Below are 68,865 nucleotides of genomic sequence, written 5' to 3'. Positions count from 1 at the left end.
GACTAGCACACTCTATCCCAAAACACCCGAATATGTGAGATCTTGATTCATTTATAGATTTGATAGGTGTTACGGTTTTGGTTTAGTTGCCTTATAAATTTGTCCCTCTCATAGGCTTTTGGATTTATCCGGAAGTAAAAGTCTCTTTTAGAGCTTTGAACTATGATGTGCAAGTTTGAGGTTAATTTATTCCATTTTCGCTTTTCTTTCTTTGATATGAGTGTGCCGGTGATTGCTTTGATTCTAGAACTTGTCTTAGTTGATCGTCCCGTAGTTTGCTAGATGATAAAGAGGTAATTTAGGATTAAACCCTTGTTCTTTGTTTATTCACCATTTGTTTATGTTTATCATTGTTCAACCATGTTTGTTTGCATGTGTTTTAGTAGCTAATCACATTGGTTAGTGAATATCCATTGTTTAAACCCTTGTTTGCACTCATTTTTAGTGCAAGATACACTTAGAAAACTTGTTGAGCCTCGCCTTTTCGTTTGTGTTTAAATCCACTTAAATATGCAACCTATCCTCACCATACCGATAGTCGAAATCCTTGGTTGATCATTAGTTGCCTATGCTAGTTGGATGATTTGGGATTGTCTTGGTTGTGTCGGGTTGGTATATTCTCTATTGGGGGTAGATTGATGTCGTCATAATTATTGATTAAGTCTAGATTATTCAAATTAGCACGATGGTTATGATTTGTCAAAAAAAAATTTAAAGTTGTAAAAAGGGGATACCAATTAGATAGGGTAAAAGTAGTTCATTAAAAAGAAAAAAAGAATGAAAAACAGAAAAAAATAAAAGAAAAAGAATATCAATTGGTATATCCCTAAGGCAAATAAACATAAAGTTGGTACATAAGTTAAACCAACAAAAAGTTCTTAAATTGTTTATATCTTCATTTGAAGTTAGCAAGTTCGTTAAAGCTAACATTGGTATGTATGGTGGTTAGAAGTTGTTTAGAAGGTCATACACCACAATGGTGTCGGTTTTTACCTTTTTTTTGGGAAGTAATGTAGGGAGAACGTCTTTTGGTTAGTGGATTGATGGCAACTAATGATATGGGTTGTGTTGGACTAGACTATATGTTAAACTTTGTGTTATTTCCTTTTAACACCAATTATATCCTAAATTTCCACACACATTATTAATGACCTTTGTAAGCCTTTGTACATTACAACCGTATTACTAACCTCTTTTGATAGACGTTATATGGTGCTTGCGCCATGGCGACATAGGGACGATTCTATTACAAGCCTATGGTTAAAATATATGCATCACGACTAGGCTTCGAGTGATTGATACAATATTTCAACCCAATAGTTTGTTAGTTGGAGAAAGTTAGTTGAGATGTTCTTATTTCATTTGATTAAAGTGCTTAGTCGTGTTTTCTAGGCTTATGGATCATTCAAAGTATTGTCAAACATTTCAATTTTTCATTTAAGATTAAAACTGCTTAACTATTCTTATGGTTTTGCTTCTTTTTGGAATAATGTCATGTTTTTCAATTGAGAACCAAGGGAATGAATGTTTTGAAATCTGAATTTGCTTGAGGACAAGCAAGACTTAAGTATGAGGGGATTTGATATGGTTATTTCGTTTAGCTAATATTCTAATGCTTCTTTTGTTGAGTTTGTTTTTGGTTGTGTTTTTATGCTTTTGGAGAGGAGTTATTCATATGCATATGCTGGCAGTAAGTTCAGCGCCCATTCATTGTGACGAATCTACCTAGCATTCCAACATTTACCAATATCCGACAAGTTTTCGTACTTCTTTTCTTTTGTTTTTATTTTCTTTTTCCTATTTCCCATAGTTTTTATTAGTTCATTATACATTGAAGGCAATGTACAACTCAAGTACGGGGTGAGTCTTTGTTTAGTTCTCGGTTATTAATCAACATATTTGAATTGGTTCTTCAATTAAGTGCAACCTAAATTTATAGTGTCATGGATTCGAGGTAGATGACCTTTTAATTAAATTTGATTACAACAATCTTCTTTTCAATTGAATTCTTAGGAATTGCTAACTTTAATCTTTGCTAACTTCTTTTTCAAAATCCAATATGACGGGAGTCTTTAAAATCCAAAACTCTTTTTAAAGCTATATTAAACTCGCTTGCTCTAAATCAGTCCTTGTGTTCGATCCTGGACTTACTGATAGCTTTACTATACATGATAAGGTACACTGCCTGTGTGTAGAAGTATAACTATTAGTATTTTCTTGTTTATAAATTTAAGACTAGATTTTACACATCAACACCGTTGATAATGAACAAGTCTACTTTAATTTTGAGAAAACAGGGTATGCAATATATAGGTGAGAACACTTTTAAAATAAGAACGGTGAGAACACCTTAAAAACATCATTTTGATGCATTAAAAGTCCATAAAACTAATATAGTGCATAATTAATTATCATTATTTAAGTGATTAACAACACATTCATCCGTCAAAATCGAAATAATCATTTTTTTTGTTTTGTGCATCCATCTTGGATGCATATTCATCAAAATGATGAATCCAACAAAAAACGTGATTTTTTCGATTTTGATGAATCAATGTGTTGTTAAACACTTATGTAATGATAATTAGTTATGCACTATGTCAGTTTTATGGACTTTTAATGCATCAAAATGATGATTTTAAGGTGTTCTCACCGTTCTTATTTTAAAACTCTTCTTATTTGATTGTCCCTATATATATATATATATATATATATGTATATACACACATGTATGAAAGGCTAAGGTACATTATCTTGAGCAATACGAAAGTAAATGAACTGGCTCATTATATACGTATGAAAGGCTAGGGTACACTATCTTGAGATATATATAAATATATAATAATTAAATTAATATTAAAATTTAATTTAATTTTATTGATAATATATAATGCGGTTCGCTTTGGTTTTTTTGGTTTGGTTTTTTATATGCAACCAAAATCCAAACCATTAATTTGGTTTTTCTAAATATAAGAACCATAAAATCGGTTTTTCATTATGGGGTGGTTTTGTGGTTTGATTTTTTCGGTTTTTTTTTTTTTTTTTATAGTTTTTGTGGTTTATTGTTTGATTTTGCTCACCCCTATTAAGTATTATAAAACTTTAATTAAGAGAATAAACTGATAATTTATTAACTTAAAAATTCCCCGAATTTATAGGATAGTGACATTTGGAAATTCAAAAGGTAAGATTAGAAAAAAGATTAAGTGGAATCCACTTGTCACATTTTTATGATGTTAGGAAGTTTTTTAGAATAATGTTTAGAAGGAATCATTTTCCTTCAAAAAAATATCATCAAAGTTAAAGCAATTCGTCATCACCACTTTGGTGGGGTGGTAAAGGTCTTGCCTCTTAGTATAAAAGACTTTGTTCAATCCTTGACAGTGAGGCAGTTTAGGATTATTTGGGGTATATAGTTGTATTGTTTACTTAAAAAAAAAAAGAGTTAAAACAACTAAAAGATGAGACTCTTTATTCAAGAGAGTCTCGAGGTTCTTAATTTCTTTCTAATGATACTCACTTGAGGTTAAACCTATGATACATAAAACAAAGCTAGTTAAGGTCAAAACCTACTAACTTACAGTAAAGAAAAATAATAAAAACTATAACTATAAAATGTCGAATTTGGAAGTTCGTGTTTGGACCATATGAAAAACGCAAAATTTGGAAAGGGTTGGAATCTCATAGACGTCACTGAAATTGGTTAAAAAAACTGGTTGAGGAATAAAAAGGTTGGAATGATTTGGTAGAATTTTATTGATGAGATTTGAGGGTTAAGAAAATAGATCTTATGACTCTTCTTTCACTTACTTTACCCCGTTAACTAGTTAAGATTTGAAAATGCAAAATCCATGTCACTATGTTACATTTTTTTTATACGAGCATGGTACCCGCGCAATGCGGCGGCGGTGGTGTAAAAGACGGTCTAGTGGTGGCGGTGATGGTACTGTTGGTAGTGGTGGCGGTGTCAAGTGGTGTAGGTTGATGTAATTATGATAGTGAAAAGTTTTAAAAGATAAGGGTTTAAAGTGTTAAGTATTAAAATAAGGGTTTATGGTGTACATTAATTAATAAAGGGCAAAGTTGATAATTTATAACACACTTTCCATAGTGGGTTTTTATTAAGGGGTAATTTGGTAAATTCTCCTGTGAAATTTGAGTAACTATTTCTAAAAATGAAAGGAATGATAATCTTTATATAGGAGTATAGATATTTATCCAAATATTGACGGTCACTTTTATTTTATTACCAGTGATACCCTATATCTTAATTCACATGTACGTAATACAAATAGATCTCTTATCCATCCTTTGGATGTAATTATCCAACTTCGATCATTTATTATTATTTAAAAACCCACGTTATTACCTTCTCTATTGTAAACGTTTTTTCTTCTACATTTTAAACAAACCACTTCAGTAATGTAATACTGTATTTTTATTTATTCAATCACTCTTACCACGGACTACATACTTAAATTGAGTTTACATCCAAACCTAGATATCATATCACAAATTGAAAGGGTGATCAGTCTATCGATCTTTCGGAAATTTGATACTGTTTTTTAATTAGTAAATTAACCTTGCAATTTCCTAGACCAAGACAAGATGTTGGCTTGAATTCATCGTCAAGTGTATGGCAACTTCATGGAAAGTGTATATACACACTATTTAATGAAGGAACCTCAGATATGGTCACAAGAGTACTGATGTATATGAATGAAACTTTTACACATTATTAATGAAATCAAATTTGGATTAACCTTGGTGATTTTGTTTTAATTAAGAGGTAGACGATGCAATAAGCCAACAAAATTGTAAGACCTCCGACAAAAATGTGGTATAGAAATAACACACACTTTAAGCTTTAAGATTAGTCACAATTTAACTTATAAATAAAATTTAGAAGAGACAACCCCCTAAAGCAACCTGAAGGTTAAAGGAACAAGACAAGGCTAGATAGAAAAAAATATATAATAATAATAATAATAATGAAAAAAAAAAAAAAAAGCCGAAAGCAACTGGGTGCAGAATATTGTACCTAAACCGTGTCTTTGGATTCAATTATTCCATCAAAAGTCTTGGGTCTTATTTTATACTATTATTTTGATATTTTAATTTTGATGATGCCTATATAAACTAAATTCCCTACAGGTTAGTCTATATTCAACTTACAATCTACAAACTAAATATTGCAATCCTATTGAAACTTGAAAGAGATGGAAAGTGAAATGGAGATAGATAGTAAAGCAGTGAAAGTAATAACTCTTACAATAGAGTATATCAAAATAGCTTGGTCTCAATCCATAGAAGCCCATACATCCAATCAACTTTATCTTGTTGATTCCAAGAAACATGGAGCTAGTTCATCATCAAAGGAGGTTATGATCATTACTTTTAAAGGACCTCTTAGGTGGCACAATGATGATCTTTTTGGAGTAACAGATGTTGATGCTGTTCTGTTACCGTCTCTCCTGCGTATCGGAGAAGGTCTGCTTGCAAAAGTAAACTCAGCATTTCTTGATGCTTTTAAGAATCTTTTGAAAAGCACTGGATTCAAATTGGAGGTAAGTTGACTTTCTGCTCTTATATTTACTTTTGAATCTATACTACTTGTTCTTGAACTCTTTTTTGCATTGTTCCACTCTGTCCCCTAAGTGAAAAGTCAACGTTTGACCTTTTCAAGCCAAATAGGATGATTTACAAATCTAAAATATTTTAATTTTTTCGAGAAATTTTAATAAGTAAAAAAGGAGATGGTAGCAAACAAGGTGAATGAGATGCAAGATTGTTTAAATCTGTCATGAAATTCACTGAAAAGTTGAAATGTGGAAGAGAAAACAAAAAAAGAAAAAACCTTTGACCTGATAGTCAATCTGTAAATTTTCAGGTGGAAAAAGCAGTAAAGAAAGGTAAAAAGATCTTATTTGCAGGACATGCATCAGGAGGTGCTATAGCAAGTCTTGCCACCCTATGGGTGCTCGAAGAATATGCAAGAAAACAAAAAGTTACCAATGCTATCGGCTGTGTAACTTTCGGGTCTCCTCTCATTGGTGACGGAACCGTCACCCATGCAGTCCAGCGAGAGAAATGGGGAGGTCATTTTACCCATTTTGTCATGGAACACGACATTGTTCCTCGTATCATGCTAGCTCCTAAGACATCCATTCAAAAACATCTACCTACTATTCTCGACTTCCTCGAAAAAAAAGTCGATCCCACCAGTCAAAAATCCAGCAAAAAGGCAAAGCTTTTCAGCATAAAGACTCATGAAAAAACCGTTCATCAGGATCACTTGATAAAACCTGACGAAGCTGTTGACTTCTTTGAAAATGTGATGATCAATGCATTAACAGTTGCAAGCCATGATGCATTTGATCTTATGGAACCTACAAGTACCCTAAAGGAGAAGTTATCGGCTGACTTTGTAAAAGTCAGCCCTTACCGACCCTTTGGTCATTTTGTTTTCTGCACTCGAGACGAAACTCAAGGTTCGGGTACATCCCGACAACTGCTCGTTGTAGAAAACCCAAATGCTATTCTACAGTTATTGTTCTATTTCTTGCAGTTACCCAATGAAAATCAAGATCTAGCTGACTTTGCTCTCAACAGTTTAGATGAAAATTTCGGTTATGAAGAAGAACTGAACAAGGGCGGATTGCAGTTAGATAATATGGTTAATCTGAAAGACCTTAATCAACACCTGATGACGTCTAATGGTACTACAAGTGATGTGATTCGTGCAAGTAACAGAGCTCTATCTGAACAGGTAAGTAACTAAGTACTGAGAATAACCAATTTTGATATTAGCACTTTTGACCAACTTAATTCTGAATTAATCGATTCCGGGTATGTTTTCTGTAATAGGTCAAAATTGGAAAAATCAAATATAAATTGATAATTAAGGACAGGAACTATTTTGGTCAACCCAACTCCAACCATTTCGACCAATACAAAAAGGAATTTTTTAACTCTAACCCATATGACCCATTATCCAAACTGCCCACACCACCCAGAATTCCCACCTTTAATCAACATCATAATCTAGTTTGGGTTCTTAAACTGAACTACTTCATGTCCTTGTAGGCTGCAAGTGCAAAATGGTGTCTAATGGCTGTTGAAGAGGCGGAGAAGAGGAAGAAAGAAAATGAGCTGGTGATCAAAAAGTCGATGAAAAAATATGGCAATTCTAACCAAAAGATCATTGAAGTTATCTTGGATGATATTCGCACCTACAAAAAAAAGCATGCCGATGGTACATTTGATTACTATGAAGCCTTTAAGAATCAAAACGAGCAAGATGACTTTGTGGCTAACGTTAACCGGTTGGAGCTGGCCAAAATATGGGATGTAACTGTTGAGATGGTATTGCGTAGGGATCTTCCTGATGAATTTGAGGTTTGGGGGGAATTGGTAAACTTGGGGACGCAATTTAGACGGCTTGTGGAGCCTTTGGATATTGGAAATTATTATCGACACTCAAAGGGAGACGGTTATATGGATGTTCGACCAAAGAGGTACAAGTTTACGCAGAGGTGGTATGAGCATGCAAATGTCTCAGGGTTCGAGAAGATTTCAGAGAGCAATTTTGTAGCAGCGGTCGAGGAACTCACGAAGAAGGCTGAGGAACTCAAAAATACGACACTAGAAAAGGTTAAGGAGGAATTGGAGAACATAAAAAGTACAGTTGGGAAGTGGAAAAATGAAATACATGAAGAAAATGAAGATGTGTATTGGGGAGATTCGATTGTGTCAAAATTGCAGGAAAAACTTCTATAAGATAGCTAGGTGAGATGGAATCTAAGGCATAAACTTAACACGTGTTCATTATAGCAACGTGAGTCATGAAAGCTGCTTCTGTTTTCGAGAGTTGATGCTGTAATTTAGCATATATGAAAGCTGTGTGAAATAGACTGTCAGATTACAAAAAGGGCAGGGTTACATTTAGCATCTATTTTGGACATTCTTTCTACTAAACTTCCATGTAAGGAGTCAAGCTATTGTAATATGTTTAATTTATTTAGTGTGTGATCTGATAAGAGCATTAAAATTAGTGTATTGATTATAAAAGATTCAACTATCTGTAGCTTGTCCCCTTCAATTCTATAATATGAGTCTTGGAAACTAAAATAACTAGACAACTTTTTAATACATTATGTATCATACAACCATGTATGTAACAATTACAGTTTAATCAATTTTGACCACTTATAAATAGAAAAAAATTCCTAAGAACTAATAACCTAATAGAGGATGCACATACTTTGTTTTCAAGTTTTTGATCTATATTTATTGTAGGTGATAATCGATTCTAACAATAACATCAGTTGCTGGGGTTTCGCATACAAAAAATGCGACATTAAGATGAGACAACTGATCTAATTCCTGAAGTCAACTAGCACCATTTCTTTTATTGCATAAGCTATAAAGGGTTATAACCCAATAGTTGACATAAAACTGCAGATATGTCATTTTCCTAAATGCCCTTTTCTCTTAACAAGATGTCATGGAAACAAATAATCTCCCTAAAGACAAGGGAGATTCAAACAGTCCAACTACTCATTATGTTTGTATTAGCTAAATCTTCTGATAAAATTACAATATAAGAAACTTTGTTATCCAATATCTTATAGCATTAGAAATAGGGGTACAACACATTTTCAAGCAACTAGGTATGGACCATGCGTAATTCAAGTAAACTTGCATCCAAAAACTACATTTACGTTTGATTTCTCCAGCTTAAGAGAAAAATAACACATTTACACAATTACACGTAGAACAGCACCCCACAATTAACAGTCAAGACAGGAGTATTATTAAACAATTAACAGATACTAAAACCTAAACACATTTTTGGTAGTGAAGTCGCCATTCTGAATTATTCATCATGCATTAACAGAGTTTCTTTTTAGACCAACTCGAGTCTACCTCACAATCTACCTTAGGATAATCTTGATAATTCCTTAGCAAACATAAATAACTTAATAGTGATACCTTAAAATTTGCAGGCGCTTGATAGTGTTCATGATCATTTCATGGAGTCTAGTAAGCATTCCAGGAATACTCCACACCTGGAGAAACACGTGACAGTATCCAGTGTCCAGGGACATCTCAATGTGAAAAAGCTACAATGAAGCTAGACGCCCTGATTTCTAACCACACTTGAAAACTTTAAATCGAGTTTCTGTAATGAGATTGAATTGAGAAGACAAATTTCACACGTAAAATGATTAAATAAAGAGGACCAAAAAGTTAAGCTATAAATAATATCTACCCCTGAAAAATAATTACAAACAGCAGCCCTGATTGACACCATGAAACGGTAAAGAGTTAAAATTCGTTAACTGGCAATTTCACATAGATAAGGCAAGGGAAATCCTCTTGGGAGTGAAGCACTACTTACAAAAAAGCTTATGTGGCGTACTGGTGTTGAACTTCTCCAATAAAGAACGCCATACACATGTGATGAACTCTGAATCAAATCAAACTGGATCATAGATTAATCATTATACCGATGTACAAGTGAAATACCAACAAAAAATCCTTATCAGAGATTCACAGATTTACATGAAATCTATATCACAAAACATGATCTTTTGCCCCCATCAATTGAAATTAATATGCAACTAAATACCAAGAAGGTCTTTTTGTTCATGCAGCTAAAAGTGATGGATCTATGAACTCCAAACACAAATACACGAAAACAACATAATTTAAATGGTCAAAGGTAGATCGTGCAGAACTGTATAATATGATCTGATCAACTACCAATACAATGATCATTCAGCAGGACACCAAACGTCTTAGGGGCATAGTAAGATAATAACTGAGGTAGACAATACACTGTGTTGTCTGAGCTTTCATTTGGTATAACCGTATAAAATGGTTCACCGTTTCTATGAAATGAGTTACCATCTATCCACAGCATGAATAAGAAACAGGCAATGATGACTAATATACATACAATGATCTGTAGATAATAAATTTACGAAACAGAAACAATGCCCTTGAATAATAAGTCACTCAAAGAAGATTTTTAGATTCTTAATTCATACCCTGATGAACTTATTCATACATGGCATTATAGCAAGTATATCAAAAGTAGAGATCAAATCATGTGCATATCCAATATTAGTAATGAGCTAATGATGGATCAACTAAAGTTTATAGATTGCCAACAAGACAGATTGCAATGCAGTGGAAATGATGTATCCGATTTCTATATGCCCTTATGTATTCACATACCAACACAGCCAACTAGTCCGATAGGCCAAACTCACGAGAACATATGTCCCAAACACTAAGACATGATGTCTATCGACATACCTACACTAATATCAGTTCTAACATTTAAAGACGCAAGACACACAAAAAGGAGTCACACATATGTATTCAAAGGGGGCACATAGCTCTCCTAATGCCTGTGGATCATACTGTACGAGCGAGCCAGTTTGGAAGTTGCATTCCCCTGATCAGGCTGCTCATACTCCTTCCTGCAGCCTGGACAACGACCATTATCTTCAAGGATCCTCTTGTAACAGAAAAGGCAGAGCCTGTAGCCACAAGGACAAGGAAGAAAACTTGAGTCTGTCAAATCCAAATCTTCACAGCATATCGGACATGTCTTTGGAGCAAACCCAACATTCTTAAAACCCCAAGCAGTGCCTCCACCGAAATGTCGGTCTGAATTAACCGGGAAACTGTTCTGTTTAAACAAATTTGGCAGACCCTGTGGACGAAAAGCATCATCAGGTCTCCAAGCCCGACGATTCACCTGTGGACAACAATCCTGTTGATTCTCTTTAACTATCTCCACAGGCTCTAACTCTGAAGCAGTAGTCAAATCCAGTTGTGGACCATTTCCATCCATTTCAGACTCCACATTGTCGTTCGGGTCATTTTTTACATCATCAGCTGCCAAAGCATCAGCAATCGCCTCCCAATCATCCAAACAACCATCATCACCATCATCTTCTTCAGTCATACTTCCTGAATAACAACCAAAACCGCCACTGCTACTACTGCTGCTCCTGCTACTACTACCGGTAAAATTCGTAACAGACCTGTTACTCGTCAAGCTACTAGCATGACTAGTAGGACTATTCGAAGGCGACTCCCAATCACTATACTGATTCATCATCACACATTCATTCTCTTCACCATCATGATCATCAACCACCAATTTCGCCATCACCATCGCTCTCCCTCCCTCATTTCCCACATGCATGTCCATAGCAGGCGTCTTCGCACATCCAGCGCCTTTATTTTCCTCCTTACAACCTTTATTCTTCACTATACAATAAAAAACAATACGTTTCATTCATCATAAAACCAATACACACGCATACATACATGTATGTATACAAAATATATGTATATATATATTGATATATTATATTTACATACAGATAAATTCATATACATACAGATTTATACATATATATACATATAGATATATCCATATACATACACGTATATACACATATACATACAGATATATGAATTTACATATATCTATACAGATATAAACATATACGTATATACATACAGATACAATATCATATATATAGATACAAATATATAGATACAGATATATAGAGAGAAAAACAGAAAATGAAAAATATTATCACCTTGATTAAGCCATTGTTCACGACGAACATCAAGTTTACACTGTTTAATTTTGGCAGAGCGATTAACCTAACGATATCAAAAACAAAAAATTTAGATCAATTTCATTATAAAAATCGGAAGAAAAAAAAACTCTAATTTCATAAAATATCAATCAATCAATCAATGAAATTGAAAAAAAAAAATAGAAGAAGAGAAATGTACTCGTTTTTTCTTAGAGAATTCCTTAGGATTTGAAGCGGCGGAAGGGATGGATTCGAAAACCATGGCTGATTGAATTGAATTGAATTCTGGTAAGAAATAGAAACCCTAGATTCGGAAATATCGGAGATTAAATGATATTCGTGTGAGCAACGGAAATTAAGAAAGAGGAAATTATGAAATTCTAACAGGGATTGAAATTTTGGTGTGTGTGTGTGTGTGTGTGTGTGTGTGGATAACGGAATTTGCTCTGCTTCGTTCGCTCGGTTTGGCAACCACGTGAAAAGTAACAGACTTTCTTTCTTCCTGAAGATTGTGTTATAAATACTTGGAGGGCCTTTTGTCCTTTTATGTCATTTTGACTGATTTTGGGGAAAAAAGTACGCACTTGTTTGGGTTTGGAGTTGGAGTTCGTAGTTTCAGTTCGGAACACAACTAAAAAATTTGTAAAGTATTTATTTGCATTGCATTTTATCCATTGAATAACAAAATTCTTAAAAGTTATATAACCATTATATTTGTCTTTTAACATTATTTATTTCTAAGCTAAAAGGCTAAAATAACAGACACATATAAGTACTTTTTCTTATAGCTTAATGGCTGAGCATCAGCTTTTCATGTTGGAGGTTTCGAGTTCAAGAAATGGGAAGGACATTTCAAAGTATTTTACAAATAAAGTCTTTCAGTGAAATAGGTTTGAGTCCTGCAGAGGGGGTAGGGTTTTATCCCAATTAAATGTCGTGCTTTCGAGCGGTTTAGTTGGGGGTTTTTCCTCCTACTAGGTATTGAAGGTGAGAGGACTCTCTAGCGCGGACTTGGTTAAGACAATGTAATCTAGATCCCCTGTTTGCGGACAAATGATCCACACCTTTCAAAACAAAAAAAACATACGATATAAATGCCTAATTTTCGGTGTTGTTGACCTAGACCATAACAAGTTAATAATTAGAAAGCATTTGTGTATATTTATAAACTAAAATGGTTAAGTTGTCTCGGGGTCGAGGAAGAGAAAAAAAATAGTTTATACGGTTGTCCTCACAATTTTGTGGAGTATTTGGAGAGCAGGCAGTTTTCAGCAACATTTAAACGACGAAAACTATCGTAGTCGAGGAAGCAAAGTTACTGTCTAGCTTTTATGTGGATATAAGGCAGGTCACAGGTGGTTGGTCTAAGTACTTACCAATGGTGACATTTCGAGCTTGAATGTTTTGATGACTAATTATTAGGTGCTATCTAATACTTTTGGTATTCTAATAGTAAGCCTCGTTCATTGAACATGTGATGTATTTAACTTTTGTACATTTTGGTGTTGACTATCCGACCGGCCCCTTGGTAGTTTTTTATAAAATTGATGTTTTGTTGGTCGTTCAGAAAAGAAAATGGTTAAGTTGTAAACCATTTTAAAAATTTTCTTTTATGTTGTAGTGATGATCTCTACAGTCTATTGCGGAATTGATTTTCCCTATGTATAATATTAAAAGGCTGTGGAATAATATTTTCAATTTCCTAAAAATGTTGAAAACAATAATTGATTTGACGGTTTTATTCTTAATCCTTATAAGGCGACAGTTCTTTTTCATTTTTATGTAAAATCTTAAAATAGTCTATCTATCTTTGGTATGGTAAAATTGTATATTGTGATAGACCGTTTTAGGATCCTTAACTCATGAAAAACGATATTTGGTGTTACTTAATTATTGACTTACTAATCCTTTTTAATAAGGCACTACTTAGGAGTAGGGGTGAGTACGGTTCGGTTTGGGTTGGTTTTTGACTAAAACCGAAACTGAACCGTTATAATTCGGTTTTTAAAAACTAAAACCATTGGTTTTCGGTTTTGGTTTTTTTGGTTTGAGTTTATTTTCGGTTCGATTTTTTGGTTTTAGTCGATTTTTAATCACTTGTGGTTTGGGTCAAATTGAACTTGAAAAGTTTTTTAGTTTATACCTTATAATTACACCATAATTAAATTCAACAAGTTTTCAAAACAATATTAGCAACAATAACACTACAACAATGACAACAACTCCATAAAAGTAAGTTGTACAAACTTCAAACAAATTTTATATATAACTATTATATCTTTTACTTGTTTAGTGATATATTTATTAAAGCAAATCAATCTTGTTGTGTATTTTCACTTAAACATATAAATGATATTATTATATATACCTAAAAATGCAAATATATTAACATATTTACCAAAAAATAATAAAATGATATAAATATAAAATAAAGTAAACAATATATATTTTTGGTTCGGTTCGGAGCAAACAAATGTGCTATGAAGCTCGCTCACATACGCCTTTTATTCCACATGAACATTGATAGAGTTATGGGTTTTCACCTGCCAAATGTTACCAAATGCAAGGAATTGAAAACTAAATTATCATGAGTTACGTATACTTCATAACAAAATATTGGTCATTTACGAACTATGTATAAAGATATTGATAGAATGATCGGTTTTCACATGCCAAATGTTACCAAATTCAAGGAAAACTAAGTTATCATGAGTTACGTATACCTCATGATAAAATATCGGTCATTTACGAACTACAAGTCTTGGTTTATGTCATACCAACTACTTATCTTGGTTTTTCATTACTTAAGGTAGTAATTAATTTGGTTGATCATTGATAATACAATATCGAGATTTATAACGATATGTTTGTTGACCCAACCAAAAAATGATAGAAGTTTTTTTCAAGCACGACGAAGTGATTCCTCTTATTAGAACACGTAGTTGGAAACTTGGAATGCGTGGTGGCTCATTCGTAAGGTGTTTGATCTTGGAAAAAACCATCGGGATCGAATCTCATATATATATATAATTTCATTTATTACCCTTTCGGATTTTGGTTATAAATAATTATAAGTAGTCTTTTGCCCATTTAATACATAGGCACGTTAGTTCATTCGTTTATATTAGGTAAAGGTACATTATAGGTGTTTCAATTTAACATGATATGATTGATAGCAATGTCATTAAAAAGCTAGAAACCAAGGTTTGGGTTAAAAAGGTTGCACCTTTGGCTATAGCATTTGATGTTGAACTTTTTCCACATCTTTAAAGATGCATATTGTATGAGAAATAGGGAAAACATATAAAAATAATAAAATACATAGAAAATTTCAGCATATCATATACAAAAAGATTTAAATGCGTATTAACATTTAACTAACAACACAAGTTTAAAGTCTTGCAAATCAAGACTATCAAAGCATTATGCGGGTGTTACTACAATAGCAAAAGACGAACATATATTTATCTCGTAAATTCGTTGTCTTTGCTACACTCTAGAAGTATGCATAACCATTTATACTTAAAGTATGATTCTTCAAGATGTCTTCTAACCGCATGTCCGCATCTAAACTTGCATACGACCATTTTTATACGAACCACCGCACATCCACAATATCCCTATATATTGTTCGGTGTACCTGATGTCATTACACAAGTAAGTTTTAAAACTACAGTATTGATAATTAATCAGTCATCACATTTCCCAAATACTAACTAATAGGCCTGTCAATCACTTCGATGGTCCAAGCCCAACTCAACCAGACTCAGAACCAGCTGCAGGCCCAATATAGGACACACAAACTTGGGTCAAACTAGTCCAATAAATGGAAAGTGCAGACTGAGACTGGAGACAACAATTGATGCTAACTTGCTAAGCTAAGCTCCTGTTGAAGTCTTTGTACACCAATTGTTTTAGTTGCTCTTATTTTAATATAGTATTTTCTGTTGAATATTTTTTGGCTATCATTAACCATTTGATATTTTTTTCTCTTTTTTTTTTTTTTTTTTGGATATATTTGGTACCACCTATCCTGGAACCATGCCACATACCGCGACACCAACTTAACTTTCCATGCCAGTATGCCACCTATAACTGTACCAACACATCAACGAATTAAACGAGATATAGCTTTCACGAAACACACCCGATGAGAGATCATATCGGTTAACTCGTCTATCTAGTACATGATGACTTTGAAATGGCTAGCTTGTTTCACTTCACATAGTAGACACAACTACCCTAACAAGATTTATAAAATCAAAACCATTAAGAATACATTAACTCGTATTTAACATGAGATTCGTGAACAATTTTCATTAATAATCATTTATCAAAAAGGAAATGATTAATCCTCCTAACAAAATAGCCTAAAAATCCTCCTAACTATTATATGATGACATATGGTAAAATCAGGGGCAAGATTAGGAAAGAAAAATTAGTGGATACCACATGTCACCTTCTTAGAGTGTTAATGAAATTTTTAAGCTATTTTGTTAGAAGGATTAGTCATTTCCCTTATAAAAAATCTACCCAGCACTATCCCACTAGGCTTTGGACGTGAATATGATAAATTTTTGAGCTCAAAGTGTCTGTAGTCTGTACTACACCCAACTTTGTCCTTTTGGGCCACACTTATTTTGAGCTTGAGTTGATCAAAGTTAAACACTTTTTTTTTTCACAAATAATTTGTTTTTTAGTAATGAGTTAGGTTAGGACGATTTTTTTGAAACGGACATATTTCAAAAGTGTTTTGTCAAACAAGTTTTCAAAAAAAAAAAGTTATAAAACCAGTTAATCCGGTATTTGAAATACCGGATTTAAATTTTTCCCTCGAATCCGGTATTTGAAATACCAGTTTCAAAAAAGCAACTTTGAATCCGGTATTTCAAATACCGGATTTAGACTTGATGTGACTGGGACACAGGTTGCTACAGTGGTCGATGGCACGTTTTTTTAAACCGGGTTTTCAAATACCGGTTTCAATTGATTGAAATCATGTTATATGTTGCCTCCTATATCCAAAACATAGTAAATCATTTGTTTAAGGGCACTGATTGAAATCATGTTATTAATAATAACAGTTTGGATTGGACTAAAATTCGAATCTGTTATATGTTGCCTCCTATATCCAAAATGAAGATAAAGTTTTTGGAGATTTAGAAGGAAAAATAAACGACGCAATACCTCTTTGCCCCATTCGGTGTCAGTTTCAAACGTGTAGCTTGCAAGACTCTTTAATTTTTCAATCGTATATTCAATATTCTTAGTGTGATGATTCTCTGGTTTCCAGTTGATTTTACTTCCATCATTTAAACTTTTCCCTGACAAAATATCTCTTCGGTGAAAGCAGTTCGTTCCAACATATAAAGGCCCTTCAACACCATCAAAACCGGTTCCAAAAATCAAAGAGTTCCAAATGTATGTGCACCTGAATTGGGGTCCATTCCAACTATCACCAATGGAGCGTATCAACTTCATTGATGATGGCAATAAGAAGGTCGAATAGGTCGAACATGCAAGATCTTCAAGCAAAGTGTTTGATGATTCACATCAAAATCTCATGCATTGTAATATATATATATATAAATGTTATATATATACACCTTTTGAAACCGGTATTTGAAAACCCGGTTTCAAAAAACGTGTCATCGACCACTGTAGCAACCTGTGTCCCAGTCACATCAAGTCTGAATCCGGTATTTGAAATACCGGATTCAAAAAGTTGCTTTTTTGAAACCGGTATTTCAAATACCGGATTCGAGGGAAAAATTTGAATCCGATATTTCAAATACCGGATTAACTGGTTTTATAACTTTTTTTTTCCGAAAATTTGTTTGACAAAACACCCTTGAAACACACTTGTTTGACTATACAGCTTAATAATAGTCAAATTCAAAAGTTATATAGGAATATAGGATAACGTGTTAGTGTGTTACCACATACTCTTTAAATGTTGCGGTACATTACACTAAGAAGCTGTATTTACCTCTTTTCGTTTGAATAAATATATACCAATTGTTCTATTAATGTATAAGATAAAATAAATGTACGTGTAGGATTTCTAGTACATTGATTTATTTGTCATGCAGGACCACTCACTCACTCAGTAACCAACCAATCCCAGTCAAGTTTTAACACCTTCAATTTGAGTTCGAATACATTGCATATGTACACATTATATTATTGCATAGATTTTCACTAATTAAGGAAAAACTTAATGTACATTGCATAACCCAATGGGGGACTTTTGGAGATAAAAGAGACGTTGATTCAAGTCTTAATTGCCGACGGCATATGTGAGGAAATTAAGTTTTCTCGGACTATTCCTTGTGAAATAAACAACAGTTGGTGTCTACAAATTGACAGACTCAGGTTCAAAGGTGTCCACGTCTATCTACAGATGTTGGAGAACATACTACAGTCGTATTTGTCAATGTGTGTCTGAGCTGGTTTGAACTTTACAACTACAGTCGTATTTGTCAATTTGGGCGAATTGAATATATTTTTAGCATACTCAATAAATGTATAATCAATCTGAACATTGTCTTTTAAATACTATCAGGGGACGTGTGTGGTCTGCATTGTAACGTTTAGGGAATACTTATCAAACAAAGTTTGGATTAATAATCAAGAACCAATAATTCGCATATATAGTTAAGTTTTTTATTTTTGCTGTTGAATATGCGTCGGAAAAGAATCCTTAATCATATTTATCGAATAATACAAATATTTACTTGATTAAACTAAGTGTGTGCCAGCTTAGAGAGTTTAATTAAATCGTCCCTACATATAATATTGCTGACCACATTGATATCCCAAAACAATGGTTTACTACTTGCCGACACCATTTGTAAGAAACTACAAATTTGCTTTGATGGAGACGGATGTTATCTCCATTAATTAGATATGTCAAAACCTTGGAAACCATAATCCATGTAGATACGTTTATTGAACAAATGATAGGTTTTCATCGTTCTTTTTTTTTTTTTTTTAAAGTAACTTTTGTATTCATATATACCCCGGCAAGACACCGGCGGTCTAATATACAACTATTTACAAGAGTATGAAATTACACCAGTTAATCCAAGAGATACATTTGTTTTTCGTTCTACTTTTATACCACAAAAAACCGAGTGATCTTATGTTCTGAATAATTCCCACCGTGCTCGTTCTAAAGTTCTCAAATTTCCTTTCGTTCCTCGCTTTCCAAATACACCAACAACTAATTATGATCAATCCCTTCAGAGCTTCCTTTTCCTTTTTATTCTTTCTTGAAGTAGTGTGAAATTCCAGTAGGTCTTTGATGTCGAAAATGAAAAAAGGTGCAGTTTTGCACCATCGACTGATAAAGTGCCAAACACGGGCAGCCGTTTCACATTTGCAAAAGATGTGTTTCACAGTTTCGTCTTCTTCTCCACAAAGAACACAGACCGTTTTCATAGCAAAACAATTGCGAGCTTTCAGCGCAACCATGGTAGGTATTCGATCCATTGATACTCTCCACTTAAATACATTACATTTCTTAGGAATCCAGTTGATCCAATCGAAGACATACCTGTTGCTAAAGTCCCTCTCTCCCATTAGAAAGTCTTTAACATTACGAGCAGTCAATGTGTTATCAATACCTCCCAACCATGCCCACTTATCCGGTTTGTTGACAGTCACTATCCCATTGAGTATGCTGATAAGACTAACCAGTTCACTAATTTCAGCTGGTTCAGAAGGCGTTTTCACCAAGTTCCATGACTCTGTCCATCCGCCGTCCCCCGCATTAAATCTTTCAACGACCCTAGCTTTTTTATCTCTTTCTAACTGGAACAATAGAGGAAATCTGAAGCAAAGTGGCTCGTTACAGACCCAGTTGTCGATCCAGAAACAAATATCCTTACCATTGTCAACCTCTCCTTTAAAGAGGTTTACAATACCCACATTGTTAACTTTTGCCTCGGTGACACCTTTAATGATGTTCTTCCAAGTTCTCGGCAAATATTCGTTCACCGGGAAACTGTTCCAACCTTTCTTCGTGTTATGCAAGCTCTCAATAACATTCCTCCATAGGCTGTTCGGTTCATTTTTGAACTTCCACAACCACTTATAATAGAGCAATATTTGTGTCTCTTAATCTACAAATACCCAAACCACCCATACTTTTAGGCGAGGCTACCCTCTCCCAAGAAACCCAATGAATTTTCCTTCCCGAGCCCGTATTTCCCCATAAGAATTTTCTCATTAGAGATTCCAAAACATCAATAACTTTTCCTGGAGCGTAAAATATTGAGAAGGAGTAAAGATGGAAGGCTTTCCATTACCGATTTAAGGAGAGTAATTCTTCCAGCTAACGACAAGCTAGAGGCCTTCCATCGCGATAACCTGTTCTCAAATGTGTCTATCATGAAATTCCAATTGGCTTTCCATCGCGATAACCTGTTCTCAAATGTGTCTATCATGAAATTCCAATTGGCTGACTTGTTCATATTTGCTCCAATCCAGACTCCAAGATGTTTAAATGGTAATGAACCAGCTTCACAACTAATTTCTTTGGCCATCTCCATAACCTCCGTATTGCTAACCCCCACCCCAAGCAGCCTTCATCGTTGTAATTAAGTTATTTGGCAATTGCAAAATTTGGCTCAAGTATAAGTACGGCCTAATCGCGCTATACCTAGGAATCCGCATTTTCCTATCTGCTTTCTAGATGTTTACCTCGTATGGTTCAAACTTATGTTTACCTTTTCTAAGAAAATTATAATGTCTGATTGTCTGACCACTAGACCACCTTCGCGATGGTTACGGTCTTACTGATTACTCTATATATTTAAACTTAATAGTCCATTGCAAATTATATAAAGTGTCTCATTCATTTACAATCGTACATCAAACATTTTTACTCTTTTTAAAGGACAATGACGAATCACATGAAATACATGTTATTGACAGTGAATTCGAATTTGGATCGCACCACAAATGTGACAATGGGTCTCAAGACTACTAAAGATGACAATTGATCGATATTGATATAATGTATCGATAACGAAACTACTGACTAGGCGACAATATTTGTTTGATAAAGAATATGACATTAATTTATCACTTTAGACGTGCTTGTTGGTACTCAAACCATGAAAATTTCGTATTCAAGATTTTTTGGGTAAGAGACTAATCAAAAGAATTTCCAAAACATATAAGTTTGAAAGGAAATGAATGTATGGATCGAAAACAAAGTTTTGAAATCATATGTTTGATTTCACATGCTATTGTCACATTAATTGGCATCTCTATATGGTTCTCCCAAGTTGCCTTTCACTTGGGATGAACAGGCTCTTAGGACCACTTGGAAAGAGGTGCATATTAAGTGTTAACCTGAGTCCAAAGAATGTTTTTGGGGCCTGGGTATATATGCAAGTGTACGTGTATATTAAAATGACAATGAATATATTGTATGTAATCTGCTTGAATGGTTCGAGCTTTGTTAATTGTCAAATTAAATTCAATTATGTTTACGTTTATCTTATGAATGCGGTTTGAATTGATTATTATAGTTTGAAAATATATTGTAAACTTGTTCAAATTTATTTATTCATATTGGCATTAAGTTAAATCTATAAGTAAGGAAACGGAAAGAAAGCAAGAATGGGGGATAGGGTAGATAGCCATCTTCATTGACATTGCACATGGAGAGAATGGGTAGACATACAACTATAAATATGTTACTACAATTCTATTCATAAATAATATGTATGTATGCGTGTATTTGTACAACAATTGTTTCAGTGTAACGTGTGAGGTCGATTGTATCTGAAAAATTATAAAATTCTGGTATTATCGAACTTGAAAACAAAAATTCGTAAAATTCAGTTAATCGATTCGGTGAAGGGTGAATAAAGGTGTATGAAAATTAATAATAAAGCATTTAAAAATAATAATGATCAAGTAAACATGTTTCTATTTAGTAATACTATCACGATACCAGCGCAATGCGATGGCGTTCGGAACAACGACGGTGTAGTGGCGGCGGCGATGACGGCTAGTGACGGGAATTGCTATAAAGGTAATTAATATAAAGGTATAAAGAAGATATTTTTAAAAATAAGGGACTTGTGGTGTAAATTAATTCATCATGAGTAAAATGGTCATTTCACATCTAACTCTTTTCAAAGAGTTTCGTATTTTGATTAATTTATAACTAACATTTTCAACTTTTTCTAAAATAGAGAGGTAAGAAACTTATATTTTTCAACCCTTATAAAGATAACCGTCTCTTTCCCTTTTTTTTAATTAAAATTTTAAAAAATATCAAGATTACCCCTCAACAACCTACCTCTGTAACAACTCAACCTCTAATCAACTAACAATACCCCTAACCAATGACGGTTCTAGCATGGGGGTAGCAGGGTCAGCTGCCCCCACTTCAATGTTGGTACAATGTAATTTTAAAATTTAAATGGTATATATGTAATTTTTGTTCTCAAATTAAGAAAAAATAATAGGAAATACATACAAATATTATCTTCGTTGTCATAAGCTTATTTTTTGGAAGTCATTGGTTATCGAAGCATTAACTTTAAGATAGATCTTTCCATTGATCGATAGAATAAAAAACTTAAGATGTTTTAATTTTTAATAATTATAATAGTTATGTAGAAAAGATATATATATATATATATATATATATATATATATATATGTACAAGCTAATTACTTCATTAAAAAAATATATTTTTCGGATTCCCTACATTATCATTGAATAAGTTTTCGTTTAATAAGACTTTCCCCGACACTTGTGGTCTTTATTTATAATAAAAAAAACTAGTACCTTTTAAATATGAATGTTACACCCGGTGTGGAGACATAAATTATACTTATACTGAGGGTCCATTTTCTAACCCCGAGCTAGGGTCCAATTTTTTTACATTCTCGATACGACTCTTATAAGTATGACAAACAACTTTTAAAATTGCCCCCTGATAAAAAAAAAAAAAAGGATTTTGGCTCCGTCTATAAATAAAAAACTTTTATTTTAATAATCACCTTATCATCTTTGTCACTCCCATGAGCATAGACTGCATTAATAATCCATATAGTCGTTTTCGAAACTTTTTTTGCACACTTCGATATGTTATCTAATGGGGTTCAAACCTATGCCCATTGTGAGTATATATCAAGTCACCTGACCACTAAACCAATTTCAGAAGGGTTTAATCCATAATTAAGTATGTTTCATATTTAGTGGTAAATATAATTTTATTTATGTTATGCTTCGCACTTCAAAAAATACTGAAAAAATGAATGCTCAAAATTCTTTATCCATTAACGAGAAGTTAAAAATGGGGACTTCAGAATCCTAAAGATATTCTTGAATTTTTTTTTGATGAAATTGGTGAGCAGATTAAAAAAAAAAATCTGAAAATAAACTAGTGGCTTTTATTTAAGAGAAAAGTGTTTCCACTATTATGCAAATAAGAATCTTCTCTCTAACCATGTTATCAACATTATTAGAAAATGGAAGCTTTTAATGATTATTTATTTACTTTCTCCTTTGAGTTTGACATGGTAACTACAGTGACAGTATTTTATTGTGAATTTACATTTACAGAAGTTTCTGAAATACATATAAATTTACTGCGTACATATGCATTGATGCACGAATGCATCATGAAATTATTTATTTATTACTGCATTTTTGAACGGAACTGCATCATGAAATTTAAGATTTCCATGTGTAGAATCTGAACTTGATAAATTTGAGGATGAGTTAAGCCCTCGAAAAGTGCTTTACATCGTGCATTTCAAATCCTCTTTTGATATGTGTGATCACATTTACTGTCATAGTCATACCTTCAATTTATAGTCATACATTTTACTTAAAATGATTAATAAACATTCAGGAAAATGGGAAAAACCAAGTCATTCGTGCAATCATCCTCACGGCTTGTGTACGTGTTTATGAAAAGCGAAAAACGAATCATGTTTTAATGGCGTTACCCCTTCATGGCAGCGACTAAAAGAGAAAGTACAAAGTCTTAGGCGCGTTTAGTTCGAGAAAATGTTTTCAAGTTTTCCATTTCTGGTTTTTTAGAAAATGAAAAGGTTTTTCACTTCTAAAAAACCCTTGAAAATTTTGAAAACGCGTTCAAAATAAAAGATGGAGTTTTCATTTTTTCATTTTAAAAAACTAGAAAACATGTTCAAATTCACTTGTTTTCTAATTTTAGGTTTATAAAAGGTTTGGAAAATAAAAAAGTGAAAACAAAAACTGAAAAAAACAGTTTTCTAATTTTAGTGCAAAAGTTGGAAAGGAGAATTTTCATTTTCTAGGAAAACTTTTCTAGAAAAATACAATTTGAACGCGTTTCTTGTTTTCCATGTTTTATTGGAAAATGAAAATGGAAAACATGAGAGTTTTCTTGAACTAAACGCACCCTTAATTTTCACTGGATTAAAACTAGAGCAAAAATTCAAGATTTAACATGGGAAAGATGGTGTGAATTCAAGCTATATAATCATGGTGAATTCCAATGAGATGATACATAATGGCAGCCATTTTGAGCGAAGATGGGGAGTGTTCATTACCATTTGTATCTTGTTATGGGGTTTTCTTATCTTGGCTTGGGGCATCATGTTGGAAAATTTTCTTGAAATGGTGTGATTTTGTTTTGTTTTTGTCAAACAAGTTTCTTGAAATTTTTTTTTGCGAAAATGGGTAATCTGGCCGGACTCGCCAATCTCACACAAGACCGGCATTGCCAATACCGGCCTCGGTTTGATTAGCGAGACCGGCACTCCCACTGCCGGGCTCGGTTCAAACACGACAAAGCCAGTACATCGAGGAGGAGAAGGTGCAGGCAAGAGGACGAGGCATTCAAATCTTTTTCTTTTTTTTTTGACTGCTTTTTGCTTATATATACATTGAAGACTGCATTTTTGTCGACACATCTCTCCTTCTTTTCTCCCTCTTTCTTTTTAAAAAAAAATGACGGGTTCATCTTCAGCCCCAAATCTCAGACGTCTTGGAGCACATGAGAGGGTTCGAGTTCACGGTATTGATGATAACAAATGTAATAATAAGCTGTCAACTTTAGTCGATCATTTGAAGGGGAAAAAGTCGGAGTATGAGGCTGAGATTATGAACGTGGCACAGTGGTCCAACCGTCCAAATTAGACGACATGTACAAGGAGTACCTGCAGGAGAAGGTCCAATGGTTGCAATTAACCATTAACCAACTTACTTTTGTCGAGTTGTCAATGATGAGCACAATTCAGCACGGGACTAGCTATCTTCATGAATTTGGCCCAGTTGGTAGGTGGCCTGATGGTTACGTGACTGATCCGGGAGAGGAATACGCACCACAAGACCCCGGAGCTCCAGCCTCACCTGACTATGAGCCCGGTGAATACATTCACCGTAATGATGGTGACAGTGACTTATCCTCTTCAGATTCCCGATTTGGTTCGCCATACTATTCGGTCCAATGTAACGATTGCAACCTTTAAATGTTAGGATTTATGTAATTGCCTTTCGTCTAAATAAAATAACTTGTTTCATTAGTTTTTAATGTTGTTTTTTATGTAAATAAAATAACTTGTTTCTTACTGCACCTTCTCGTCCCCTTGCCTGCACCTACCTGCACCTTGTCTCCCCTTTGTCGTCTTTGAACCGAGGCCGGCAGTGGGAGTGCCGGTCTCGCTAATCAAACCGAGGCCGGTATTGGCAATGTCGGTCTCGTGTTAGAATAGCGAGTCCGACAGTGGGAGTGCCGGATTACCCACTTTCACAAAAAAAAAAAATCAGAAAACTTGTTTGACAAAAACAAAATGAAATCACACCATTTCAAGAAATTTTTCCATCATGTTGGTCCGGATCTGTATGGGGAACTATCAAAAACGAGCTAAGGTGAAAACCAGTGGCGCGGCGCCTAGTCTCGCGGATTTTTTCCTAGGCCGCTAGGTTTTATTCGATTCATCCCTTTTAGTTCCCTCGCAGTTAAGGTCCGAACAAAATATTGATTATTTGTAGATCAATGGTGACTAATATTTTTTGATCCGTATGTATTTTTATCACCCGTGTATCTATATATATGTACCTCTGGATTATAAAGCAACTGGCTTGTAGTCTTTTTATTAAGATATCAATATATATCTCTCTGTCTTTAAAAAAAAATAGTTTGTTATACTTTAAATATGGTAAAAAGAAAAAATGATATTCACTTATATATACTGGTAGAGGCTTGAGATTCATAATTTGCATCTATATGACCATATTTAGTATTGGAACTTTTGTAATCCGAGGCTTGTGAAATGTGAATGAATGAATGAGACAATAAATATATGGTAAAAATTATCAAGAGTGAGTTTAGACTAAAATACTTAAATGCACCAATGAAGCTGCATTATTTTTTCAACTCGTTAGACCATAATTCAATTCACATGGAAAAAAAAAAAGAAAGAAAGATGGCGTTACAAATTGACATGAATTGCATTTATTTAGAACATTTATTGGCTGTACCAAATTGATTGGCGAATGACATTCACGCTTTTTTACCATGTAAACATTGTTGTAGTTCTTGAGCTTGTTAAAATCACCTTGTTTGAGGTTTTGTATTCAAGTTTTTGGAATGACATAGGAATTAAGTCCATATATGAGGGTTTGGCTTGGGTATATCTAAGTTCAAGTCTGAGGGGCAGGGTTTTTCTTTATTAATCATCGTATTTCGGGTGGATTGGTAGAGGGTTTCCCCATCGGATATTTGAAATAGGCAACATATGTTAGACCTCTTGCTGTCGAATCGTGACACGAAATTTCCAACGAAATTCACCTTTAAAAAAAAACATTGTTGCAAAGTTACTTGATGATTGTTTACTACACTTCACTTAATACAAGGTTTGATTTTCTTTGCAAAATGTTTGGAGGTTTTTTTAAAAGGCGCCTAGTATCCCGACCATGATTTTGGTAACCCGATCAGATTATTAATGATAGGGGGCCCACTTTTTACTCTCATCATATATACCATTATAGACATGGGGCTCACACTTTTTTGTTGGGATACCAAAAAGTGTGGTTGGGATACCCATAGTGTTTTAAAACCATTCTATCTTTGGTAAGAGTTAAACGTAACTGTATGGTACCTCCCTTCATACCTCGTTACCTCGTGAAGTGGAACTCGATACGCCCTCCCTCATCTCCAATAGAACTTCACCAGCTATAAGATCGTCTGTCGCAAATTTCACAGATCTTCCTTTCCTGCTCTAATGACTCATAGCACATTTAATCCTTGCGGGTGTTTCACGACTAATTCAATGAGAACCCAACTTGAAAATGCCACGAGTGGACCCAGCCACTGGGTCTTCCCCTGAAATAAACTCACCCCACTCTAGATCAACATGTTGTGCTTGCGGATTGAAATGAATTGCATCGCCACACCGGATCAGTTGGCGCGCATAAACATCCTGTTGACATAAGCTTTATGTGCCTTATGCCACTCCATGGCGAATCATCAATCCATCTTTTTCTGGACCGCTACTTTGTTGTCTACTCATCCTATCTTGGTGCAACTTCAGCTTCCAAAACATGGTAATTGAAAGAGCTTTTGAAAAGACTCTCTTCCAATTTGTTATCCTATCTTATTTTGGGTACTATGGCAAACTCGAAACTGAGTTCATCTTCTCCAGATAGAGCCCATCTATTCGCTTTGCCACTTATGAAATCAAAAGGAAAAACTTCTTCTGGATGTCCAACCGCTTTACTACTGAAGATATTACTTGGTCTCTTTAGAAAAGTTTTACTTTTTAATTTTATTCCTTGTATTATATTCTCTTCATTTGTATGTATTCACTAGCCTCTTCTAGTTTTTCATATCATTATTAGAAGTCTAGTGTTCAAAAACAAAAAATTATTAGTGAATTTTTCTAACATATGTCACAAGTCATATGTTTAAAGACATTAAGAAGTTGATATCTTGTTAAAAATATGTGAATTTTCATTTAAAATTGTAAAGTTTTGTACTTCATTAATACTAATTTAATGTGTTTATCTTGATGGAAAATGTTAAATGCAGCCAAAGAATTGCATGCAAAGGTTGAAGGGCCTTTTCTACCATTTAGGTAGAAACTAGAAGCAGCCTCTCTACACCGTCGAGGTATTGGGCTCAAAACCTGCGGAAGGCGACACTGAGCAGTTACTTACTTACTTAAAGAATTTGTAATTTTAATATCAAAAACTCACCACATAAATTTTATGATAAATGTATGACTATTTAATGCACATTAATTATAGTTTTGATGGTTTTGTTTAGCAAAACACAATAAGCACATGTTAGAAAAATCGTTATTATTGATGTTAGCATTGTTATGTTTTGCACTTTTGCAGTTTTGCTAAACCAAACGAAAGCTTAGAATACCAATCAAAAGTTAAATATTGTTCATTGAACTTTTTTTACTTTCATTTTCACTTTTTCAGTAAGGTACCATAAGCTTAAAAAAGCACCCTATGATAAGAAAGAAATTATATGGCGTGTTTAAAATAAAAAAAAATTAAAAATTCTACTTAATATTTCTTTAAAAACATAAGAAAAAGAATTATATGGCGTGTTTAAAATAAAAAAAATTAAAATTTTGAAAATGAAACTATATACGTACGAGTATATTATTTTTACAGTAATAAATTATAAAATAAGGAAAATATTAAATGAAATCCTTAGGGATTTACTTAAAATGTATAAAAAGGTTGTACAATTCTATATTAAATATCGATTCTTTGATTTTTATGGTAAGTATAAAACTAATTAATGTATCTTAAAGATAACGGCTTTGTTTAGCAAAACCCATAAAATAATACACCTGGAAAAAAAAAAATAACCCATCAAAAACTCTCATATATAATCCCATTTAAAACACAACAATATAGATATATAGATAGATACAGACGATAGTAAGATACAGATACAAATCATACAATTCACATAATCACAGTCATATATAAACCGCCTTCACCGCCACACCATAACGACGTCGTACACCGCCCCGCCCATGCTACCTGAGTTTACTGATATACCACCGCCGTCGCAATGTCACCAACCAAACACACTCCAAACCACGTGACCTCAGCACGTGACTTCAAAAACCGAGTCCTCACGTGCCTCAACAAGCTTTCAGACCGGGACACACACTCCGCAGCAGCTACAGAGCTCGAATCCATCGCCAAAACGCTGTCGTTTCACTCAATCCAGCCCTTCATTTCCTCAATCTCCGTCACTGAATCTTCCGATAAGTCTCCGGTACGTAAACAATGCGTTCGTTTAATCTCAACATTATCAGAATCACACGGCGACGTTTTATCACCGTTCCTTTCGAAGCTTCTCACGGCGGTGATCCGTCGCTTACGCGATCCCGATACCGTCGTACGCGCTGCGTGTGTCGCCGCCACCGCTTCACTGGCGGCGTGTGTTACGAAACCGCCGTTCACGGCGGTTGCGAAACCGTTAGTCGACGCGCTGGTGACCGAACAGGATGTGAATTCACAAACCGGTGCGGCGTTGTGTTTGGCCGCGGTTGTGAGTCACGCGCCGGATCCGGATCTGGAGTATTTGAGACGCGTAGTTGTTCCGAGAATTGAGAGGCTGCTGAAATGTGATAGTTTCAAAGCGAAAGCGGCTTTGTTAAATGTTATTGATAGTGTTGTGGCAGTTGGAGCGGTTTCGAAAAATGTGTTTGTTATAAAGAATTTGGTGAATTTGATGGTGGAATTTGTGGCAAAAAGTGAGGATTGGAATGTGAGGAAAGGGGCTGCGGAGGTGTTGGAGAGAATTGCGGTGCTTGTTGAAGAGAAGGAGGTTTTGGCCGAGTTTAAGGCGTCGTGTTTGAAGACGTTTGAGGCGAAAAGGTTTGATAAGGTATAGAAATATATAATGCTTGTTGTTAAGTTGAAATTATTGATCATTTAGATAATTGATTGATTTGATTTGATTTGATTTGATTGTTTTTTGTAGGTGAAAAGTGTTAGGGAGACAATGAGTCGGATGATTGAGGCGTGGAATGCGATTCCAGATGTGTCAAAGGAGGCGCGGATGCAATTGGAGTCTTCTAAAGGTAATGTAGAATTCGATTCCAGATTATCAGCATTCGCTTATGCAGATAATTAGAAAATAGTTTCTGACAAATTACCTAGAAAAAGTGATCCTTCTGCGTTAGAAACAAACCACCTGGAAGTAGCGATTTAGCGCAGTTTGGGACGTTCTTTTTGAAACGCTGTTTTGCAAAGAATCTGTTAAATAAATACAGTGCCAGAGACCTATAAGTAGGAATGCATAATTGCATAACAGTTGATTGTTGTTTATAACTTATAAGATCAGATATATCTACCTGACATTCATAATATTGTTTAACTTAATATAAGGTTTTTTTAATTTGTAATGTATGTCTGTATTTGGGCTTTTGTGGTGATAGTGTTAGTTCTAAGAATAGTTTGGTTTCTTAATTTTGATATGTGATATGCAGAAGAAGTAGATGTACAATTTCCACCAAGAACACCTCAAACGAGTAGGCGAAGTGTGTCCTGTGGTTCTTCCCCTAGCACTACCACCACCAGAAGAACTTCATTTGAGAATAGGAAAACTGGTCCAGCAATGTTTCGGAAGCTGGATCGCAAGAAGCCTGATGACAGGAAACTCGAGATTGCTATTGTGGCTTCTGCTGCAACTCAGGTCACTAAGGATGATGGTCACGTCAAAACTAGGTCTATGAAAGAAGAAACGAAACGGGCCCTCTTCAGTGAAATTTCTGAAGAAAAGATGCCTGACTCTGCATATCATGAACAGAGGTCAACTTCCAGAGTTCCAGGGAACAGTGTTGATTCAGATTTTAATTTGGTTCCCCAAGATACTGAGGACTTATCTTTGATCCGCAACCAGCTCCTTCAAATTGAAACCCGACAGACCAATTTATTTGATCTCCTTGAGGTAAATTACAATTAATTCGTAACTTTTAAACTAAAATAACTTATTGATCAAGTCCAATTTAAATTTGATAATACTAATTTTAATTTAGTCATCATAGTAGCTTTCTTTGCACGAGATGGTATTACCTTCTTCTTGGTTGGTAGTTGAAGTATACTAAATTTGAGCATACATTCATAGATCCAAAATACTTTCATTTATCATATATATAGATATCACTGTAAAAGTTAAACATATTTTTGACTTCCTCATCAATAATAGTCAACATGATATTCTGGATTCAGAATTTCTTTTAGAACTTATGCACATGCTTCACTTATTGCTTATGTATATATGGAGCAAAAAGATAACAAAGAAGGTTAGGTAACTAAAACACTTTAAGTTCAAAATAGCTTTAGGTCTATATCTGTGTGCTCTATGCAAGCTTTTCCATTTAAGTGAGCTGGGTTGCTTCAAATACCATCTAGTTTAATTCATCTTCTGGCTGTAATTATGGCCTGTGTTGTCTCTATATGGTGCACACAACATAATTTCGTAAACAAGAACTTTATATGTGGGGCTTGTATAATTAGTTATCTTCCCAACCAACTGGTTCAATCCAAATAATCCTACTAAAACATATCTACCATTTCCATTTCAAGATACTCTAATGACAAGTTTTAGAACAATCCTTAGCCATGATTATATAAAATAATATACAAAATGGTCGTATATTTCTTTCTGATGTTGAATCACATTCCATATAAATGCGATATCATGTTTTATTAAGATTTTATTTTACAAAACAGTGGTCTAGCCTATCTTTAGTATGCAATATTTGTTGTTTGCTTAGAACCACATCCCATATCAATGTAAAACCGTTTTTTCTTCTAACATGAGTTCTGAAATGTTCCTATTGATTCTATATTTTAGAAATTCATCGGGAGCTCACAAGATGGGATGAGGTCACTGGAGTCTCGTGTGCACGGTCTAGAGTCAACGCTTGATGAGATCTCATTTGATTTGGCAAAGTCAACAGGACGAATGTCGAATCCCTCACCCACCTTGTGTTGCAAATTACCAGGCGCAGATCTTTTGAGCTCTAAACTTTGGAGGAAATCAGAAAATCAACATTCCGACCCAGCATTCTCTTCATACCCGTTAGTCAAGAACAAGAATCCTGAACTTAGCAACACTGGATTTCGCCACAAGAGCGGTGGTGGTGGGTTAATCAAGAATCCATTGGCTGAGAGGCATTAAATATGATCATTGAAACAAATTCAGTTGATCCTAAGTGAAGAAATATAGTAAGTTTAGTGCTCTACTAATTGAGGGTTGGTATTGTGTAAAGGGTAGATTTTGTGTATAGGAGGAAAAAAAATGTACCCTTATTTGCGTTATCATTTTCTTTGTAAAATTAATGTCGTTGGACACGCCTCTCCCACTTTGCATGCCGGTAATGATTAGTAAGTAGTTTAAAGATTGGTTGATACACATCTTTGATGATTCAAACCAGTTTTTCCACCCCATGCCTATCTTTGTTTATTGATTGTAGGTTGGTTGGTGAGTTGCATTATTAAAGGGCATACTACGCCATAGTAGGATCTTACATTGTAGGATCTTACATTACTCATGCATTTTGTCATCATATATAACAAACTCATGACCGACAATTAATCTTGATTATTTGTTGCGACATACAATAAAAATGGTAAAATCTCATGTTCTTGTAGGCCATGTATTACTGTTTTTCTGTTTACACGATACATTAACAACGTTCAAATCCTAACATGATTTCTTTGTGTGAATATTGTACGTAAAAAGCTATTCACCAAGGGGGTGAAAAAAGCAAAAGTGTGATTAAATCATTAAATAATAGCACAAGAAAATGTATAACTTTTTGAACCCCTCCATATATGTATATATCTTTTGCATGTTCACATGGAACCCGCAATCTTTTTCTTTTTAACAGTTTTTGAATCAATCGTCCTTCATTGATACGCTATCTACACCAACAACAACTTGATATTTTCTTGTCACGTGATCGCACTTTGTCCATACCCGTTCTGATCTCATTTAGATGTAGTACTATATTATATAGGACTTGTGAATTTGTGATCGTGTGTGTGTGTGCGCTTGATTGAGCCTAGCTATCATGTACTCGTTAAAGTATCTTGTAGTCCTTTGAAACCGGCCAGTAGGCAGTAGTATACCACTATACCTTGATGTCATCGATCACTAAAATGATTAATTAATATTTAATACTTTAGACGCTCATTAATAATCGTTTGCCATAAACTCTTTGGTAAATACCTTAATGTTAAGAGAACCCATAATTAAAACTACCGAGTCTACCACACATTTTGATAAAATATATCACTATGTATAATTTGTACAATTCAGTGGTGGATCTAGACATTTATAAGATGGAGGATCTAAATTTTTTTACCACTGAATTCTTTCAAAATTTATATAACTTAATTATATTTATATATAAAATATATAAACTTATAAATAGGACGGGTCTTAAGTTTTTTGATGCATATGATGTGAAGGAAAAAGTTTACCTTGTCTAAGTTTTAGACAAACAACACTCTTAAGGGGTTATAATAGTTAAACTACAAGTCATATTCTAACAATGGTTGTATTATGTTAAAAATTTCTTACAAAGTTACAACTTAGAGAATATATATTGGTGTAGGTATAGTTGGTCAAAAAATTAATTCAATGATAAAACGTAATTTTTTAAAATTTTTTTTTTATTGGAATGTATGATCTAGATATTTTAAATTAAGAAAATCATAACTTAGAAGAGGTCATAAGTGATATATTAATACTTTGTACATTATTCCAACAAAAAATAACTTTAAAGTTTAGGGACTAAATCGAAACTTTATATATACAAAAAGGACTTAAATAGATAAATACTAGATAGTATGTGCTCGGCCTTCATTGGTTGGGAGTTTTTCTCATGTCTTAACTGTAAGTGGCATGAGTTTTTTACTCTTTTTGTAATCTTCACAATGAATGTCTTGGAATGAGTATAAAGTAGTTGCTTTGTTGTATCTCTAAATTATTTGATATTGTATTTGTAATTGTTGACAATACTAGTTGTCTCTATTATTAATAAAATCTCGTTGTTATAATAAAAAGAAGAAAGTATATGCTCTTCTACATGATAACCTGCAAATAAAATATTGTTGCAAACATAACCTTATTTCCTTTCCCGTCGGGGCAATACCTTTGAGACTAAAAAAAAATACTAATAAAAATAGATTGAAGGTGGGGTAGTGACCCCCCTCATTCTACAATGGACCCGTCACTGGTACGGTTCATTGTGCTAATATATAACACACAATTATAACATATATTTATCAAATGTTTTGGTATATTTATTAGCAATTATCTCATCTCATGGATAAACTAATTTATCATAATTAAGTTAGTTCTATCAGGCACATTAATCATTTTCTACCTTAAAATCATAGGTTAATGTGCTGTTGATATACCCACGTCTCATGATTAACATTTTGTCATTAGATTCAACTTTGTAATAAACAAAGTATCACAATTCACAAGACAACTACCATCGACAGAGGGATTATTACCTGTGAATGTAACAAACTATGACATTTGTCTATGTTATGTAAAGATCTTGTAAAATGTCACACCCCACCTTAGACGGAATCGTAGGATATGACGAAAACATATAACAATGGCACATGGAATTTGTAATAGAGTTATACTAAATGAAATCCAAAAAATGTAATTCTCACAAGCGAGATAAGTCTAGGCAACACGCCTCAAATAGCAAAAGATATAACAAATAGCAAATAGAGTTCAATGATTAAATGCAACTAGGAGTCCATGAAGGATCTCTTTATTAGTCTTCCTAAAGTCCTTATGCTCAATCTCCCTAAGCATTGTTATTACCTGAAAATGAATGTTCGAAAATGTCAACATAACGTTGGTGAGTTCGTAGGTTTAAAGGATTACAAATGAGTTTGTTGTGCATGATATATCAAGTTTGGACAATAGTGTAAATATAAACATGTAGTAGCATACTAAATAATGATCAATGCCATCATAGTTATCCAACAACACAATCTCCATCACTCCTGCCAACAACTCAATCATGCTTTAAATACCAACAACTACCAGCTGGAGTATAAAGTTGGTCGATAGTTTTCCAATAGTCTTCAATAGATATCAAAAGACATCTATTGCATCAAAGAAATCAATACAAGCAAGCTAACATACACATTTCATAATTACACGTATTTGTCCATGAAAACAAACAAGTTTTGGCACAACTAGTAAAGAAATGAAAATTGTTTTGAGCATCATTTCCCCCCAAAGAAATAATATAAAAAGGGGCCATGAAACTCACCTCAACAAGCAAACAGTTGTGCAAAATCCAGAAAGGTCACTAGAATCTACACAACATATATATGAACAAGTTACAATTATGGACATGGTCAAGAACCATCCATTGTAACCCATATTTGATGATATACATATATGGCTACTTTCAAAATATTCACAACTGATTTGTCATGTATTATTAAGTTACAAGTCACATAACTTAATATAGTGTATTTGTTTTAATGATCTACCATTGGTTTCTACAAGTTCATATTCACTGAAATTTTTGGTGACTTTATCTATTTTTTATTAGGATGAAATGACCAATTCAAGTTTTCAAATCTTAACTACTGTAACCTTAGAGTGTTATAAACTTACATGAATTTTTACTTAATTTATTTCACACGTTAACTATTTTTAAAAAATTCCATAATCACAGACTAGTCAGAAAATTCATTGTTTGCGTGCAGAAAAGTTTTATAAAAGTTAAGGGTCTTCGAAGCTTCAAAAAAAATCCAAATTTTTACTGTACACTCCTAACATCTTAAAAATATCTCTAAAAAATAAAACCTTCCAGTTCGTAAAATCGACCAAGATATGACTATTTGAATTTGACCTAAATCTGTTCGGAAAACTCAGCTTTGCGCAGTTTTGTTATAAAATTCGTTTGATAACCTTAAACTTCATATTTTTACACGAAACCAATTCCACCAGAAAGTAGACTTCCTGAATTTAATTTTAGACACCAAAAACGTGACTTAACCATCTTCCATGACCAAGATACGACCTTTCAAAATTAACAAACCGAATCTGTCCAGATTCTGAAATAACTCAAACTTAGTGTTTTAAAGACTACTACAACTAATATACATATATAAACTTTCAAATCTTTCCAACACCTATTTATATCTGTTATTATGATTTTCATGCTTTCATAATTGAATTTCTTTAATTACATTAATTATTATGCTAAAATAAATATGTAAACTTTTAACATTAATATGATTTATACTTCAAGATTTTGATTTAACCCTAAAAAAGACTTTCATTAATTATTATAAATTTTGCAATAATATATATTCATCAAAAAGGTTACTTAAAACAAAAGATCAATAAATATAAAGATAAATTTATATATGAATAGAAAAGATAAGTAATTTACCTTAAGGTTGATGATCACTCCTTAGACACCTTAGCAATATAAAATATAATCTTATGAGGATTTTATTATAAATTATATTTTGATCTCAAAAAAAAAATAAAAAAATATCAATAACCTTACCAACAATTTATTTTATCAAAGTTGATGATCAAAAGTTGACTCTTGGTGGTGATGGATCGAATGGCATGTTTGAGGGTTTTTTTTTTTTTTTTCCGTAAGACTAAGTTGGACAAAAAGGGTTTTCTTTATATATATATATATATATATATATATATATTTGATGCTCACTTTATGTAAGTGTTTATCAACAATTAGGATTTGATGGATTTCTTTCTTGTTAACATAAATTTAACTTTGGATGGGATAATGCCTTCTCGGTCGACTAGCTAGGAAGATATCCCCATCTCAAATTCAAATTCTACTTTTGTTATAAAATTTTTATTTAATTAAATTTGGCTATTTCATTAATTTTCTTAATCATTATGTTAGAAAATAGAGTAATTAAATCCTAAGCTATTAGAATTTAAGTAATAAGAGTCAAATATTGGAATGATCATAACATTCTCTACGCTTGTTATACTATGTAGGCACATTGACTAGTTAATAAATTATAAATTCCAGTGAGAGAATACTATAAACTATCAGTTTTGGTGACGGGTGTCACATAAAATGTCTATGTAATGTAATGAACTTTTAAATCCTGGTTATTGAATTTAACCGGGTATATGTGGAAAGCATATAAGCTGCCACGTGTAACTTTTTTATTGGTCAAATACATCCAATAATCGATAATTGAAATTTGATTATATAAGATAGACATTTTATAAGATCTTTACATAACATAGATATTTTGTCATAGTTAGTTACATTCATAGGTAATAATCCGAAAGACAGAAACACTTCTTCCTAATTTATACATTTTGCTACATACAAGTATACAACAAGCCACTTTATGTTGGTAACTCATAGATTAGGTGGTAGTAGAAGTTCCTCCACATATAATCACATCTCTCATTAGCTTAAAACCCATAATTTCTAGGCACCCTCATGGTCCTCTATTTAAAAACTTTAGAAACAATTATATATGTTCTAAACATGTATATAAGCTTACGATCGAGTTACTCCATCTATCATATATCGTATAATTTTAGAGTCAAATTTCATTATGCTTATATTGGACTTTGTTAGAGTTAGACAGAAAAAGATCCTAACAACAAACAATGCTACATATATAAAGATGAAAATTCCTAACTGCATTTACTCACTAGCAATATTGTACCCTATAAAGATCCGAAACCAAAACCAAAATAATCTGGAACAAAGCAACAAAGAAAATCAAGTTTTGTGTTAGAAACTATGTATCAGATTGAAAAAGAGATTTGGAAATCTCTTACCGATTTTGATGTGTCTAAAAAAAACAAACGGTAGGAACAAGTGAATCCTCTGGGGCGGTCAAACATAAGAGGATATTCAGTAAAAACAAACAAGGCCTAACTGAATTTTGCAAAGTTAACACGTTGCTTTACTCAATAAGGGCATTTCTTCGTAGGAACACCTACAAATTTGATTAATAACTCTTCGTGCTTTTTGAACAGCCACCTACAAACGTTTACTCCAATCTTTCTGGATATATAATTCTGTGTTAACACGGCTGTATTGGGTAAGAGCCGAAGAGGATCAAGTTCTTTGCATACAGAATAAGATGAACAAACTAAAACCCGCAAAGACATGAAAATTTTAGAGCCCATAAAAAATGGATTATAAATAGCCCAATCTAAATCGGGCTTTTTTTATTGTTAACAACTCTGGCCCAGAAAAGCAAAAAACTGTTTGTCTGTTTGTTTGTAATCATTTGTAGGTTTGGACTTTGAAGCCAATGTTTTACCTTATTGTTTAAATCAAGTAAGTATTTTTTTTGACAAAATTGTGTGTCACATTTATATTACGTATTATTCTATTAATATTTTTTCAGTCATGATCGGACAAAAGGACTTATCATACGCTACGAAATGTTGACGACGTTGAACATTATGACATTGGATAGCCTATATAAATCAATACGGAGTATGACAGATTATCGAGATTGAAAATTTTGCTTGAACAAAAGTAATAACATGATTAATTGAATATCTACATTAATATAAAAGATAACTAACCTTTCGTACGTAAAGAAATTGTTTTTAAATTGTAACTTATTAAAGATTGATATCTTGTGTGGAGAAAACAAGAAAAGGGGAGACAAATTGGCACATTTCATGTGAGGGATTCTTCAATAGAAGTCAAACAGGATTATGGTCAAGATAATATTTGATAATGCAACTTGAGGTAATCAATACTAATAATAAGGTATTAAACATTCCTAATAGAGTACAATGGCTAGCTAAATTATATGCAAGTGACTATATTATATTAGAATAAAATATTATAATATTATTAAATCTTTCTCTATATGCTTTTAAATATCATTTTCGATGCATCGTATAGTGGTTAGATTTATACATGTGGATTTCATAGTATATAGCTGTTTACCTAGTCTCTTTTATTACAAAAAGAAGATCGACTGGATTATTAAAAAAAAGTTTAGAGCCTCATATAATATTAAGATAATCTTTCAACATTAACCTATATTATGCAGAAAAGTCTCTTTAAACATTTTCGTCATGCGAAGAATCGACTATATATAAATAAATAAATATGAATATATAAAATGAAAATATTAATCATCCTAAAGATTAACCTAAAAATTCTCCTAAAACTATAAAACGTTAACACGTGGATTCTATTACGAGACTAAGAGATTGGGCTATCGGTCGGTATCAGTTGAAGTCAACAAAGAAGGAAAACCTTTCCCCCAATCTAACATTTTCAGGTGAAAATAAGATAGATTACTGAGAGTCACATGATTTTGAAAGCACCGCATCTAGCTCATCAGCTTCTTCAAAAGAGATGACAGATACAGAGCGGTAATTGCCCCTGCCAGTACCGAAAGTGTTCTCTTTGTCAATCTTACCCCTGATTTTTTCACATGTCTTTATATTATAGTTAGAATGATTTTTAAGCTATTAGTTTAGTAAAATTTAATGATTTATCATTTCCCTATATGAAATATGGGTATATCCTCCTAATAAATATATATTCAAATAATCAATCTTAAAAATCTTAAAACATGATAAGTGTTATGATCATATAATTAAGAAGATTTTTAGAAGAATTGTTTAAGATTATTAATTATTTTTCATAAAATATATCCGGTATATGTGAAGGTTTAGCGTCAAGATCATCAATATATTGAAGGTATATTTGGATATTCTCGCCAGCTTTATAAACACACAAATGGCGATTTAAAAGATTAAGAAGTACATATAGGATAAACGTGAAGATCCTAATTCCTAAATGATGCTTAATTGGCACACATTAAAAATTGCAATTAGGTAAACCATATCTTTATTAGAATCAACGAGGGAAAGTATCCGCTCACTACGGCGGTGAGATGGTGGGGGTGATAGGTCATAGGAGGAGCCAAGTACTTAGTCGTACGGGCTCCGTATTCAGATTTAAAAATTCGTTAAAAGTATATCGAATGACATCTCTAATGAAAGAGCATGGAATTTTAAGAACACACATAATTTTTATATTTTATCGATTTATGGTTTTTGAGATAAAAGATTTTGAATGGATTAGATGAATAAAATGATTTATGGAGGAGAGAAAAAAAAAATAAGTGGTTGAGATTTAAAGAGATAAATGAAATGAAAGTTGAAAGTTGTGGGGCATTGATGATTATCATGTGTACATTGTTGAAATTGAAAGTTGAAAATTGAAACCTTATTTGATTTATAATATAGCAAGTATAGATTAACAGAACCAATTCATCACAGATAATCGATACAATTATCATAAAAGTCACGTGAGCTACATTCTAAGTTTTTTCCAAAATTTATGTGGAGCGGATTCGAGGCTTCGAGCCTTTATATATGTGTAGCTTCATGGATAGGTGATTAACAGCATATGACGCACTACGGGTTTTTTTGTTTTGTTTTTTTTAAACAACATTTGTATTTGTATTGGATATGATTTTCGGTGAGAGACTGGAAAACACCAAACTATGACGCTATATTATATTGTTTACTATATTGTTTAGTTTATTTAAGGGTAGAAAGGTAAATAGAGGAGAGAGAAAAATTAAAGTACATTCTTAAAAAAAATTTAAGTGTGGAAAGGGAATGAGTGAAGAGGATTAGAAGGGGGTGTAGTTGTTTTTTTTTTTTAAAATTTTTCACTCATTTTTTAGGTAATTAAGAAAGAAGACTTCTCTTCTCTCTCATATCCTTTCCACTCTTAAGTTAACTAACAGATACTTATGGTTACCAATACGATACCGGAAATCTAGGAGCTCGATTTTGCTACTATACTCTTTTCTAAAAATTCCAAAATAGATCAATAGATGAAAAATGCAACTTTAATCATATGAAGCAACTTAATCTGTATTTAAAATCAAATCGCTTATGCTTGGGTTCAACTTGATCACATCCTTGATTCATACGTTGTAATGACTAAAATACAATATCCAGCTTTCATTAAGATATACAAGTACACTTATTAGGGTAGTATCAACAAACATTATGCATTTGATTATTCTTTATATTCTAGCGAATCCTTTCTAGACTGATTCTTATGGTTGTTTAATACTTCTCAATTTCATCAGACAATGTCCTACATGACCTCCAAATTAACCAGAAAATAAAGGTTGGAGTGATGATATCTCAACCCCACCACCAAAACATGAATATTATCTTAAACAATTCTTTGTAACTAAGAGAAAACAATATCAAATAGTTTAATTTTGAAAATATAACTTATAGATTTTAAACATTTTGACATCCCATTAAAGCTAAACCAAACTCTTTGACCTAACTGATGCTTCCAATGGTTACATCATAATATTTTTACAAGAGAGCTTCGGTTAAACCCTGCTAGATGAAATCTTGGAAGTGGTAAGAGAAAATTTAAGCCCAAAAGACTCACCCTCATCAAAAAAAAAAACCATCCGCAGAGCCGGCTCAACGTTGTTTTTTTTTTTTTCCTTAAACAAAATCGATTTTGGAGGGCTTTTTTTAAAATCTCTAAAAAAATTTCTCTTTCTATTTAGACATAACTTTAAAGTTCAAAACCAAATAATGAGACAGCAATGTTGTAAACACATGAATAAATTACGTGATATAAATCATTATTACTAATCAAAATCAAATCAATACATGAAAAGATAATTTGTCTAAGATAACTAGAAGAAACTATACCGGGAAGATGGAATAATAATATCTCATTGAAGATTCATTTGACCTATGGTTGGAGACTGTTTTTTTTAATCCGTTGCACATACACATATTTGTCGTGTCCTATTATTTACTTCTTTATGTTAAAAATATACACAAGTAAAAAAACTCTATGTAAAATAAAATCTAAATCTAGATTAAAATTTGATGCCTTATAAATTTGGGGGGGCAAAGCGTCTGTCTAACCCAAATCTATATTAGAGCCGACGGTGCCCATCTATTAGTCATTAAGTTTATTCATGATTGATATTTTCTTTTATGACATATATTTGTCATTTTTTTTCTATAATGATTTATATGATACTTTTTTTTTTCTATTTTACATTTAATATTATAGTTTTTTTTTTTGTATTTCTATAATGACAGTCGTTAAGTGTATAATAATGATTTATATTTGTCATTTTATCCCCGTTTTGTCACATTTTTTCAGTTAATCATATATAATTGATACATGATTAACATTTTTTTTCTCGACAATACATTTTGATACACATATTTAAATAAGAAACAAATAATAATTATGTCTCCCGCATATATAAGGTATCTGAAAGCAACGTTATTTCTCCTAAAACAATATCCGAGTATAACATAACTAGTTGCTACTAATTAAGGTGGTGATGGTGTTGGTGGTGGGATATAACACCTTATCTCTACTTATCCTTACTTATCCTTCATGGAAATGCATTATGCATGACACCTTCCACTGGTATAGTCCAAAAGTAGGCATAAGTTTAATTTTTTCTTTAAACAAATTCGACACATGAGAAAATGACTTGTATTCATAAAGCTTTAAGAAATTTCACACTTTATTTGTCTCAAAATTAAATGAATTGAATTGGTTTGTATTTAGTTCTGGTCGATCTTATGATTTAACTGATCATATATACACATACACAATTTTATATATTTTAGTCCAACGTCTTGCTATCTTAAACTTTCTTTTATTAAACGTATATACCATGGTACTCGCGCAATGCAACTGCGATGGTGGTGACGGATGATGATAGTGGCGGCGGCATCAAATTATGTATGTAATTGATGTAAATGTACTTGATTTAAAAGTGGTAGTAGATATATTTTTTTATTAGTATAATGGATTGATAGTGTAAATTAATATTGACATTCAGGAGTAATTTTAATGAAAACATACGGATACAATAGGTGAGAAATGTTCATTTGAAAACTAAATTTCTGTGAAAACTAAAATCTGGTCAAAACACATTTTGATCTGAACCTAACACTAAAACACATTGTGTTAGGTTCAAATTGTGTTTAGTTTAGATCACATTATGTTTTGGCTAATTTTTATAATTTTCACATAAATTTAATTTTCAAACGATCACAACCCTACAATAGATATATCAATTAATTAACAATTAAATTAATGGTGGTACAAGTCTTTGTCTTTATTAACATTTTCCTTTTCTTTAATTTGACTATTTAATTAACATGCATTAATTTATGAAAAATCTTAAATTCCCAATGCAAACATAAACTAGATATTTAAACTTGCGAGAATAATATAAAATACGTATCTACATTATATTATAAACAAATAATACTTTATTTTGGAAATATTAAAAATATGTAATATTTACATTTAGCATCACTTAAAATATTTTCACATATATTATTCTTTTAATATTAAAATTAAATTACACTATCAATTATTTATTTTTTAAAATATCTTCATTAACTCTTTACATTAATTATTTTTACGTTAATTATCTACACTACTCGACACCACATCTAATATCAGTAGTCACACTCAGTAACATACTGTTGCTGTCACGATTACCGTCATATTGCGCGGGTACTGTTTTAAAAGACACTATTGTTGGGATTCACATTTTGAACCTTGTTTAGAATAATTTGTTTCTACTATTACCATTGACGGATCTATGGTGGGGGCAGTGCGGACAATTACCCCTATTCCAATTTTTGTACAATTAATTTTTATAACTGGTACATTTGTAATTTCGTCAATAAAATAAAAACAAATAGAAAATACATATAAATATCATATTTTGTTATTATAAGGCTTTTTCTTTGTAAGTCTTTTTTAAACACAAAAGATTATAACCACTTGATCCAATCATGTTGTTTGTTTGAATATATGTATATATGTGGTACATTAATAAAATAGCTTCATGTGGAAAAATTATTTTTCTTTTTAAATTATAATTAAAATATATATTTAGCCAATGATGGTTAGACCAACTGGTCGGAGACACTCAGGTTTTATCTAAGATTTTGAGTTCGATCACCTTGTTTCCCTAAGATCTTGAATTCGATCCTTAGGGATGACAAACCTTGAGAGTGTTTTTCAAATACTTGCATGGCTCATTGTCAATATCTCTTTGTTTACGGTACGTGCAATACTGCACCATTACACGGTGAGGTTTCCCTGATCTCGTACCCCGACTAAATGTTCAGAAAAAAATAATATATATTTATCTCAAATAACTAATAATAATAATCATAATAATTATGTAAGAAAAAAATGTATAAGCTAGTTATTTCATAAAATATCATATTTTGTGTGTGTATATATATATATATATATATTATAATTGATTTCCAAAAAAAATATTTTATGTTGTTTAATATAGCACAACTCTTAAGACCTCGACCACCATATGCTCCAAAATTACAAAGATCAATATTTATGTTTCCATAGCTGACACTTACACCTAAATTAAACTTGGCCTTCATAAAGCTCACGTAAATTTTTTACTAAACCCGAGGTTGGAAAATTAAGGGTGCGTTTAGTTCAAGAAAACCCCCTTGTTTTTCATTTTCATTTTCTAAGAAAACATGAAAAACAGGAAATGCGTTCAAATTGTAATTTTTTAGAAAAGTTTTCTTAGAAAATGAAAATTCTCTTTTCCAACTTTTGCACTAAAATTTAAAAACTATTTTTTTCAGTTTTTGTTTTCACTTTTCTATTTTCTAAACATTTTGTAAACCTAAATTTAGAAAATAAGTGAATTTGAACATGTTTTCTAGTTTTCTAAAATGAAAAAATAAAAACTCCATCCTTTATTTTGAACGCGTTTTCAAAATTTTCAAGGTTTTTTTAGAAATGAAAAACCTTTTAATTTTCTAGAAACTAAAAATGGAAAAGTTAAAAACATTTCTCCAACTAAACGCGTCCTAAAATTTTTAAAGGGCCTATTTTCTATTCTCGAGTTAGGGACAAATTTTTTTTTTTTTACATTCTCGGACATGACTATAAGCATCATAAAATAATTTTTAAATTTACCCTGACTAAAAAATTCTGGCTAACAGCGTGTAAAAGGGGAAAAAATATTGAAAGCAAACAAAAAAAGAAAAAAGAAAAAGCGGGGGATATATTCAGAGGATAATAAGCCGTACGGTGTCTGTCTACCACGCACGTCTATCGGTTACAAACCCCAAGACCACCACCACATGGGATCCTACCTGTCATTTCTTTCCCACCATTTTATCTTTGTTACTCTTTCTTTTTCATATATACCATTCACCCCCCTATATATATCTCTCTCTGACTAATCCATATATCCATTTGTAACAACCCATCCCCCCTTCACACCAAATTCATTGTAACATATTTTCATTTCATTTGCAAAAAATAAAAAAATTATGTCTCAATCAGATGAATCATCATCATCAACAACAACAACAGGAGCAGAGGATACAGGAGGAGGAGGGGAAATAATGTTATTTGGGGTGAGAGTGAAGGTTGATCCCATGAGAAAAAGTGTTAGTATGAACAATCTTTCTCAATATCATCATCTTTTACCCTCAATAATTATTAATAACAATAATAATATGGATGTTAATAATGTTGCCGCTGATACTGGCTACGCCACCGCCGATGATGCAGTTCGCAACCAATCTAATCCTACCAAAGACCGTAAACGAGGTAAATTTTTGTTTTCTTGTTAATTACTACTACATCTTACGTTATTTCTATATAATATATATTATCGTTATTATACAATAAATTAAATTTTAATTGTTGTTTGCGAAATGTCAATATAGGTTTCCTGAGAACCTCGTTTTTTTTAATTGAAATTTCAATTTGTGTGAAAATTAGCTTTTATATGTTTTTTGAAATCTCAATTAAGACTATAATATAAGTAATCCAGACTCCCCTGTATCTACGTGTTACTAGTTGATATACACACACACACACACAAACAAATGAATACATGTATTGTGTATTTCACATACTAAGTTAATTTTTGGTAACTTTGATTGATTAATTTATTTTGGGGCTTACTAAAAATGAAGGGGGTAAACTATGAATGAATGATTCATTTTGAAATGATCCAACAGGAGTGCCATGGACCGAAGATGAACACAAGTTGTTTCTACTAGGATTGCAGAAAGTCGGAAAAGGAGATTGGAGAGGGATTTCACGGAATTTTGTTAAAACAAGAACACCTACACAGGTTGCGAGCCATGCTCAGAAGTACTTTCTTCGCAAGACTAATCTCAATCGTCGCCGTAGGAGATCTAGCCTATTTGACATCACTGCTGACCTGGTGAGTATTAATATTTTCTTTTACCGATTTCAAACTATTCAACTCATGTTTTAGGTCATATTGTACGAGGTTGAGGCTCCTAGACACCGGTTAGCATTCTTGGATAGATGTCATGATTAAGTGAGAAACTAAATGTTTGTGTTTTAGACCTTGGTGAAATACATTTGGGTTCGAATCTCACTTTCATCATTTATAGGAGGAGAGTATTAGGTGTGGGTTTTCTAGAGTCCAGAGTTTCATCCGAGTATGCGTGATTCAAGCTCCGCATACTGCCTAATTGGATGTTACTATTGTGTTTCAAATGCTAACTACCAACCCGTTGTTAAAAAAAAATAAAATTATTTGTGTTTTATTTATTACTCCGTAGTACGTAGTTTTGTCCTTTTACAATTCTGAAGTGTCCCTAATATTTAGATGAAAATCAGAGTGTGATCAACTAGTAACAATTTGCTATATGATAATTAGGTTACTCCAATGTCAGTAGAAGAACAAGTTCATGAAGATAACCAAGGTCAACCTATTGTGCAACCATCAATGCCATCTTCACAACAGATATTTCCTCTAAGTGGATTCCCGGCTACAACCTTCCCTAGCAGCCCAGTTCTACAACCAATAGATCTTCAGAATCCAGTGCAAATGATTACCTTCAAAAACGATAATCAAGTCAATAACTCCTCAATGCAACCAAGAATGGACCTTAACTTAAATCAGAAATACGAAACAGAAGTGTTACCCGTGTCTCTGAATCTTTCTCTATCGTTCGACCAAAATCAATCGGTTCATTATCAAGTGGTCCCAGGCTTCAAAAGTGGAGATAATATGATCAGTGTTAATTAAATTTCCCAAAGACTCAAAAGAGCAGAAACAATAAGAATTGTTGACGTCAATCAAGTAGTTAGTTATTGACTTATAATTAAGTCCTTTGTTAAGTGTCTATTTAAATTTTGGTATGTTGTTGTATGTTACCCACTTCCATAATTGTTTTGTAACTGGAGAAAAAATGGAAATAGATACACAATATCAGTTCCATATTGTTTTGTTTGGCAGATTTTTTTTTATGAGGTGGGGTTGGATATATGTGGAATTTGATCTAATGGATGGTTTGTATGGCATGGTTTTAAAATGTTTAGAAGGGAACATCACATGTTAATGAGTAGTCCTTTTTGTGATGTATAGAATAGCAATAAATTCGGATTGATTGATTTTTGCCCATTGCAATGTGTAGGCCGTAGGGTGTGTAACACAAGTTGGATTTATCTTCTAGAATCTCATATTAATAATTAATAATAACAAAATAAGACAATATCAAACATGATATTTACATGATGAGCAATTATGTTACATTAGACATTTAGTCAATAATTAGGTTCCATGTAGATGTAGAAGTGAGCAATGTGATTTTCGAAAGTAAAATAAATGATTTTTATGTGGATTAAAAATGTTTTTTGTCATGATGTGATAGGGTGTGGTGACTGGTCTAGGATAGAAAAGTGTGGGATATGAAAATTGTGGTGGTAAGTAAACATGGTGGGGTAGGATAAAGGGGATAATATTATCTATCCATCCATTGAGGATCACTTTTGAGTTTTGACGCCTGATATGGAGTGGTTGGTCATGAGCCACCCAAGCTATGTTACTATTTTTTGCTATTAAAGCTAAGGTTTGGTCCATACACACTTTGCCTTAAATGAAAGTTGGAATGCAAACGTTCGACTTCATTTTGCATTCAAATTTGGATAATGATAAATCAATTCAATTGGTGTGCCTAAATATGTGTCTAATTGTAATATGATGACATGTAAAAAAATCAGGGGTAAAATTAAAAAAAAAATTAGTGGAATCTACATGTCAAATTTTTAAAATTTTAGACATATCTTTAAGCACAACAATTAAATTGACTAATTATTTTCCTATTTCAAATATCCTTTTCTCCTCATCTTAAAAAATATAAAAACTCTAAAAAGTGTGAAACCTCATATAAATACAATAATGGGTCACTACCCCATAGGCCATATCAATAAAGTTTGTCACTCTAAACATATTTACAGAAGGGCTTTCCTATTTATTTTGTCTATTGATACCTCTCAGAAAAACAGCAAGATTAAATATAAATACGAAGAAAGAGAAATAGAAAAATATGTGTGTTGATAGTTATAATGATTGGACATGTCTAGGCTTACGGATTTTAAACCTATGTGTCACATTTGGCTATCTCCAATTGTATGAATGTCTTTAGGTATCCTTTAGCTGTCACATCATATCTTTATAAATCTTTACAAATCTTTCAAATAATCTTTAGTTTTGGACAAATTTCAATACCAAAAAATATCCATATCCAACTAAAGACACTTACTTATTTGGAAATTACACAAGTTTATATGAAGTTAAGACTAGTGAGAACTCGGGTTAAGCTTAATCCGAACTTGATTTGGTAGTTCAATGAGCTTTTGAAAAGAGAAAATCATTAATCTCGTCCTACATAGTATGCATCATTTTTATCCGATCAAAACTTAATTAATTCTATTAAAAGAGATTTTTAACCCACCACTAATAGGTTATCAAATTTGTGTAGAGTATATGTTTTCCAATGTATTTTAAAGGTTAGCTTCATAAGTCGACACATGTAACAATGACAAACAACTAACTACGCTCGACTCGTTACTCATTAGTGGGGAAAATATAGATTTACAGATAAGATAGGTGTCGCTGGTGACATCTAGTTGGGAGAAATTATTTTTTATTATAAACATTAGGTCACAGTGATTTAAAATACTTTCAAAGTTGAAGATTACCCACCAAGAAGGTACTATCCGCAAACATAACGTGCACTCTATGAGATATTTTTGCAAAAGCCAATATTCATCAAATAAGAGAGTATAGATGAACAAAATCAAAGAAACATTAGCTCAGCTGGTTGAGTTATCTGAATTTTGCCTACTATGTGAAAATTTTAATCTTGTTACATATTTTATTATTTTATTTAAGTTGTTAACGGAACCTAATTAATGGGATTTTTCTTTGGATGTCACGTGAGCTATTCGAAAGTCCCCTATGTTAAGAAGATGAAATACTTATAGGCAAATTAAATTACTGTAACTTAAAAGACGCTATTTCTTAGAAAGCATAAACACGTTAGCTTCTTAAAATTCGAAACCTGTGCAACTCAACTAGACTATTAAAGAATATTATTACAAATATAATAATAATGGGGTTATTAGTCTAACCTTTTTATTTAGATGATCGAACAGTGTTTAAGGTTAACCTCCTCGAAGGATATAAAATAAAGATTTTGTTTGTGTGTGTTGAATTTTAAGGATGATCTTTCCCATGATTCATGGGAATATGGGATACATGTTTAACCTTAACCTTAAACATAACCTTAACCTTCTCAAACTACTCCTCGTACTTGCAAGTTCCAAGACCAATAGTACTTCTAGTTTAATCATATATATGCGTAGAATTCGAGATTTATGTAAACGAATCATATTATATTTTGAATTACAATATTATATAAACCGTAAGGTCTACGAGTCAACTTTCTTGGGTTCACGAAAGACTTACTTTGGATTTATCAATTTTGAGCAGGTTACTAGAAATTAATGATGAAATTCAAATCTGGAATGAGGCAGGAATCATATTATAGTAATGTCTTGTGTCTAAAATTTTCATAATCTTTAGAAAAATGATTTATCCTTTATACATTCTTAAATATTCATGGTACTGTTATATATTTTTTCACGAATCCAGCAACCTTAACTATAATATAATACCCTTTCAGATTGATGGCAAAATTTTATTGTAGATTTAGGATTGCGCAGATCGATCTGACAACAAAGTGGATCCATATCATGATTTATCATCCAAAATCAGTTAAAGTACAATAATGCACAAATGTACGTATTTTTTTAATCAAAAATGAGTTAAAGTAACCAACATACAGGCTATATAAAACCAAACATCCAATTAGCCACATACATGGACAAGTGCATTGTGCACTCTTTATATTTTGAAAGGTTGATCCCATTGATTGGATTGGATTGGATGTATCCAATTGCTGCTCACCTCCATCGCTTTTTCATGACATGTATTTTACTTTTCTACAATCCCTTTTGTAAAAATACCTAACAAATATTCATACTAATGTGCGTATGCAATAAAGTTCAGGGATGATAAATGCACAAAAACTTGTGCACATCTCCCATAAGGCATTTCTAAATAATACTTAATTATGTGTGCTATCAACTTTAAACATCGTTAATCAAGTTAAGTCTCTCAAACAATTTGTTTCTTCTTATATTTCAGATGCTAACTTTCTTTATGTTGCCAACAAGCTAGTCACTCAAGTTCATATTCCCAGCCCGAGCTTTAGTCCTACTACTGTTCTCTATTTATCATCATTTATAAACTGAAACATGTTCTAGAAATACCACATATATACAAGCATATATCATATACACATGTTTAAGAATAAGCTTGAATATGAATATATGATTATAAGCAATAATCAGATTTTAAAATTCCCTCATAAGCTAGCTTATTATTTTGAAACAAGTCAAGTAATCCTAACTGTTTGCATATGTATTAATGTTTTGCACCACTTAAACCTTTTGTAAAAATATTATCTGCAACCGGATGTGCATACTCGATCTACTTTGACTGTTTTTATCTATTCCTGCATAAACTTTGCTCTAATAATAAGAACATCAATTTGAAGTATCGCAGATTTGTTATCATAGTATCAATTCACTGGAATCAAAGAATGAACTAAAAAATCTTGTAACAGATTTAAAATTCACATAAATTTACTAGTAGCAGTGTGGTAGCCATAACACCCTATAGTTTTTACTCTTCCATGAAACTAAAAATTTGTAGAAAAATACACACAATAATCAGTAATTAACTTACTACTACTACTTAGCCCAGTCAACATCAACATGTATAACCTTTTAAAGTAAAAAAGAATCATGTTTAGTAATATGAACTTTACCAGAAGAGCTTTTAAGATATCTTAAAATTTAAGACATTGAGGTCTATCTTAGTAAGCTACAACTACTTCAACAATACACCTTTTGGAACAATGATAATTAGATGACTTTTACTGATGGTGTAAAGCGTTAGATGTAGAAGGAAACTCTAAAAAGCACATTCACAAATCAACCTTTTCACAACACTTTCCTGGAGATGGTGCCCTCTCATGTTCCTTAACAGTTAAGTAGTTCAAAAGATTCAACTTTCAATCCTCCTTCAAAGCCTACAACAAACTTTATAGTGAAAGTAATGAGAACAAAATTTAATTTGTGAACCTTCTCATGCATTTTCGTGTGAGCGCGCACATGAGATTAGAGTTACTAAGGAGGACTAGTGATTATTTTTTGTAGTTGATATAAAGTTATGTCAAAAAATTCATGCTACACTTTAATGAAATTATTGGGATAGTCTCAAGTTTTAGCAACTTGAGTCAGGGGATCTTGAACCCTTTGGTTAAAATTAAAGTTTGAGATTTAAGAAATAAATTAGAATTATTTATTATGACCTTCCTTTAAAGAATCTGTAAGATGATAATGAAATCCCTTGGGGTTTTCCCTTCTCATCGATATTAATTTATAGAATTACAAATTACATTCGACAACCTACATTCGACTACCTTGAACTATGACATAATCTAAACTAATACAATACACAATATACCATATACACGGTCTAATAGAATCTTTGAGTTTGATTCCTGGTGTCTACTTTAGCCATGACATGTGAGTTCTTGAAAGTAACGGTTTGGGCATGGCAAATAACATAACCAAAAATTTATTTATTTTTTCTAACAAACTGATGTAGTCTTTACTCTTACATAAGCAGCGTGAAGTAATAGAGCTTACATCATAGATTCCCACAAATCTAGATCATGAAAATATCAAAGTATAATACCCGAATAAATGGTCGCATCTAAGTAAAACTAGAAAGGAGCTTAATTAGAATGCAAGACGACTTCGATTTTAGCCTTCCTTGGGTAAGAATGGACATACACACACAATAAGCTGAACCATTTTCCGCAAACTTTATTTACATAATTCTATCAAGTACATATATTATCAAACAAGGAAGTAGACAGAGGGAAAGAGATAATATATATATATATATATATATTAAAGTCAAGCAGAATTACTGTTTCACTTTTTATTGTATCATAAATTAAGCTGAGCAAATTTAGCTAATTAACACACTAGTACTTGGCTGCCGATGATTGCAGCATAAAACGAGGAGGCGGAGGCAATGTAAATTCAGAAAGATTTGTTATCTCACTTGTATCCTTAAAGTTTTTCTCGCGTACTTTGTTGATGAAATCCCCTGCTTCCCTATCAATACTTTCATCGTCTTCTTTAACCACGTTCATGGAAGACCTATTTGTATCACCAGGATGTATTAGGTATGAAACAGGTTTTGGCTCTTGTGATCTAAGGTTTTTTGGGTATCTAGCAAAAGATGGAGCACGGTTATAAGGAGTGGCCCGTGTCAGTGGTTGTGAAGGTGCACCTGTCCTAAAACCGACCCTGGCCATAGATATGTAAGATACTTTGACTATGTTTGTCATCAACTTCATTGATTTCTCACAAATGGATTTGTTGTATTTACTTTTGTTGCTCATGGCAGAATACTCTTGATAGATAAAAGAACTAATCTATAGACCGATAAGGTGAAAAGAAAGATGTATATGCGTGTGTATATATATATCTGTTTATGTGAATGAGCAATTGGGGGTCTTATGGTGATCAGGAAGCAACAAAGGGATCTTTTATGAAGGTTCTATTACTTGTTTATCAAAATATCGTGAAGTATGCTAGTCGAATCTCTTTTATAAAAGTTATACTGTATAATTGTAGATGAAGAATCTGTATTTTCTAACTCTGCTTAGCATTTCTACATTACAATATTTCTCATTTATTAAAGTTATATGTCGATATACCAATGCTCGTGTTCTATGCTGAAATATTTCTCTAGATTCCAGACAAATATTATTCCTAATGTAAATAAGTAGCAAACTCAACGAAGTGATGGTTCTACGGTACTTCTACGTTATGTGATTGTCATGAAACACTGAGTTTATTAGTGATAAGATATTTTAAATTCTTGTGGTTTTCTAGCTAACTACGTTGATTAAGAAAGACTTTGGTTTGATTCTTAAGCTATATATATATATATATATATAGGTTTTATATATATATATATAAAGTTATGCGAGCTGGATATATATTCTTCTGATTTATGCCTTTTAGACCATGTACCAATCACTCGTATTGATGCTTCTTATTCCATTTCGACTTTCGTTTTCATATCTCCATGCTTTTTTTCCTGCACATCTATTAGTGCAGCCAATGTATTATTAATCACATGTCTTAGTTTGACACATACCAGGACTACTGTTGCATAGTGAAAGAAAAGATGGAATCTATTATTAAGCATAAATTTGACTCTGTATGCATATTGATCATAGTGTTTAACAACTAGCCAAAGTAATGACAATGCTATTTCTTTGAGGATATAAACTAGTGCAATCTTTTCAGAAGTTACAACAGGTACTTAATAGAAGTAGTTAATATGGGTCTTGTAATCAAGTCATGATTAATGATTGGGCTGTAGCAAGCCATGGGTTGAATTTATAGGCTTAAACTTGATCTATAACACGAGTAGTACATAATGGTTTATCACTTCTTTACTGTATTTATTTATAGAGTTCAATACAAAAATGGTCCATGTAGTTTCTGATCTTCAGTCTCTTTCGTCGAGCCCTGAGCTTGTGGTCCTCCTTTGAGTTTGGGTTCAATCGTTTCGCAGGGCGCCCCCGGGCTTAAGTCGACATTCTATAATATAGTAGCTTTGAGAAATGGAACACTCCCGATACACTTAACTCGTTAAAAAGTTACCAATTGTAGTAACTTCAGTTTCCTTTATCGAATTGTAATCTCAAAAGTCTATTAATTCATCCTCTTCGTATCATTTATCGTAAATATAAAAAGACTTCAAAACTTTTATATGTTATGACATTCTCTCTTGCAATAGTTGTTGACAAGTGTATGATTGACCCTTAATTTTGTAATTACCAAGACAATATCTAAATTTAGGTACCAAAACATGGGAAACTCACTTTGAAACACACTTCTAGTGAGAAACAAATGGATCTCTGATCTACATTAATTTGTTCATAGCTGCTTCTTTCCTCACTTAGTTCTTTCTTTTCTCAAGTTCTTGAAACACAACAATGTCGAAAAGAACATTTCGGATGTTCGTGGAGGAAGAATTAGGCGAATTCCCACATTTTGTAGTAGGGGCTATACTAGAATGGTTCCTAATAGCTTCCCTTTTCGTCGATGGATTCTTAGCGTTCATTTCTTACAAATTTGCAATGATCTTTCAGTTGGATCCCCCGTGTGTCCTTTGCACACGAATAGACCAATCCCTTGCGGGTACTAACCCGAGTTCCTACTACAATGACTCAATATGTGAATCTCACAAGAAAGACATATCTTCATTGGCTTATTGCCATTTCCATAGAAAACTATCTGATATCAAAACCATGTGCGACTGTTGTCTACTATCATTTCAAACATGCAAAGAACCGGATTCTAATGACACTAAAAAACCTGTTGATAAAGAAGTAGGTATCACTAATGGTAGCGATCAGAATCTGAAACTGAAACTCGTCAAGACAAAAGACAATAACGTTAACGCTCAGGCAGTTGAGTTGAGCAAGTGTTCTTGTTGTGGTGAATCTTTTAAGAAGAGAACTTCCTCTAAAGCTTTTGTTAGAATTCCTTCAAACCTTCGTGCTTCCTCGTTTGCACCGGCCTTTTCTCCTAGAGTACCTTTGACACCAATGGGATGGAGACATGATGATGCAAAGGATCTGGAATTGGCTAATATTAAATATACAGAGCTCAAGTTTATATCTGATAACGAATCAGATGTACCAGAAAACGACCGTGGAGTGAACACAGATTCCCAAAGTTGGTTTTTTTTTTCTTTCTTTTTGTTACTCTTTATTTAGATAGTTTACAATTTTCATGTTAGGAGACTAAATAAAATAACAAGGAATAGGTATTTGATCTATGTAGTTGTTAAAGACGACGTAAAATCCACAGCCACGGCACTGCTAGCAGATTCTGAAGAGCTCAATGATGAGTTTTGCATAACGCCAAGGTTTGGAAAGGGAAACAAGTTCTTTGGGGTACCTCTTGCAGACTCGGTAACAGTAAACAGTCCAAGATTTGCCCGCAAACTTTCAAAAAAGTTCCCAATGGAAAAACCCGAATTAGTTTCTGATCCTAGCGATGACATACCAGTTGAAGGTGATTCTATTCTTCATCACCTAAAAAGACAGGTGCGCGCGGATAGAAGAATGCTAACAGTGTTATATCAAGAACTTAACGAAGAACGTAATGCATCAGCTATTGCAGCAAATAACTCAATGGCTATGATCACACGATTGCAAGCTGAGAAAGCATCTATTGAAATGGAGGCATTGCAGTATCAGAGAATGATGGAAGAACAAGCTGAGTATGATCAAGAAGCTATTCAGATACTTAAAGATATGCTTATTCAAAAGGAGAAAGATATCAAGATTATGGAATTAGAACTCGAGAATTATAGAGAGAGATATGGGCCAATTAAGAAACACAGTAGATATGAATCTATAGGTGAGGACGATGAGCGTTACCAAGAGATCAAAAGGCTCCAGGAAATGAAGGAGGCTAAAAGATTAAACTTTGAAACTCAAAGATCTCAGCTTTCGATTATGTTAAATGATCTGGAAAATCTCATACAGTCATCATCGGATGCAGGAGATCATGAAGATAAACATAGAGGTAGTTCTACACTCTGTTATCTGTGGCAAAATAGGCGGGTTGGGTAACGAATCAAAATTTCAGAGCACAAATTTTCAGTGCACGTCCAAACAAATCGTATTGGCTTGGTTCACCAGTAGGTTCCTAATTTATATATTTCTTTTTAACCTTTAATTACTAACTAATGCTCTAATTATAATAACAAATAATAGCATCACTGAACTAAAGGTGCTCTGTGAGGTATGCAATAAAAATGACTCAACATGAATTAAATCGACTCTTTGGATAGTGAAGGATTGAGATTGTCAAAATATACTTTTTCTCAGTTCCCAGGGATGATACGTTATTGTTTATGGATTAACTATCAGATATATGACATCTACTAAAGATAACATCACACATGAAGGCATGGCATGATAACAAGTTCTGTTTTTTATTTTATTCAAGTAACTCTGACAGTCTGACTAACTGTATCGTGGAAACAACAAGAGATATTGTGATCCTCATATGTTTATACAACGGAAAATTAGCTATATTTTATGGCTATTTGGTGTCTGTGTCAAAATTTCAGTTCGCCAATGAAGTGTCAGAAATGTCACATAGCCTCCTACTTTTGCTAAGCTAATTTTTATTGTTAAACTTGCAGGAGAAGAAAAGAAAGTGACCTTGGAAAGAGAGATGTCGATAATTAAGGAAAGGATGAGCGTTATCGAAGCAGACAGTGGCTACCTGGATGACACTGCAATGACTTTTCAAAAGGGGGATGAAAGAGCTGGCCTTTTTACAGAAATAGCTCAAAATCTTCGAAAGCTCAGGACATGAACTTGCATAAACCTAAGGATAATAGGATCAATTTGATATCAGGGGTTTTCTTTCCCATCTAACAGCTAGAATTTTGTATCTAAACGCCTGCCGACATATTACTAAATATAAATGGCAATTCTGACCCATTCACTTATGTATGAGTTGATTTAGTTTATGTTTTGATTCAAATAAAAAAGTTAACATGAAAAAGAAAGGGTCAAAGTAGTCCAAAGTGTATGTTCAATGCAGAAAACCTTCTGAATTATTTGATTAAAAAAATATGGCTAAATAAAAGTATAAAATAATACAATTGTTGTAACAATAATGATCACGGGTAGTATTTATAGGGAATTTGGATATGTTGGGCAAAAAGTGCTTTGAATGAACCTCAGAAAAAGGTTACCAGTTTTATTCTCTTACATAACCTGCCATTTTGCCACAATACATGTTAATAATCCATCAAGTGAACAGGATAAGAGACAAACCATGTACTAGGAGCAGAGCGTAGAGTCAATCTGATCACATCCTTAGCAGGTTCCAAGTAATCTGGAAAAATGGTGTCTGGGAAAAATCAATGAGAGAACCCACAGATCCACAATAGCTCATAACTCATGTATGTTCCTCACATGGATGTTGACCATTGTGTTTTTGTTTTTTTGGGGTTAAACGGCATTGGCCAGGTAAACATTCATAAAAAAATTGTTTTGGTTTCTGATATAAAATAGTAAGGACTAAGGAGTAATAAATAGTAGTTCGGTTCCAATTTATGAATATGTGGACATTTTCATTACCATTTATCCTACTGTAAAATGAAAATGCAGAACACATATACAGCTTTTTGAAGAGTACATGAACTGAGGCCAAAGAGTTGTACAAGAAATCTCAACAAGGAACAGACAATCATTCATTTTGTCTTCACATCGCAAGAATTAAAGGACTCACTACCAAAAGGGGAAACTAATACAACACAAAAAGATGTGAAGGCCATATTTTCAAATACATTTGTTTACAAGAAGTAATCAGGAGTTCTCCGCGCAGCATCAGGCTCAACCTGGCGAGGGGCTGGATCAAACTGTAAGAAATTTTGGTCCATTTTTTCTCCAATCTCAAGTATCGCAGCCATATTTCCACATCTATAGCAATAGTTTGGTGCACTGAATACTGTTACTACATTGTTTTCCTGTGAAACAAAATGTCCAAGTTTCAGAAAGAAAAAAAAAAGGTAATGGCTAAACCAAGTTGAAATTGATATAATTTAATGTTACATGCCTGGGACCAATTGTAACCTTCCATGACAAGCTGGTGAGCCCTGGAAATAAGACTCAGCCCATTTGTATGGTTAAATTGTGCAGCTATATCCTGACCAAAGGTATACCCAGCTCCACGAGGAGATATTCCCCAACCGCACCGGTCATCAGGATCAGACCACAGGAGGTCACACATTGGCCCCTCATGAGGAACCTAAGTTTCAACAAAATTGGGAAGATCATGATTCTGAAGTCGTCATAGTTGTGAATCAGATATTATAAAGAGTTTTATTTTTAATTCCGCTTTTCATCACATTTCCTGTATCTTCCTTTTTTTTATATTTGATGAAGACTTCCCCACTTTTGAGCTACATTTGTTGCTTCTAACATCATTTCTCCGGTATGATTGGGTAACTTGTTTTCATGTTACCTTAAGTAGAAGTGTAGAACAAATCAAACTTCTTTCTCAAAACTAGAAACTTGAACGTATGGTTCACAGTTTCAAATAGCTAAAGATGAAAACAAGTGATAACCTTCTAATATTTGCTCATCTAACATGAAAAAAAAAATTACTGAACAAAGCAAAGCTGTTTAAACATGTGCATAGCCGCATAACATATATAGATAATATAAGACGATAAGCAAACTGACAGTTGGAATAAATAACATAAAAATGATGATATAATAACAGTCAAATCCTTTTTCAATATTATTATAACGTTGACAGGGATCAATTATGTACTGACCTCTTGTATCCGATCCAAAGCACGTATGTTATCTAGTGTATCCAAAGAAGGAGACAAACCACCATGCAGACAGAAAACCTGCAATCAGATAAATGCTTGTCACTTAGTCAGAGAGCGAGAGAATTTCAACTAAATACCAAGAAAAAAAAATTGCATAGATATTCAAACCTGGCTCTCGATAAGGGCAGTGAGAGGTAGATAATCAAAAAGGTCAGTAAAGTGTTTCCATACATTGGCGTTTCCATACTTCCTTAAACACTCATCATAAAACCCATACCTGAGAGGTGACAAAAAGTTAGAAAAGAAAACTACATTGTAAGAAATACATGGTCTATCTTCTTCACACTACACTGAACATACAGATTTTCCATAGTTAGGTTCATCAAGGAGCTTTTGTAAATGCTAACTACAAAAATAATAGAGATAATGCAAAAAGATTGGAAGGGCAAAGTCCAAACTACGTTGTAACTGTTGTACGTTTACCCAGCCACATTTAGGTAGGTACTCAACAGGTATGCTTATGTACTATAGTTGACCGAGTGTCATAATTATTCATCGTAACAGTCTAGACTTGACATCACTAGGTCCTGCTTTGTTATATATCACAGAGGCATAGGTGACTTTCAGATTACAATAAATTGAAAATGAGGAAGCGGGTTCTTACACTTGAGTAATTTGGCGGCTCTCATGGTTTCCTCTAAGAATCGTAATCCTATCTCTATAACGAACTTTCAATGCAACAAGAAGCGAAACAGTCTCCACCGAGTAATATCCTCGATCTGCATTAATTAACCAAAACGATAAGACACTCAAAAACCAAACATATAATAAGCTCGCATCAGCATTATCATTTCAAATCATATCACCACAATCACTAGCTAAACTTATCCTATATACTTAATCCAATATATCTCCCTCCATTAACACATACACACACATATTCAGAGATATATATATATATATAGAGAGAGAGAGAGAGCTGAAAACTAACCAACATAATCACCCATAAACAAGTAATTAGTATCAGGAGAGCTGCCACCAATCCGAAAAAGCTCAAGCAAATCATGAAACTGTCCATGTATATCTCCACAAACAGTCACCGGACATTTCACCGGCTGAACATTCCATTCTTCAACTAATATAGCTCTAGCTTGATCACATAACGTCCGTACTTCCGATTCCGGCAACGGTTTACATTCCATCAGATGCTCGATCTGACGGTCCAGATCCGATTGTAAAGGCATTTTTTATTTTCTCCGGATTTTGCAGATCGGAGCTCCGATCGTGTCGCCTGAGAGTTTTTTCAAGGCTCCGACATACCTGCCGGCGGCGGATTTAGATTTAATTTTAGGTTTTTTAGAGAGAGAGAAAGAGAGGGGAAGGTTTTGAAATGTTTATATATTATGGGGGTGGTGGTCAAAAAGTGTTGGAGCGTGGTTGTTTTTGACCTTTTTCAGGTGCTATACTTTTTAGATTTGGTCCTTATAGTTATTTGAGTTTATATTTTTGATCGTTCATTAATAAATTTGTAAAATATCCGATTAAGTCAGCAAAGATTGCTGTGTGCCTGTGTTTAACAAAATAAATACCATCAAAACAGTCATAGATGTAACAAAATAAATAGAATGACTTTACTAAATTAAAGTATTATTGAATGGGTTAATCTAACCATTAAAAATCAACTTAATATATTTTTTTGTAAACAATGAGCCGAAAAAGCTTTTAAGCTGAAATTATTGTAGATAATAATTCCTTAGGTCATTAAAGTTTGAATAATAATTTTGATCCTCAAAGTTTGAATAATGATAGAAAATTTGAATTCAACTAGAAAGTTTATTTAATCTAATGTGGATTAACTGTTTTTGTTACTTTTATAAACTTTAAAAATAGTGGTCAAAAATGGCAAGCAACATTGTTTATGTTTGTTTAAGTAAATAATTGTACAAGTTGGTAATTATTGTCTCTAAATTTTATTCATTTCTTCTTCCTCTCCATTTTTTTCTTTTATATTCACCCAAAACACATGGAGTATCAAAACGTTTGTGTAACTATTTCAACATTATTTGGAAACTTATCAATGTGATACAAGATGGTGAATAAAGGGAGAGGTATAATCGGCTAAAATCATCGGCAAAAACCATCGGTAAAATCGGCAACACTATAGCACGTGAATCGGCAAGTTTTGGCAAAGAAGATCGACTAGTTTTGGCCGATGCATATTAACGTTGGGAGCGTTTGAAAGTGACCGTTTTTTTTTAAAGTGAATGTTGGGAGCGTTTTTTGGCAAATTAGCAAGAATTGACACTATAGCATGTAAATTGATAAGTTTTTGGCTAATTTTGGATCGGACACGTGTCACCTTACGATTGGCTAAAAAGTTTGCCAATTTACCAATTAGCCAAATCTTTGGTACTACACCTCTCCCCCTAACTTCACCGACTTGGTGGCAACCAGTTTCACTGACTAACAATTGACGTGTTGAATTATAGTCACTGATGGTGGTTAGTTTGTGGTAGGCTTTTTATAGGTAAATATATTTTTATGAACAATTTAATTAAACTTTTTCTTTTTTAAATTATATAATAACGTTGGGTTACAAAGGTGAGTAGATGACACATACAAATCGGGAAATGGTTTAAATTTTTGCTTTTCAAGAAAAGAGGAAAAAAAAATTAATAAAAAAACTAATGAACGTAGATTGTGTCTACTAAAAGGGGTAAAAATAATAGTAACTTTTTTATATTTAAATTTTGGAAATTTAAGACAAAGTTCGTATATTTAGAAAGTGAGAGTACTTGGCTAACAGCCTAACATACTAATTTCATGCCAATCCCCTATCCGTATTCCAACCCAAAAGGCCCAAACCACCCCCACCTCACCCATGGCCCACTAACCAGGGAGCTACGAAACTAACATTTCAAATTCAAAATGCAAGTTTGTTGTATCTTCATGCCTTTCTTTAGTAAATCAAAAAAGAGAAAACTTATATATCAAGAACATGTTGGAAAGATAAATTGGTTATTAACCCTTTTGAAAACATGAAGTTGTCATTCAAATGATAAATATGTCACACATTTTTTTAATAAAGAAATTGGTTTTATAGGTACTTGAGCTTATTTATCAATCGATGGTCTTGTGATTGATAACTTCATATATGAATGAACATTTGGTTAACTTTCTTTCTGAAAAACATACTCATGTTTCATTTTGGGCCTGAAAGATGGTTACTTGGGAAGATTAGCTTAAAGTTGGGCAAAGTTTAAGCATAAGAGCATTCAAGCACCTATTTGAAGTTTTGAGGTGGGCTACCATGTCACTTGTGGAGTTACATTGACCCCCAATTTTGACCTTCTTCATCTAACAAAAGGTTGGTTATTGGCCTCCCAAGTCACAACCCGAAAAATGTTAATCATCTTAAAAATTACTCTAAAAATCCTCATAACACATGAATTCCAATAAATCTCTTTCTTGATTTTATCCATTAATTTTTCCGTAAGTCATCTCTTGTGATCAAGAAGATTTTTAGGCCAATAATATAAATTTTGTCTTCAACTCATTTAATCTATAGTACAATATTCATTTAACACATGTATCGAATTCTAACATATGTCAATTCGTTACATAAATGATCGTCGACTAGATTGTTCGGTTACAAGTAATAGAACTTTTACTCTTTTAGGTTGGAGGGAGTACCCATCGGGTAGGGGCTCGGGTACTCCGACCACGATCGGGTACACCGCCGCCACTCTTCGGGTAACATGCGGGTAGAACAAATCGGGTATCAATTCGAGTTGGCTAGCCGATTAGCGGGTATGAAAATTGGAACGTTAGGAAGGTGGTCTCCCCTCAATATTTATAGTTTTGAATTAAAAAAAAATGGAAAAAAAAAGTTAAGAAGTTGCAGGTGTGACTAGCGAGATCCACGAAGAAGAAGAAAAATAGGTGTATCATATTTGTAAAATTTTCATGATAGTCCCTGAACTATTCTTACTCAGTATGAATTTTAGATAACCAGTTTGAAAAGGTCCTTTTTTTTTACCCCTGAATTATTAATATTCATTAATTTTCATTGTAAAATATGTATGTTTTTTTTTAAGTGTTATGTAATGTTTATTTAAACTTTTAATAAAATGTTTTAAGTTAGTAATATATTTATGTAGAAAAAAAAATTAGAAAATAAAATGAAATTGGGTAAGAATTGAGTATGTATTGGTTTATTACCAGTGATTTGGGTAAGAATTGAGTAAAATTAAATAGTTGTGAGTTGGAGAGTTTTGATTGAAAGAGATATTGGGTACCTGTGGAGTACTCCCTCCACCCTTAGTCACAAGAGAGACGAAAGCTCCAGAAACCGAAGTACTAGTATTGTGTAACACCCCTCTTATTTACACTACTTAAAGTAAAAACGTGATGTTTGAAACTTTATGCATTACTAAAGAAAGCAACATGATATTGTTTGTCACAATTTTCTATGCTTGTATCCGAATTCGTATGTATTCAATAAACGGCTAAGATCACAAACTAGTATCTAATGATCCAAGTGATGATCAGTTAACCATGTGAAAGATGTGAACTTGTTAAATGTGAAGTACTACATTCAATAATGAGATTCTTTTGCTAAATTAAGAAAGTCCAAGTACACTTAATCTTTCAATAAGATAGAAGTATCCCTGATGCAACTTTCTATACATGGTATAGTACAAAGACCCTGGAATATATCAATAGTAGTCTGATTCTGATATAACTTCTATATATAGAAAGGAGGTACCCCAAGCAATTACACATGTTCATCAATGCAACAGGTTGGCTTTCCTGATTTCTGATTGGCTAACAATGTGCGGTCTGGGGTTTATGTCGTTCGCCCAAAGCTATTGCCTAACTGCATATGAAGCCATTCCGGTTGGGACCCATGTCCAAACTGTTTTGCTGTTTGGAAGCCAAATAAGAGTCTGGCTGCATCGAGAGGTGGTGGTCCAAGCTGCAATACAAGTCGTATGATGGGATATATCAGTCGAATGGACATTATCCCTTTTATAGTTCAGGAAAAATGCATTTGTATCCAAAATTATCTTAGACTAAGTGTCATCAGTATCACTACCCGAGCACCCATAATCAAAGCATTTGATCTTTAGATTGCCATTACTAACTAAAGTTTATACAGTAATAAAGTTCATAGTAGGCTACGGAACCTTGATTGCTATAAGCAACATATAAACTTGGCTTTATAGCTTCAAATAAAACTAGACTACAAGATTCAAACGCGCATTCAAATTCACGTTTTAAAGTATATATTGAAACTTGAAGAATCTGTTAACCGATAACTTAAGTAATGAATAGGAAGTGTATTGATGTTTTTATGCCTTTATGGATAATCAGATTACCAGTAGCTTTTAAGTTGTGTTTTCTAGATTGCTTATTTTGACCCTAAATGATCATATTATTAAAATCTTTATTCCTTAAATCCAAATACTACTTAAATAGATTCTGGCCCTATTAGGCTATTAACCCCAACTCCACAATTTGGATCTCAATTAGTTTACAATATAATATAGGGTAGTGTGCCGAAATGTAATAAACTATATCCAAAATGTTTTAGTGTGCACGAACTAAGCCCGACCTTTATTTTATGTACGAACTTGTAAAAAATGTTTATATCATGCAAAATGCATACGTGCCAACTCATATCAGTTACGTGGCACCCCATATCAACTGTCACGTACAAGTTTTTTATTGGTCGGTCATGCTTTTTGCATGATATAAACATATTTACTAAGTTCGTGCATAAGATAAAAGTCAGACTTAGTTCATGCACACTATAACTTTTTGGGCATAGTTAGTTACATTTCGACGCACTAAACCCTATAATATAATCAAGCATTTCTGATAACTTACGTCTTTCGTCGGCAACCTCTCAATAGGGGAGTTCATCCTGGTATTTACAGCTTCAAGCTTCATAGACAAGAACTACAATATAAAAACATCATAAAATACGGTGTCAAAATGACTATTCATTTAGCATCAGTACTTTTCCAATAACTTAATAACCATGATTACCTCTACTTGATGTTGCAACGATTGGATATAATTTATTATTTCATCAAGAACAAGTGCTTTTCCTATAACCTGATATTGAATATTTACATCAATCACCTCTAACAAAGTAGTAACAAAACCACAAAAATAACCATATGTTGTATGCATATATACCTTGTTGCATCCCGGGACTAAATCTTGCAGAATTTTCATTCTTTCGCTAATCTTTTCCCTCCTAGCCTGAAAATAATCAGTTCATTACTACTTATTTAATTGTAATCAAACTCATAGGAATACGGAAAATGAAATTGAGCTATTGAATGTGGAAGAAAATTACTCTCTCGGCTAGACTATGGCTATCGGTTGCTTGGCCTCTTCTTGCTCTAACATGAATGTAGTCTTTAGGTGGTTCGGGCAGTTTATCTGTTTGACTGACCACAGCCTTGCTAGCTAACCCTGAACTCCTTTCTTGAGCTATTTTCGAACCACCCAATTCGTCTTTGGATCCTGATATCTTCATTCTTTTACCATACAATTTGTTCTGCAGAAATTTTTGAACAAACTTATCATTTCCATACTATAAGGTCTAACTCCCCATACAATAACTAAAAATTCAAAAACTCTCAAATGAAGTAGATTTAAATCAAGGTTTTTAAAGTTTTTTTTTTCTACTTTACAAGAAAGTTGAACAATTTCTCATACATTCAAATATAAACTAAATTTGTCCAGCACACAAAAACAGAGCTAAATTGAGCTAAAAGGAGCTCCAAATTCGAATTTTCAAACTTAATTACTAAATTACCACACATTAAATTAAAACAAAAAAATAAATACAAATAAGTAAATTACCAAATTATTGTCATTACTAGTAGACACAATCTTTAAAGAAACATCATCATCAAAATTAACATCCTTTCTCTTACTACTATGCTCAGTTACCATGGATTCATCTTCACCAATTTGTTTAATTATGCTCCCAATTTTGAGGCCCAAATTCTCAGTTTTAGCACCATTAACATAAGAAGAAGAAAATGGCCATATTCCAGTTAAACTATAAGAAGAAGGATTGGCTGTTGAGAAAGAAGTCTCATTGATAATGGGTGGATCCATAAAGACTATAGATACAATGTATGTATGTATATATAACTTAACTATTATTTATATATATATGTGTATTTGTAAATGAATTGAGGGAATTAATTGGGTGTTAGGTTGGAGAATAAAAAGATGGAATTTTTGATGTGGGTTTTGACTAAGCTGATCTGGGTTGGTTTCACAATTTCAATTTTCTTTATATATACAGAGATATTAGATTAGATACGAGTATATGGCAATGGCTATATATACACTTATCTACGTGTATATAAACTTATATAAAGTGTGAGAATATATGAAGTCAGTATGGAGGGAGAGGATGGAGTGTATCTATTCTTGAGCACGGGTCAAAATCTAGTATGGCTTGTGCAAATCCAGAATCCGACAATACAATAAAATCGAACTCGTGACTCAGCATGTTACCCTTGTCACGTAGATCAGTTCGATTCGGGCGTGAGTCAGGTCTCGAGTTTTGGGATCATATGCTCATCCCTAATCAAAGCTTTGACAAATGGAAATTGTTGATGTACTAATATTCATAGTTGTCAAACTCGTTTGAGTCGAGTCACAACAAAGTGAAAATGAGGCGACTCGGAGGATGACTCGGTTTTGCTCCAGACTCGTAGCATTACTCGCGTTTTGTTGTGCAAGTCGGTCCGAGTCATGTTCCGCGTCACGAGTCACAAAATAATTTTTTCGAACTTTTTATTTTTTAAGTTTTTTTAAACATAACTATTTCATATGCTTTTAAATTTGATTTTATTTTGATAACATTTTGCTATTTTTAGCTTAATATATCAATACAATACTACATTTCTAGAATAAAAACTTATATATAATTATAATTATATAATTATATATTATCAGATATCATGACTCTTACAATTCGAGACACGTTTTGAGTCACAAGTCAAAAAATCAAATTTTGAGTCAAGTCAAAATTACCGTGTCGATAACTATGCTAATATTTATCACATAATGTGTTACTAGTTAATTTGTACATAAAAAATTGTAATATCACTTTCCTTAAAAAGTTGTTGGTATGCTAAGAAATTATCAACTTTTAAAGTAACTGTGTGTTATGTTTGGTTACCAAAACTTAAAAATCTTTTTATCTGAAGTTGTCACTATATTTTTACTACTTAAGCTATACAATAAATAAACGTAATGATATAAGTACAACTCCTTTATTTACTCCGGCTACCTAATAAATTAATAATGATAATAAAATCTTATAAAGTACACAATATATATATATTTAGGGTAACACTCTGGAGATAAAGTCTTAAAATAAGAACGGTGAGAACACTTAAAAAACATCATTTTGATGCATTAAAAGTCCATAAAACTAACATAGTGCATAACTAATTATCATTATTTAAGTGTTTAACAACAAATTGGTCTGTCAAAATCAAGAAAATCATGTTTTTTGTTTTGTGCATCCATCTTGGATGCATATTCTTCAAAACGATGCATCCACAAAAAAATTTTACTTTTTCAATTTTGACAGATCAATGTGTTGTTAAACACTTAAATAATGATAATTAGTTATGCACTATGTTAGTTTTATGGACTTTTAATGCATCAAAATGATGTTTTTTAAGTGTTCTCACCGTTCTTATTTTAAAACTGTTATTATTTGATTGTCCCCCTATAATATATATATATATATATATATATATATATATATATATATGTATAGGGTAAAGTTATTTTGAGAAACTTTTTTTTTTTTGAGAACCTTTGAAATTTTTTCAAATCAAGCATAACAGATGATTGTTCTTTACATGAAAATTGTTTTTTGATTGTTTTCTGAATAACTTACGTGTAATTTTAAAGTTTTTAATTTTGTGGAGCATGGATTATCATCCGTTATACAATTATATGGAGATTTGGATTATTGATCACATGTGCACGAATATTGCGTATTACATGTATAATGTAATCATAGCAATATTCGTGCACATGTGATCAATAATCCAAATCTCCATATAATTGTATAACAGATGATAATCCATGTCTCCACACAATTATAAACTTCAAAATTACACATAAGTTATTCAGAAAACAATCAAAAAACAGTTTTCAAGTAAAGAATAATCATCGGTTGGGCTTGATTTGAAAAGTTCTCAAAGGTTCTCGCAAAAAAAAGGTTCTCAAAATAACTTTTCACTATATATATAGGGAAAAGTTAAATTAGGGACTCCTTATTTTACGGACTGTTAGGGACTCCTTCTACTTTCTTCTCCAGCCACCACCACCATCATCTCAGACCACCACCACCACCACGATCATCTCCGACCACCACCATAATCCTCCGGCGACGGCGACCATCTCCGGCGAGACTTACACATGTTTTAAGTACAATTTTTTTAGGTAGATCACCCATCACCGATCACCCCCTATGACCTATCACCCTCTATGACCTATCACACAATGACCTATCACCCCCACCAGCTTTGGTTTATGAATATCCTTAAGGGAGAAGCCCGCTCCGAATCATAATTTTTATTCAATTACACATGTGTAAGTTGTACTTACACATGTGTAAGTCTCGCCGGAGATGAATATAGCCGGAGATGTCGCCGGAGATGATCAGTGGTCATTAGATCTGATGAAAATGAACGGTCTAGATCGAGTCCCTAACAGTCCCTAAAATAAGGAGTCCATAATCTAACCCACCCCTATATAGGGTGACTATCAAATGAGAATGATATTAAAATGATAACAAATAAGAACACTTAAAAACTACATTTTGATGCATTAAAGGTCCATAAAACTGACATAGTGCATAACTAGTTATCATTATTTAAGTGTTTAACAACACATTAATCCGTCAAAATCAAAAAAATCACGTTTTTTGTTGGATGCATCATTTTGATGAATATGCATCCAAGATGGATCCACAAAACAAAAAACGTGATTTTTTTGATTTTGACAGATCAATGTGTTATTAAACACTTAAATAATGATAATTAGTTAAGCACTATATTAGTTTTATGGACTTTTAATGCATCAAAATGATGTTTTTAAGTGTTCTCACCGTTCTTATTTTAAAAGTGTTCTCACCGGAGTGTTACCATATATATATATATATATATATATATATATATATATATTAAAACAATATGAATCATAGCATTTTAAAGTCTT

At 32.9% G+C, this 68,865-nt stretch overlaps 7 protein-coding genes across 8 annotated transcripts; 4 read left to right on the top strand and 3 right to left on the bottom strand.

Annotated features, from left to right (window-relative positions):
• Positions 1-5,162: 5,162 nt before the first annotated feature.
• Positions 5,163-8,019, top strand: LOC122580163 (protein EDS1-like). The gene is made up of 3 exons (XM_043752435.1): positions 5,163-5,567; positions 5,891-6,769; positions 7,087-8,019. The coding sequence occupies exons 1-3, from the start codon at positions 5,220-5,222 to the stop codon at positions 7,777-7,779; spliced, it is 1,920 nt and encodes a 639-aa protein (XP_043608370.1). The 5' UTR covers positions 5,163-5,219; the 3' UTR covers positions 7,780-8,019.
• A 2,130-nt stretch (positions 8,020-10,149) lies between these two features.
• On the bottom strand, positions 10,150-12,132 carry LOC122578588. Its single transcript, XM_043750571.1, has 3 exons — positions 11,833-12,132; positions 11,631-11,697; positions 10,150-11,292 (listed from the first exon to the last, which is right to left on the bottom strand). The coding sequence occupies exons 1-3, from the start codon at positions 11,893-11,895 to the stop codon at positions 10,415-10,417; spliced, it is 1,008 nt and encodes a 335-aa protein (XP_043606506.1). The 5' UTR covers positions 11,896-12,132; the 3' UTR covers positions 10,150-10,414.
• A 16,417-nt stretch (positions 12,133-28,549) lies between these two features.
• LOC122579187 (TORTIFOLIA1-like protein 3) lies at positions 28,550-32,056 on the top strand. The gene is made up of 4 exons (XM_043751301.1): positions 28,550-29,521; positions 29,618-29,717; positions 30,126-30,586; positions 31,496-32,056. The coding sequence occupies exons 1-4, from the start codon at positions 28,697-28,699 to the stop codon at positions 31,820-31,822; spliced, it is 1,713 nt and encodes a 570-aa protein (XP_043607236.1). The 5' UTR covers positions 28,550-28,696; the 3' UTR covers positions 31,823-32,056.
• A 12,907-nt stretch (positions 32,057-44,963) lies between these two features.
• On the top strand, positions 44,964-46,983 carry LOC122578823 (transcription factor MYB1R1-like). Its single transcript, XM_043750869.1, has 3 exons — positions 44,964-45,329; positions 45,746-45,954; positions 46,420-46,983. The coding sequence occupies exons 1-3, from the start codon at positions 45,047-45,049 to the stop codon at positions 46,789-46,791; spliced, it is 864 nt and encodes a 287-aa protein (XP_043606804.1). The 5' UTR covers positions 44,964-45,046; the 3' UTR covers positions 46,792-46,983.
• Positions 46,984-54,205: 7,222 nt separating this feature from the next.
• On the top strand, positions 54,206-56,648 carry LOC122610663 (probable myosin-binding protein 5). The gene is made up of 3 exons (XM_043783633.1): positions 54,206-54,950; positions 55,059-55,808; positions 56,434-56,648. Exons 1-3 carry the CDS (start codon positions 54,206-54,208, stop codon positions 56,607-56,609), a joined length of 1,671 nt encoding a protein of 556 aa, XP_043639568.1. The 3' UTR covers positions 56,610-56,648.
• A 778-nt stretch (positions 56,649-57,426) lies between these two features.
• Positions 57,427-60,001, bottom strand: LOC122578093 (serine/threonine-protein phosphatase PP2A catalytic subunit). The gene is made up of 6 exons (XM_043749970.1): positions 59,576-60,001; positions 59,249-59,363; positions 58,753-58,861; positions 58,585-58,662; positions 57,861-58,052; positions 57,427-57,771 (listed from the first exon to the last, which is right to left on the bottom strand). Exons 1-6 carry the CDS (start codon positions 59,826-59,828, stop codon positions 57,598-57,600), a joined length of 921 nt encoding a protein of 306 aa, XP_043605905.1. The 5' UTR covers positions 59,829-60,001; the 3' UTR covers positions 57,427-57,597.
• Positions 60,002-63,158: 3,157 nt separating this feature from the next.
• LOC122578777 (transcription factor bHLH79-like) lies at positions 63,159-65,867 on the bottom strand. 2 transcript variants are annotated; one of them, XM_043750809.1, is made up of 6 exons: positions 65,467-65,867; positions 64,955-65,158; positions 64,792-64,857; positions 64,639-64,707; positions 64,477-64,548; positions 63,159-63,562 (listed from the first exon to the last, which is right to left on the bottom strand). In XM_043750809.1, the coding sequence occupies exons 1-6, from the start codon at positions 65,725-65,727 to the stop codon at positions 63,434-63,436; spliced, it is 801 nt and encodes a 266-aa protein (XP_043606744.1). In that variant the 5' UTR covers positions 65,728-65,867; the 3' UTR covers positions 63,159-63,433. The 2 variants fall into 2 exon arrangements, with proteins under 2 accessions (XP_043606744.1, XP_043606745.1); XM_043750810.1 differs by having other exon boundaries at positions 65,557-65,866.
• Between the last annotated feature and the right edge of the window lie 2,998 nt (positions 65,868-68,865).

This window comes from Erigeron canadensis, chromosome 8, assembly GCF_010389155.1.
Source record: "Erigeron canadensis isolate Cc75 chromosome 8, C_canadensis_v1, whole genome shotgun sequence".
Classification (NCBI taxonomy): domain Eukaryota; kingdom Viridiplantae; phylum Streptophyta; class Magnoliopsida; order Asterales; family Asteraceae; genus Erigeron; species Erigeron canadensis.
Note: the sequence above shows the minus strand (reverse complement) of the source record. Positions and strands in the feature narration are given on the sequence as shown.

What these genes read in the sequence shown, in the direction of transcription:
- LOC122580163 (XM_043752435.1), top strand. Translation starts at nt 5,220, where the DNA reads ATGGAAAGTGAAATGGAGATAGATAGTAAAGCAGTGAAAGTAATAACT. An exon ending in GCACTGGATTCAAATTGGAG is followed by an intron (nt 5,568 to 5,890) that starts GTAAGTTGACTT and finishes GTAAATTTTCAG; the next exon opens with GTGGAAAAAGCAGTAAAGAA. An exon ending in ACAGAGCTCTATCTGAACAG is followed by an intron (nt 6,770 to 7,086) that starts GTAAGTAACTAA and finishes ATGTCCTTGTAG; the next exon opens with GCTGCAAGTGCAAAATGGTG.
- LOC122578588 (XM_043750571.1), bottom strand. Translation starts at nt 11,895, where the DNA reads ATGGTTTTCGAATCCATCCCTTCCGCCGCTTCAAATCCTAAGGAATTC. An exon ending in AATTCTCTAAGAAAAAACGA is followed by an intron (nt 11,698 to 11,832) that starts GTACATTTCTCT and finishes TGATATCGTTAG; the next exon opens with GTTAATCGCTCTGCCAAAAT. An exon ending in TGAACAATGGCTTAATCAAG is followed by an intron (nt 11,293 to 11,630) that starts GTGATAATATTT and finishes TTTATTGTATAG; the next exon opens with TGAAGAATAAAGGTTGTAAG.
- LOC122579187 (XM_043751301.1), top strand. Translation starts at nt 28,697, where the DNA reads ATGTCACCAACCAAACACACTCCAAACCACGTGACCTCAGCACGTGAC. An exon ending in AGGCGAAAAGGTTTGATAAG is followed by an intron (nt 29,522 to 29,617) that starts GTATAGAAATAT and finishes TGTTTTTTGTAG; the next exon opens with GTGAAAAGTGTTAGGGAGAC. An exon ending in GCAATTGGAGTCTTCTAAAG is followed by an intron (nt 29,718 to 30,125) that starts GTAATGTAGAAT and finishes TGTGATATGCAG; the next exon opens with AAGAAGTAGATGTACAATTT.
- LOC122578823 (XM_043750869.1), top strand. Translation starts at nt 45,047, where the DNA reads ATGTCTCAATCAGATGAATCATCATCATCAACAACAACAACAGGAGCA. An exon ending in TACCAAAGACCGTAAACGAG is followed by an intron (nt 45,330 to 45,745) that starts GTAAATTTTTGT and finishes ATGATCCAACAG; the next exon opens with GAGTGCCATGGACCGAAGAT. An exon ending in TTGACATCACTGCTGACCTG is followed by an intron (nt 45,955 to 46,419) that starts GTGAGTATTAAT and finishes TATGATAATTAG; the next exon opens with GTTACTCCAATGTCAGTAGA.
- LOC122610663 (XM_043783633.1), top strand. Translation starts at nt 54,206, where the DNA reads ATGTCGAAAAGAACATTTCGGATGTTCGTGGAGGAAGAATTAGGCGAA. An exon ending in AGTGAACACAGATTCCCAAA is followed by an intron (nt 54,951 to 55,058) that starts GTTGGTTTTTTT and finishes TGATCTATGTAG; the next exon opens with TTGTTAAAGACGACGTAAAA. An exon ending in TCATGAAGATAAACATAGAG is followed by an intron (nt 55,809 to 56,433) that starts GTAGTTCTACAC and finishes TTAAACTTGCAG; the next exon opens with GAGAAGAAAAGAAAGTGACC.
- LOC122578093 (XM_043749970.1), bottom strand. Translation starts at nt 59,828, where the DNA reads ATGCCTTTACAATCGGATCTGGACCGTCAGATCGAGCATCTGATGGAA. An exon ending in CTTTGGATCGGATACAAGAG is followed by an intron (nt 58,053 to 58,584) that starts GTCAGTACATAA and finishes GTTGAAACTTAG; the next exon opens with GTTCCTCATGAGGGGCCAAT. An exon ending in AAGGTTACAATTGGTCCCAG is followed by an intron (nt 57,772 to 57,860) that starts GCATGTAACATT and finishes TTTGTTTCACAG; the next exon opens with GAAAACAATGTAGTAACAGT.
- LOC122578777 (XM_043750809.1), bottom strand. Translation starts at nt 65,727, where the DNA reads ATGGATCCACCCATTATCAATGAGACTTCTTTCTCAACAGCCAATCCT. An exon ending in TAGTCCCGGGATGCAACAAG is followed by an intron (nt 64,708 to 64,791) that starts GTATATATGCAT and finishes ATTCAATATCAG; the next exon opens with GTTATAGGAAAAGCACTTGT. An exon ending in AGAGGTTGCCGACGAAAGAC is followed by an intron (nt 63,563 to 64,476) that starts GTAAGTTATCAG and finishes CTTGTATTGCAG; the next exon opens with CTTGGACCACCACCTCTCGA.